At 41.4% G+C, this 65,797-nt stretch overlaps 3 protein-coding genes across 18 annotated transcripts; all 3 read left to right on the top strand.

Moving 5' to 3' along the window:
* The first annotated feature begins 11,934 nt into the window (after positions 1–11,934).
* On the top strand, positions 11,935–21,568 carry znf148 (zinc finger protein 148). Of its 5 annotated transcripts, none has more exons than XM_034204044.1 (7): positions 11,935–12,040; positions 14,514–14,878; positions 15,809–15,934; positions 16,053–16,176; positions 16,428–16,511; positions 16,604–16,722; positions 17,100–21,568. In XM_034204044.1, exons 2-7 carry the CDS (start codon positions 14,537–14,539, stop codon positions 18,732–18,734), a joined length of 2,430 nt encoding a protein of 809 aa, XP_034059935.1. In that variant the 5' UTR covers positions 11,935–12,040; positions 14,514–14,536; the 3' UTR covers positions 18,735–21,568. The 5 variants fall into 5 exon arrangements, with proteins under 5 accessions (XP_034059935.1, XP_034059937.1, XP_034059936.1 ...); XM_034204046.1 differs by lacking the exon at positions 11,935–12,040 and adding an exon at positions 12,920–13,016 and having other exon boundaries at positions 14,514–14,824; positions 15,809–15,928; XM_034204045.1 differs by lacking the exon at positions 11,935–12,040 and adding an exon at positions 12,920–13,016 and having other exon boundaries at positions 14,514–14,824.
* A 636-nt stretch (positions 21,569–22,204) lies between these two features.
* slc12a8 (solute carrier family 12 member 8) lies at positions 22,205–45,979 on the top strand. Of its 5 annotated transcripts, none has more exons than XM_034204075.1 (13): positions 22,205–22,334; positions 25,272–25,385; positions 25,473–25,619; positions 27,243–27,434; positions 33,880–34,111; positions 39,284–39,397; positions 39,633–39,720; positions 40,224–40,311; positions 41,024–41,170; positions 43,052–43,819; positions 43,906–44,023; positions 45,344–45,404; positions 45,671–45,979. In XM_034204075.1, exons 2-13 carry the CDS (start codon positions 25,287–25,289, stop codon positions 45,837–45,839), a joined length of 2,223 nt encoding a protein of 740 aa, XP_034059966.1. In that variant the 5' UTR covers positions 22,205–22,334; positions 25,272–25,286; the 3' UTR covers positions 45,840–45,979. The 5 variants fall into 5 exon arrangements, with proteins under 5 accessions (XP_034059966.1, XP_034059965.1, XP_034059968.1 ...); XM_034204077.1 differs by lacking the exon at positions 22,205–22,334 and having other exon boundaries at positions 25,023–25,385; positions 43,052–43,649; positions 43,722–43,819; positions 43,906–44,001; XM_034204076.1 differs by lacking the exon at positions 22,205–22,334 and having other exon boundaries at positions 25,025–25,385; positions 43,052–43,649; positions 43,722–43,819.
* Positions 45,980–52,715: 6,736 nt separating this feature from the next.
* On the top strand, positions 52,716–64,514 carry heg1 (heart development protein with EGF-like domains 1). 8 transcript variants are annotated; one of them, XR_004567849.1, is made up of 15 exons: positions 52,717–53,708; positions 55,118–55,620; positions 56,514–56,627; positions 56,846–56,968; positions 57,401–57,504; positions 57,614–57,669; positions 57,883–58,043; positions 58,625–58,759; positions 59,442–59,484; positions 59,578–59,615; positions 59,721–59,808; positions 60,102–60,279; positions 60,449–60,856; positions 61,595–61,642; positions 64,412–64,514. XR_004567849.1 is itself a non-coding variant. In XM_034204081.1 (14 exons), the coding sequence occupies exons 1-13, from the start codon at positions 52,927–52,929 to the stop codon at positions 60,590–60,592; spliced, it is 2,469 nt and encodes an 822-aa protein (XP_034059972.1). In that variant the 5' UTR covers positions 52,717–52,926; the 3' UTR covers positions 60,593–60,607; positions 60,638–61,898. The 8 variants fall into 8 exon arrangements, 3 of the variants coding, with proteins under 3 accessions (XP_034059973.1, XP_034059972.1, XP_034059971.1); XR_004567850.1 differs by lacking the exon at positions 61,595–61,642 and having other exon boundaries at positions 64,412–64,508; XR_004567847.1 differs by having other exon boundaries at positions 60,449–61,642; positions 64,412–64,499.
* The last annotated feature ends 1,283 nt before the right edge of the window (positions 64,515–65,797 follow it).

Genomic DNA, 65,797 nt, shown 5'->3' with positions numbered 1-65,797 from the left:
GCTGTATGTATGTGATGAGATGTTAAATGTCTATTTTTGATAATAAAAGATTTAAAAAATTTTTTAAAAAGTAGGGCTTGGACTGTGAGCTGTAGGGGTTGCTCGTTCAAGTCCCCGAACAGACCTAAATATGGAGTGTGGAGTGTTACTTGGAGAGGGCCAGTTCACCTCCTGGGCCCTGCCGTGGTGCCCTTGAGGCAAGGCACCGGACAACTCCCTTCCCCCCCACTCCCATTGCTCCCCGGGCGCTGTACAATAGCTGCCCACTGCTCCTAGTAGACTCCTGGTACTAGGACGGGTTAAATGCAGAGGCCAAATGTCACTCTGTGTGGCTCTGCATGTTGGACCATTAAAGAGGGGTTTCATCCCTCCGATTCTAAGATTCTAAGTGCGAATGCATGCACACGTACGTGGTTGCAGCTATTGTAAATGGACACTTGTTTTTTTTAAAGCGAGGCCAATGGTTGCCCCTGGCCCCGCCTCTCAGCATGCCGGAAGTACAACATGGCAGAAAATATCCTATGGTGGTTTGTAACCAACTGAGTCTCTTGCTGTTCCTTGAATTTGTCCAACAATTTACGGAAGTTACTGAATGTCTTTATCTCTCTAAATGAGCTTTCTTTCTGTTGGTTAACGCTATCCACGAAAGAAACATCCTCAACACACTCATTAACTCGCCTACGGCAGTGAGTTGCTATATTCATACATGGGCTCAATTGGACATTACAACGGCTTTGTACTCAGAAGCTGGAATGGTAAAGTATGTTGGATGTCTTGAAGGAATGATTTAAACCATTGGAGATCTCAAAAACAGTACAGATCCATTGGGTAACATCTAGATAAGTTCAGGGTTGCGGTGCATGTGTGAAAGGGCCTACACCGACAGTGTCCCACGGGCTCTACCCACAACGGCATGGTGTTTCAACTCAACAACAACTCTCTATAAAAACTAATACTTAAACCGTAAGAAGGAGAAAGAATGGAAGAATCCTCAGGAGAGGCAATTCGAAGAGCCATCCCCCGCACCAGATGGCTGCCTGTGCACTACCGTAGGAGCCGAGGGTGGGAATAGGCAGAGGACTGTACGTGGACCAGATTTGGTAATTGTGTCGCCTCAGCTGCAGTCGCCACAGGCTTTCCATGGGGAGTATGAGCCAAAGGCCAGCTTGTAAACATGAAAGTGAAACCTAAGATTTCTGCAAGTGTTTGCGCTGGCCGACTGCACACAGCATAACAGCATCCTGCATTCACATCAGCTATTAGATTTGTGTCATCTCTTTTGACTTTACAGACATTGAAACAAAACAAGTCACAAATGCAGCAAAAATAACAATCGACACTTTTATTTTGGGGGATTTTCTTAAACCTTGTACATACTGTAGTTAATCGTACCTACCTATCAATCAGTTAGTAGTCAAATGCATTAATTAAGTAATACTGATCGTTACAACATTACTATTGTGAGACTGAATTCACCTGTAGATGCTTTTTTAATCTACATTTGTAAAACTGCCTTCTTTTTGTATTCCTATGCATTCATGTGCAGATATTTTAGAATTCATTATGCTAGTTGTGTGTATCATTAATTCATCTTGTGGACGACAGCAAATCAGTGTGTGTGGTTGTGGTGTGTGTGCGCACTAAAGGTTCATCAAAAACATCCGAAACTCTCCTTACTGTCTTTGGGGAGAGGATGCCATTCCATTAGTGGATGTAGAATGAGGAGCAGTGGGAGGGATATTTGCTTGCACCAATTAAGTATGTCATTAAATATGTGCAACACACTCACACACACACTCAAACGCAGACACACAGTATTTAACACATTTAATTGAACAGTCTGGGAGTCAGTGTGTGCGTGCCTCTGTTTTTCTGAAACCTGTTGCCACTGACTCAGGATTGCGAAGGGCCTTTTTTAAATTTCTTGCTCTCTCTTTCTGTCTCTCCCAAAAGCGCTATGAACACACACAGAGACTTTATGGTGTGTTTATGTTTGTGTGTCTTCTGCTTCCTTGGCTTCAAGCCCTTCACCTACCCCTCTGTTTAACCCGACAACTCATATGCCTCGGCTCAGTCATGCAGCTTCATACACACACACACCAGCACACTCTATCTATCTCTCACACACGCATACATACTGACTGACACAGAGAAAATTAAATCAGATATCACCCGTATGAATGTGATGCCTCCCCTGATAATTTGTAGTATGACAGTAAGATCATTACAGCATTCAATACAAAGTGTACACTACTGTGACAATCATCCACCTTGATCCACCTTCACCCAAAGTAGAAGGTGGTTGGTTATTGGTTGGCCACAAAACCTTTTTGTCTGAATGTAAGATATTTAAATGTGATATTTTCAAACTAAAAGGCCTTTCCAATTATTCATAAAACACTCACTGTAGTGTTTCCCTAATGAATTTAACGGACGGAAAAGCCTGTACCCAGGTTAAAAGGGGGTGGAAACATATTTGCATGAGAGATGATTAAAATGTCTCATTATCATGAATACAAGTAAAGGTTTCAGCATAAGAATCTAGTGCAGGTGTTAAAGAGAGTAAAGAGAAAGCTGAAGCATCAGTCTGGCTCCAGTTTTAAATCGCGGTTTTCTCATGTTTACCAGTATTGATTGAACCATCCACCCCGCCAGAGGGAAGGAGGATGTGATTCTGCCGTGGTGTTTCCCTCCAAGTCTGCGCTCATATGCTAATGGTGTTTGCTGTTTGGGCTGCAGGGAGTCCATAACGCTGACTGTATCACATCTTTGTCCATTGGGACACACACACTGGGGAATGTTGGCTTAGGAGAGGAAAAATATAGGAAGAGTGAAACGGGGGGAGGCTGCCACGCATCATCTGGGAAAAGTGTGTGCGTGTTTGTGGTGAGTGTGTGTTGAAACTCGGACACAGCAGACACGTGTCACCTCAGCTCCAGTGCCGTCAAGCCAAACTGACATAAACAGCCCCAGGCGGCCCTATCAGAGATGGACATTACATAACGTCTGAGTCACTCACATATATTTTGTATGGCTTTGAGGTGTGCGTGTTCCATTGCTTCTGTCTTCCTGAGAGCCAATTTGAGTTTTAGAAAAGAGGGCATTGTGACGTCAGGTCATCCCGAAAAAAGCTTCACAATCTCTTAAGGTGCAGTTTGAGGGCTCTGACTTGGTTTTGAGGTAAAGGTTAGAATAGTGATTAGGTTAAGGGAGGCTATAGGATATAGTGCAGTTTTTAATAAGGGTTTTTTTTGGGGGGGGGGAATTGCTTTTAGGAGACTACAGTTGAGGAGCTGAAAGGAATGGAGTGCCTCTCAAGAACAAAAAAAGCAAAGAATCATTCCATAAAAAAGTTAAATATATAGCCTACAATGATATTTTTTTCATTCACAAAATTACAAACTCTAGACAACAGGAAAATATCACAACAAGTGTCAATTGCATGGAGAGTGGGTGCTCAACATCTAAATCAGCTACTTGAAATACAAAAAGGTGGCACACCATCAAAGCAGTTATTCTCTGCCCAGAATACCAGTCTGTCTCTACCTTTGATTTTACGTGAGAAGTAGAGCCCAGGGCTTTTCGAGGTTGATACAATAATGGAACTTGAAAAAACAAATGTAATGCAATCACTTACATGTTATGTCCAAATGCCCTTTTTAAGTGCTTCTTGTAGGCAATTGAATGGATTATGTTTCTAAACTAAATTCAGACAATTTATTAGTGTGACTCCAGTTGGTAGAGAACACAACAGAGTTGATAAATCCACTGAGGCAGCATTATCTAAGTAGTTTTATCTTAATTATACAAAATGTTTATTATTTTAACCTTGTATGCTTTAGAGTGCAGTATATTAACTATGGATAGTTGCTCCAGTGTTGTAGTTCACATAAAAAGGTAAAAATGTTCAATGTCACACTGTTAAGAGTGCCTTGTTAAATTTCCTGGACGTGGATCTGATCCAAACACAAGTCACTTATTCCTTGGCTCCATGCCTAACCCTCTACAAGATCTAATTTGCACTCAGAGCACGTTTAGAGCACTCCTGCTCAACAAACCTTGAATGTATAATCGCACATTCAATAAATTAAATCCAATTCCCCTAAATGACCACACAGCTAAGGGGATAGAATAAGGAGAATAAAGGAAGGGTCTTCTATACAGAGAAACACACACAGGACACACAAGAACGGAACAAATAAAAAGTAAAATATTAATAATGCAGCTTACTTTTTTATAATTGATCTATATTATTTGTATTCTACAACTTGCATTTAACAAACCACACCTTCATAATTAATTTGTTCGCAACATATAAACCATTGTCAAACATCTATCCAAACTATTAAACCGCAATGCTTTTTTCAGCAGGAATAAAGAGCAAATATCGTTTTTCAGATAATAACTGTTCAATATTGTGAGAGTATTGTATAACTTTCTGTAACTTTCTAAAATAGATTCATTTAGAGTTTTTAATGGCTATAATAACCCATTACATTATCCAAATCATAAAGAGAAGATGGTTCAATTCCATCTTGAACAAGGAAAGAGCATTTGATTTTGATTATTTTGGGCATAGAAGAGCACATTTTAGGGAAATGGAGCCTACTGGGAGTCCAATGAATATCTCAATGTTGTTTAACTATTATTTAACACTTATAATGGCACATGTTACAAACAATATTTGTTTGACGATGTAATTACGCAACAAGTCATGTTAAAGTCACTCTAACATTGAGTATCCTATCTTTCGTATCATTGAGCCAGACGTGGACCCTCCAGCTTCAGCAATGTTCACCTTGACCTCTGACCTCAATAAATAAAAAGATTCAGAAACGTTATTATTAATATAGGAAACAGAAGATTTAACTAACACCGATCTGCAACTTTAAGGTTCATTTTATAGATTTTTTCTTTTGTTTCAGTTTTTCTCAGATGTATATGATGGTTTCATTTATTCAGTAGCTAGAAGTTGTCGGCTTGTATTTTTTCTTGTTATGGTGATTAATGATGCAGGTCTACATTGGAAGCTAAGTTATCATCAGTATGCTAAACCATATTTCCAGCTCTTCAAAGCTTGAAGGACAAATACAAAAATAGAAATAAAGAATAATGAATTGTTCACAGTGAAAGCCAAACAAAAGCATCACAGACTTCTTTTAACAGATGTGCGCTACCTTCTCGTCAGCTGTTGATGCAGCTTCTGCTCTGTGACCTTAAAAGCCACATCTCAGCAACACAAATAAAAAACTCCTGACCTTTAAAGTCACATTTATAGTTTGATGATGGGAAACCTTTGTGACTATATCCATATTTATGAAGGCAGTACTGTAGAGGACTAGAATTATTAGCATAAGGACCTCTCGTCTGTTATAAATGATTTGTGATAACGAGCGACTGATGCATAAACACACACACACACACACTCATTCTGTGGAAGTTTATGAACATCGTGAGGCCATAATAGGATAACAAATCCCCTCTCCACTCTCTGCCTTAAACTTTAATATTTTAGTTTTATTCTTACATATTTTATGAATTTAATCTCAATTGAACTTGGATCTATTAAGGTGTATTAACATCCCTGAACCGTTCCCACTGCGGGTGCTTCTCTGCTTCCTAAATCATAAGAACTGTGTATTATTCATGTTGTGTTTGTGGGATAAATTAAAACCAGATAATCTTACCGCAATAAAAGTGGAAAATATTAGGATACCATTTATTCTGTAAAATTATTATTTTATTAACTTTTTAGGTCACTCTCGCTATATAAACCATAGCCCCGGGAAGTAGGGGTACCCCATAGATAGAATCTGGAGAATCACAGAATGACCGGCATCATTGAAGCTGGCGCTGACAGGCGACAGAGGTCCACCGTGCCCCCGCAGCGAGGCACCCCCCCCCCCTGTTGACAGTTCACTAGCACCCCCCCCCCCCCCCCCCCCCCCCCTCGTTCACGAGCACCCCCCTTCCCGCGGCTATGATATAAACCATACGCAGTTGGTACATTACAGTTTGTTTTTTAATGAAAGAAAACATTGTCAATAAACTTGCTCACAGGCATGCAAAGGCACACACACACACACACACACACACACCACAACACACACACACACACACACACACACACACACCACACACACAACACACACACACACACACACACACACACACACCTGTCTCTCCCATACTGAGTCCCTCTGAGCCTTCCCTGCTCCACTTTCTTTCTTTTTGTCATCTGTCATTCTGGAGCATGTCACTGTTTAACCCCCTCCCACGCTGGTACACACACACACACACACACACACACACACACACAACCGCCAGCTTTCTTCGTTCCTTCAGTCACAGATTGTTCCCTTCTTTCCAACTTAAAACATATACTTGCACACACACACAGACAATCCAGGGCACCAGTTTAAACAGACACCATCAGTTTAAGCAGTTGTCAAACCTTTTCGCTCACTATTTAAGGCCTGGGCATATAGAGTCAGGACTGTCATTAACAGTTGATTTGTGCGTGTGTGTTTGCGTGTTGAGGGCAGATACTGGCTTGATCTACTCATGGCTGACAGGAATAATTTTGTAGTCCGGTTAGAGACCAGGCTCTCTCTCCTTTTCTCGGCGAGAGATACACACAAACAGTTTAGGAGGCTGTGGGGTTCCTTCCTCATGGCTGCATCCAGCATTTAGGAAGCGTGTGGATTTTTAAGTAGGCTACTAGAATGTGGTGGTGTTCAAAATAAGAAGATCTAAAAATGTTAAGCCTAAACCTGCACTTTCTCTCCGAGTTAGGGAAGATGCTCGGCTGTTTAAATCCTCTGAGGTGTTAAGATGTAAAATAGTGATGTGGTGCTCCTTAAAAAGGTGGTTAAACTCGTATGAGCTGCAGTCAGCGGATATCATTCAGCAATCACTAAAATATGTCCCTATTTCTTTTACAGAAAAAAGGCCATCCTTCTTTCATATCATATAACGAACATATGTCTTAAAGATTCACAGGAACCTTTAAGATGAGTAAACTGTTTTGTGCAAATTAGGAAATAGATACTGGGTGTTGATCCTCCTCACTATATTCCTAATTGAATGTCCTTAAAAACATTAAAACGCAAAATGTCCTTGGTTTGTCCTTCACATAATCCGCTTGCACATTTTGTTGTTTTTCCTGGTTATGGTTTGCCTGAGATGCATTTAGTGCTTGAATTGGGCCGGTACTCACCGGTACGCAGTACCGGCAGTTCTGATTTTGACCCATGTGGTACCGGCACTTCTTACTGAGTACCGGCAACCGCCGGCGGCATCTCATGACGCATCTCATGACGCGCCGCAGCGATAGAGCAGAAAAGACATCACATAACGTTAGCATTTCGAAAATCTTAGCGTGGCTTAATAATAGTGCGAAAAGATATGGGGGTTATTCCCTATCTTTATTCAAGAGCGTGGTATTTAAATTTGAGAGCATACTTTATGTATTTATTTCCCTCAAACCCTGTCCTCGCACTCAAATAGTGCCTGCTTGCACTTAGATTTGCTCTGCTTGTGCTCAAACTGTACGCTTGCACTCAGATATATTGCTGTTTACAGATTTTTTCTGCTCTCAGATTTATTCTGTGCGCGCTCGAAACTTTTGTGCAACAAGGGCGGTTACTCTTTGGTTTATAAACTCCCGCCCTCCACGGCTTTATAACATAACATGTACTTCACTTCGCTGTACAACTTTTTTTGTGTGGGGGGGGGGGGGGGGGTAAGCACAGTTAGTATATGTTTATAAAACGGACAAGTCAAATCAAGCAATCTGATGTTTCTTAGCCGTGATATAATGAGCGTATATTTTCACAAATCAGTATCCCTACAACTGTTACATTACGTCCGTTATGAAACTAACTAACTAGGCTAACTAACAAAGCTAAAGATGGAAACATTTAAGGTTAACTTCGACCTCCGGGGTGGCCTTACTATGGAGTAGTGGATTGAGAAGTGCCTATCTCCAGAAAAAAAAGCACCTAAACGACGTCTAATATGTTCTCTAGCTGTTATTGTTGTTACATAGCAACCACCTCGCACTATGTTCTGTGCAGAAGGCAACGGAGGGACAATTTTATTTTGAACATCATTATTTAATAATAAAAACTATTTAAATTGGAGTGTGTATTTTTCTTTCACATTGCCAGCCACACGTGGTAACCGTTTTATAAATGCAATAGCTCACTTCAGGCCGTGATATACGAATATCTATATAATATGGGGTTGTCGACACTCCGCTTCGCGTCGGGCCGAACCAAGCCGTAGCACAACAGTGCTGGAGCAGAACAACAGTCTGGAGGAAGAAGTGGGCCGGTCGGAAAATTCACTAGCAATCCCCCCCTTCCCCCGTTGACAATTTACTAGCGATAACGAGGGCCGGTCGAGATTCCCGGGCTGATTTTTAGTCCCAGTACGCCACTGAACGTAGCTATTATGTAAGGTGCTGGTATATATATACTAACTGTGCTCCCCCCCCCCCCAAAAAAAAAGTTGTAAATCAAACAAGTGAAGTACATGCTATGTTATAAAGCCGTGGAGGGCGGGAGTTTATAAACCAAAGAGTAACCGCCCTTACGGGACGCTGTAATAAGTAAAGCGAACGCACCCGCAAGGACACCTGGCCTCCTATTGGTTGAGGGATTTTGACAGGATTGTTGCACAAAAGTTTCGAGCGCGCACAGAATAAATCTGAGAGCAGAACAAATCTGTAAACAGCAATATATCTGAGTGCAAGCGTACAGTTTGAGCACAAGCAGAGCAAATCTAAGTGCAAGCAGGCACTATTTGAGTGCGAGGACAGGGTTTGAGGGAAATAAATACATAAAGTATGCTCTCAAATTTAAATACCACGCTCTTGAATAAAGATAGGGAATAACCCCCATAAAAAGACAGCGGTTGTCGCCGGACAAGGATTCCCTCTCTCCTTTCCTGCTGAAAGATGGTGAGTGTACTCAAGGACGAGGAGTCATTTAACCAGCCGCCAAGTAGGAGTCAGGCTTTACTTTCTTTTATATCCATAAAGAAAAAGTAAATCTGTTTACAGTTGTTTCATATGGATGTTGAGAGGAATCGATATATCTCTTCATTTTGCTCTCAAAGTACCAGATTGATGCATCTAACTTCAATATTTAAAAAAAAAATCTTCCCGGGGGAGCATGCCCCCGGACCCCCCTAGGGTGTCAGTTCCACTCACTTGTAAAAATAGCACTTCACCACTACACCCCCTCTAATCTCAGATGCACCCTGAGTCATTTTGTTTAAGTACAGTGAGCCTTTCTAAAATATACAGTAAAGAGACAAACCCACCAGCATTTATAAGATATACTATGACGTTGAGCCAAATACTTGTTTTTGGGCTGTATAAATAAATTGACTTGAAACAGTTGCTGATTTAGAGTACTGGCACCTTTTGTATTCCAATTCAAGCACTGATTTAGACTCGGATGAAAAATGGCATCATATCATATCTCACATGTTTCATAGCTTTATGGACCATGTGACAGCATGTGGGCATTGGGGCAACGTGCCTGCAATATTGAGAAGTCCTTTATTAAGCGTGCAGGGATGCTGTGCGCTTGCGAGTGTGTGTGTGTGTGTGTGTGTGTGTGTGTGTGTGTGTGTGTGTGTGTGTGTGTGTGTGTGTGTGTGTGTGTGTGTGTGTGTGTGTGTGTGTGAGTGCGTGCGTGCGTGCGTGCGTAAAAGTAAATGTGAGAGCATCTTTCTTAACATCGGACATCTCATGTTGTTAAACAAGCTCACTGCTGTCATGGGGAATATAAATGCGCTATGCGTAAAAGCATTAGCGGCGTTTTCTTGATAAAGAGTCACAAACATGGCACAAAACAGATTAGGAATTAGACGTGCAGGAGCCAATAGAGATAATCTTGTTATCTCTTAGGATGTAAAATGTGGAAGCATCCTCAGAGACCAAGATTAACTGAACATGAACTAATGTTGCAGATATACCGAAGGAAGAAGAGGATGAGGAAGAGGAGGAGGGGGAGAACAACACAATATTGGCAACCTGCATGTAAACACTGTTGTTCTTGACCTTAAGGGACACCCACGCCGTTTACCGCAATGTCACCGGTGGTCTTCCCAATCTATTAATTGATAGCCCACACACGCGTCAGTTCGATATCCTCTGATGACATTGTATCACCTTTGAGAATCCACTGTCAGATACAACGCCGGCTCTCTAAAACATGAGCCGGTATCGATAGATGGCCGCTGCCAAGTTGAACAGAAAGGAATTTGGGGCTCTGCTCATTTCGGGTTTGGGATCCCTCGTGCCGGTGGAGACGCACTTGATCTTACCAAAGCGCATTTAACATTACGCACGACCAAAAAGCGCGTGAACACATACACATATCCACAGATAACATAGAAACAGCCATCAGGAAAGACATTACAAAAAAATGCAGACTTACGGGATGACCCTGGGCTGTTCTGTGCGCCCCATTGAAGAAATTCCCGGTATTGCCGTTTGGAATATCTTCAAATTCCGTGGTCGCAGTCCACGTCTCTGCAAATGTACCAAAGGATTACATAGAGGATGAGGAGTATCGCGAAGATGAAGAGTGCTACTAGGATGGCCTTGGTCACCGGAGAGATGATCGAGTGCATGTCAGGAGCAGAGCCGGGCAGAGCGCCGCGTCCGTCCTCAGTCTGCTGTCTCTCTCGCTCTCCACCGCTCCTCTCCGCCGCTCCGGCAGCAACTGTTGAGGAGGGAGTCCGGGGCTGTATCGTGCACGAACACACACATTTATAGCCTGTCGCACGTGCACACTCGAGTTTCTACCGGCGATCTCAGCGCGCAACGCGTGGGGGGCTTCCCTCTTGGAAGCGACGCACGAGTGAGCTGTATCCTCAGAGGCTCAGACTCACTATCTCCGGCTGTCTGTCGCTCTGAAGAGACACAGACAGGGAAGAGAGAGACAGAGAAGACTACTGAAACCCGATGAAATTCAGCAGGTGGAGGTTTGGAGGAAATCATGCAGAGTAGACACAGGATGGATGAAAGTTGTGCGCCGAGCTTCTGCAAACAGGTTGATTAGTATTCTTCACGGCGGTGCGTGTCTGTGTGTGTGTCTGTGTGATGGCTCGGCATGACAGACAGGCTATCATTTTATCAAGACCGTATCCCTTTTTGAAAAGCTGTCAGTCGGAAAGATGAATCCAGATGGTTATTGCACTAAACCCCTCTTCCACTTGATCTGCCCTTTATTGCTAATTTACATATGGGTAATTCTCATGTTGCACCATTTCAAAAATAACTAATCCCACAATAATTACATAAAAAAGGCAAATGGTTTAGAAATGTAATGGGAAAAAACGTGTCAAGTATGCTATCTTTGCAGGAGATAAACTATTTAAAACGAAATGGTTATTTTTGAAGAAGCTGTATTGTCTGTGTGTGTTTTTTGAACGGGCATCTTTTTAGCGAACACCGAGGCCTATACCTTCAATTGGACTTTTGCAATAACATGGTCATTAACAAATAGGAAAATCGGTTTGTCGTTTAACTTTAGCAAGGAAAAATGCAGCGTAGTGACTAAAGTGTAGACTAAGGTTGTAGCTTTTACAATCACCCCATATTGACTGCATGAAACAAATGTTTTATGTTGCCTCACTAATGGTATCGTGCTTCATTTCCGGATGGATTCTGTGAACACAAATCATAATTAACCACTGTACAGGATACAATTAGAAATCATTATCTTTGCCTGAATGTAAAAAATATTATTACGAAAAAACTGATTAAAATGCGCGGAAAGGACATTATGATTATAGAATAAGTTGGTCGCCAAACTGAAGCATGAGGGAACATTATGAGCCCGAGTGATCAGTAGCGCACTGTACCTTCAGCCGATGTGAACCACTAGATGGCGACAAATAAATAAAAATCAAGTCTTCATAAAATGTGAAGGTGTATTTGATTATTCCGCACACCATCATTACACTGTAGTCTTGCATAACAATCATGACAGCTAAACGGCTTTAAGACGCACAGCAGGTAAGAAGAAACAATGCAGCTTTAATAGTTGACATGTTACTTGTGCGCTACTGATATGAATGTTATTGTTGGATGAGTTGCGGGTTAGCGAACGATAGCTTAACTAGCAGCCAATAACATTGTGGCCTATTGAGCGAACTAGCCCTGCTAACAAGTTTGGTAAAAGGTGCAAACGAAAGTTGTGTTTTGCGTCATGTATTCTGTTTCATGAGCGCTAAAATGTATTGTTAAATACTTCACCTACAATGCAATGGAGATGCGGTGTCAACTGTATATTACACCAACAAAATGCAATGTTTTCTGCAACTTGCTAGCAGCAGCTAGCTAGCTAGTTTCAACAGGCCGTAGACTTTTGTCAAGCCGGTGAAGGAAAGTACAACTTCCGGTCAACTTCCATGTAATGCAACTGTTTTGATGTTAAGTGTTTTCAAGATATAGTAATTGTTTCAATTTAAACCTTAAAGTCAGTCAAAAAACAAGCACAACAAGTGTTTAGTTCATAGGACAAATTATTCATGTTTTAGTTGTTTTAGTTTATTTAAATAGCATTCGTCATTATAAAAACAGATGTTTAAAATACAACATGGCAGTTTTGACAATATAAAACTAAATAGAAATGCAGTTAAATAACAGTAAATACAACTGATTCAAATAATCGTACTTAATGCCATCACAGCTGATCCAAAGCCAGCTACATGACTTCCTAATATACATCACAATTTTGTCTTGATTTCTTTAAATAGACGACATTGTTTCATAGCATGACTCTACTGTTATGAAATAGTTAGAAGTTTAAGTGTAAAGTTTGTAGTCGTAGTTTAATGTGAGGTGTTGAACGAGCTTTTATTTTGAAGGCACATCCGCCTTTTCCCCTATGTTTCTTCATTAGCTGTCGTAAAATGTGATGTAGCAGCCTTGTCAAGCGCGGCTAGCTAGCTAGCTAGCAAGAGACTTAACCCATTTAACCTGTGGCATAGTGAGTGTGTTTACATATGGGAGTACGTGTTTGTTGTTGTATGTTTGAACCGTGACAGATCCCTACTGTCTCCTGAGTTTGATCTGTGTTAGCTAAGGTTAGGTCAAACCTGTCACCAAGTGCTAACGTTAGGTTAGCTAGCGTTAACGTTACCGTTTTCAGATCAAGTGATTGCTAGTTAACTAATTAGGTGTTGTTGAAGGGAAGGAAACACAAGTGTAATGTTGCTGACTAAAATGTAAAGCTATTTTTATACCTTCGGTTCTGTAAATATGAAGTTATCAACATAGACTCGCGATGAGCCGTTAAAAAAATATACCTGGCTGTTGAGTAAAGTACATTAACGTCAACAAAATGACTCCAAACGTTTTACTACTTCGTCTTAAAAAAAGCAGCACAACATGTCATTACATTATCAACTTGTTGGGCTGCTTCACGGTGCTTGCTATCCCTTTACACTGTATTGTACATTTTGTAACGTTAAGATAAGATCACAGAAACCACAGCTAACCCACTTCCAAAACTTGACACATTACTGGGAGACGGCATTGTATGGACAACAAATGTGGAACTGAGTAGGATTACAAGTCCTAACGTTTTACTATGTGCTAAAAGCTCATATTCTTAGAGCTAAAGCCATATATGTGCGGCAAGTTAGTGAAACCTACTGGGACATCATATGTATAGCAGTAGAGCTCCTGAGTCTCTTAAATATCACCTTAATAGGAAACTCATGCCAACTAGGCTAGAGCTGGTTCTTCAGTAAGAATAAAAAACAATGAGTGTCCAGCTTAATGTAAGTGGAAATAATTGGTTTAAGTTGACAATTTGAAAAGAATGCAAGGCACACTGGTTGTAAGTTTAAAATCCTTATGTGATCATACCCCTGGTAAAGTATTGACTGGTAAACACATTGGTTATGCATGTATCAAAAAAGGATGTGTAACTTACAATACGAGATGCTTTTCAGTATGCCAACACTTACTGTGTGCTTCCACTCAAAGTATGACAGACACTGGATAGTCAACTGCATTTTCCTGTAAGAGCACCTGAATTTGAACTTGTTTACAAAATCAACAGCAGTTTTCTTGACCAAGTGCAGCGTTCCTTTTACCTCTTTTTGTTAAGTACGAGTGACTTAAAGCTAGTGTTGATGACTTGCTTGAGCCGTGCTTCACAACTTATATTTTTAAGGGTTTTAAGATGCCAGAATTAAATACAAAAGGTCAATTCTTGCATTTTAATATAATCATTAACCATCGCAATTTTGGAAAACAGGTAAATGATGGGCGTATGGTTAACTTTAAAGTGTGAGTTCACCACACTAGTTACATTTGAGCTACTTCTTTACAGTCCATGCAAATGTTTTCTTTTTATGTTATTTTGTGTGTGATTTTAAATAATCTTTTTCATGGTCAAATAAACTAGAACAAAATGTTTAGTATTTAGCTTGCCAACATCGTCCAGTCATCTCCCTATTTCTTTCTGTTTTTACAGACTAAAGAACTACTCTATGTAAGATGAACACTGAGGACAAGTTGGAGGGCATGCTGCTGAAGGGCAGCAGTGGAGGGCTGGACGGAGGACGGAGAGTCGGACTGGGCGGCGGGGGAGGTTTGGTGGTGATGACCTTGGGGGATCGATCACTGGCAGACCACCCTCTGTTGGACGACGACGATGAAGATGAAGACAACGACTTGACTGGCAGCTCGCTGGTCACACATGACCTGGTTCCTCCAGATCAGCTGATGATGCAGGAGGAGATGACAAAGAATGGTAGAGGAGGAGCAGAGGAGGGCGGAGGAGAGGTGCATTTCCCCCTAAAACTCACCAATAAGTTGCCCTGCTTGCTTCATATGCCAGTGAGTTCATAAGAAGTAGTCCATGTATTAACGAGATTATTTATGTTGCTACTGTAGCTAGACGTCATTATATTAATTTCCCTTTCATGTATTGCCATGCAATATTTGTTATGGGACATTATTTCCTTCTACACTGAGAATTCACAGGTGTGGACAGATTTATGACAACCATCATGCTGTTGACGGTTTGGTTTAGAGCTGCTTTACAAAACAATGACAAAACGTTTTTAGGAACAGTGATTAAACGCAGTTAAATCTAGACATTGATATAATATGTGTGAAACTCATATTAGTATAATATAAGTATAAAGTCTGTCATCCCACAGAAAACAGTTGAAAATAACCAACATTAGGGATAATATATTGTTGTGAGGAATTACCGCTTGTGCATTCAAAGTCAAAAAGTCTCAAAAGATAAAAGCATTAGCTTGAAATGTGTGTGCTGCAGAAGAATGAATATACAGCACAGTAAACATACTTTTTAATGCTGTGAGTGTAAACATCTAGGATAACCTGAACTGAGGATCAGGCTTAAGGATTTAATTCCTGTTTCTTACAACTTGGATGTTACATGTCCATCATTTCTGTACGAAACACTCGTAATGCTCAAATGTTAAAATTAGGCAGCATCGTTGAATAAGTCATATGGCATCTGCAGAGGCTCCCAGCTGGAAGAGGAGATATCTCAGCATGCCCTGTGTTTTCTAGGACCTGAGGTTTCCCTTTGGTTATTCCCAGAGGATGCTTGAACCTGTTCAACTTGCCTCTGAAATTGTGGAGCAGAAGCTGCTGCGTGGTGAAGTCCCCTCACATTGGTTATTATCCTCAACCTGCCTGACCCTGATAAGCAGCTGGATGAGTGGGTGGACTTTGAAGTAGGTTATGTGCCTTTTAAAATGTGTTTTCCTATCTGTGCTCCTACTTCCACAGTTGAGCATCAAGCAGGAACTGAAGCTGTCCGAGGCACCGGGCCAAATGAAGAAAAAAGCAGTTAAGGACCTGATGGTGTCTCCCAAGAAGAAAAAAAGGAAGCAGCGTTCACCAGCAAAGGTACAGGTCAGTTTTTATCTTAAAAAATATATTTTTTAAATGGCCTGACCTGCATGTTTGTAATATTTGTCCACGGTGTAGACTTTGTATCAATGTATATGTCTTTGTCACTTTGCTGTTGTAGATTCTCAGCATCAATGATGATGGATCATTGGGCCTCCAAAGCCCCAAGTGTCACGTCTGTATTCACTGTAATGCTGCATTCAGAACCAACTACCACCTACAGAGGCATGTCTTCATTCACACAGGTATTGATACCACAGTCATGTTTTAAAATGCAGCCCTATCAACCTCTTGCTTTGAAATTCGATATCATGTTGAAAACAAAAAGTTGCCTTGACCATGAAATAAAGACAACACAATACCATCTCTTTATAAATAAATGATACATCATGTTTAAAGAGGAGCAATGCCAATCTAAAAAGTTGCCTCGAGCATTATATGAAATCTAGTGTCTTTATTGTTATTTATAAACTGATGTTCACAATTCAAACCCCAGGTGAGAAGCCATTTCAGTGCAGCCAGTGTGATATGCGCTTCATTCAGAAATATCTCCTCCAGAGACATGAGAAGATCCACACCGGTGAGTAAAGAATGAATGCAGCCGTATTGTGATTTATTTTTGCTCCATTTCAGTCTCGAGTGTTTGTTTTTCCTTTTTGTCTCTTTGTGTAGGAGAAAAGCCTTTTCGCTGTGAAGAGTGTGGGATGAGGTTCATCCAGAAGTACCACATGGAGAGACACAAGAGGACTCACAGCGGAGAGAAACCATACCAATGTGACTACTGTCACCAGGCAAGCTCTGTTTCTGTTCGCTAATATATTACTGCAGGTTTTTCAGGTAGAAAAAAAGGCCTACAGCAGAAGGGCAGTAAGATAACTTTGGAGTTTCAGTCATAAGGTTGAATGTTGTTACTTGTAGAAACTGATTGAAGTTGACTTGGTAAGAAAAGAATAACTGCTCAATCACTTTTTTTTGGGTAAGATGTATTTACTTGTTGTGATGACGTCCTAAAACACAAAAACAGACACTCTTCATTTCTCATTTGAAGCTCCGATGGTAATAAAAAAACATCTACTACAGACCTTTTAAAACAATGAATATGCTGTATATCACTGCATTGAGCCTGCTTCCTGGTAAAATAAAGTTACTTTTTTTGGTCTATTTACAGTACTTCTCCAGAACAGACCGGGTTTTAAAGCACAGACGAATGTGTCACGAGAACAGAGAGAGAAAGACCAACAAAGCAGCTGGTAAAGTTGAGCCTTTGCGTGAAGCAGATTCTTTGGAGCTCCCTTTTCATGTCCAAGACTGTTCACTGCCCAAGAAAAAACGACAAAAGTGTGCAGACAAGAGTCCCGAAGCTTCCACTGCTGCCCAGGCAGACGGGCACACTGTCACTGTAATCGAAACGGAGGAGAAGGAGGAGCAGAGACAGAATAAAATTGAAGGTCTACCTCTCTTTGCTGTGTCCTCCAAGGTCAAACGCGAGTATGTGATTCCTGACTTCTCTGTGGAACCTGAAGAACCGGCTTGCCAACACCAAGAGGGAGAAGTGTCATCGGGGGACACCACTCCCCCCAGACTAGTCCTGAAGAAAGTCCCCAAGAGGAGTCTCAAACAGTCCAGTGCACAAACTCCTCCCTGCCTCTTCACTTCGTCTTCCTTTGAGGAAAATACTAAGGTCACACAGTACACCTTTGAGATCGTGGACAAGCAAGGCCTTTTAGAGGTGGAAAGCAACACAGAGCTCGAGTCAGTTGAAACTCTTCAAGAAGGACCAACAAAGCCAGCAGCTAGCAGCACAAACTACGACGACGCCATGCAGTTCCTGAAGAAGAAGCGCTACCTTCAGGCTGCGATGGCCAACAACAGTCGGGATTACAGCCTGAACACAAGCAGCATTTCCTCCCAGCCGCCTGTCACACAAACCGTAGTCTCTGCCGTCATTGACGAGAATGTCCCCGTCACCATCCTGGAGCCCCAGCCTATCAGTGCAGAGATTAAAGCCACGCATGACAAGAATGTGTTGCCAGACGAGGTTCTTCAGACGCTGTTGGAACATTACTCCAACAAAGCCAACGGGCAATCGGACATTTCCTTCAGCGTGGCCGACACAGAGGTGACATCCAGCATATCCATTAATTCCTCCGAGGTTTCAGATGGCAGCCCTGTGGAAAACCTTGTGGTCTCTAGTGCCCAGCCTCAGCCGGCTACCGAAAAGGTCAGTCTCTTGCAAGAATACTCAAAGTTTCTCCAGCAAGCACTTGAGAGGACCAGCCAGAACGACAGCTACCTGACCAGCCAAAGCCTCAGCTTGGTCTCGGAAAACCCCACCTTAGCGGGACAACCTCTGTTCTCCACAGATAAACAGTTTCCTTCCCCCAGCAGGTTCAAATCAGGCATGAGCTCTCCGCTAAGGTCCACTTCAGAGAAACCTCACTTTGGATTACTCGTCGGGGACTCTCAGCACTCGTTTTCGTTTTCAGGCGACGAGACCACCCCTCCATCCGCTGTGTCTCCGGCTGAGGAGGACTTTCTGGAGGAGGTCTCGCCCTCCAAAAAGACAGACTCTTCTCAAGGCATAATTCAGACGTTTCAAATAAGCTCCTTCGATCAGAACTTCAAATCCCAATTCCATACAACAAGATCTGGATCCTCCTCACAGTTTACCGTTGCCAATGGACAATTAAGTCTCCGAGCACACAGCACAGACTTCTCAGAGTTCCCCTTAGTCAGAGTCGTCGAGACCAGGTCTCAACTGAACTCGTCCCCTGACGTTTCCTCCAGTGAAACCTTTGGCTGAAGAATTAATTTTTCTCTTCATAATTTCAGCGGCACTTTATCTCATGTCTCCTGTTCAGCCAAAACAAGTCCCATTGTAACTATGTTTTCTTTCTAAACGTATTTTGTCATAAAACATGAAAAAAAAAAGTTTGTTAAGCGCAACCTCCTAAAATGGAAATACTTAATTAGCACTTCCCCTTTAAAAAATGTGTTATTTTTTTCCCCAGAATGTAAATTGAGTCATGACCAAAGTGTAATGCAGGACAAAGCTAAATATCCTCTCATAGCATCGCCACAGAATTTATGTTTAAAGTCAATCAGTTTGCCTTGCACAAAAAAAATCATTGTCACTTTTTCTGCTTAATGCAACCACTTGTTAATAATAGCCCCCTATTTATATTTGCCTCTTTACTCTTACTGTAGCTACCCCCGCTTGCTGATTATATGAAATTCACTACTTACAATCTTAATCCAGCAGTGTGACTCCTGTTAAATTGTCTAAGAAATTAGAAAATGATTAGATCATAAATGCGACTTATGTTGAAGTCACTTTACTGTCACCTGAGATGGGTGTACTGTGCCCCATTGATTTGAGTGTATTCATCTGATATGGAATATAATTGTTTTTTCCATTTGCAGATCGGACTTGTTTTGTAATTGGCCAAAGAGAAGAAATTGTATTTCCATTAATGAAACGTTCCCTTTGTAGGTTAATTTCTTGGCACAGCACTTTGTGACAGAATAGGCAAATGTTGGGCTGTATTTGTGTTAAAAAAATAAAACAAAAAAATAATTACGTTTTCAAATAGCTACATCCATGTAATGGTTGCCAGGTTATTACTGTTGTCCAGTATAAATTAGTTGAAATAAGATTACTTACAAGGATTGTTCTTTACTCACAATTTGCACAATTATTCAACTACAGGAATGTAGTTCATCATTTCTGATTTGGGTCATTTGAAATTACAGATGATGTTGTGGCTCTTGTTTTCTGCAGTTTAAAATACTTTGTTTTCTTTTGGAAACAATGTGATTAGACTCCCCTAAATGCTCATTAAGGCTATATTATGAAAGAGTGTCCACCTGGAAATGAGGTGCTTTGTTCTCCAGTTTTATTCGTTTTACATCTGTGCCTTTTAATTTGTTTAATTACTGTACAGGCTTTCCTTTACTCATTCCTGTATTTTAGTTTTTTAGTCAGTTTTGGCTATGGCTACTAATTCCTCTTGCACAATAACAACAAAAACATAAGCTATCAACCTATTCAGTCTGTAATACGTTGAAATATGGGAGCTTTATTTATTTTTGCGCATCATATATTATTATTTTAGCAAGAAATGGCTCCGAGTTTAGTTCTCAAACTATTATCTGTGGATGGATGGAAAAAGCATTTTTTCATTGACTGTGTTAGAATCTTCAGTTTTGAGCATTATCACCACATCTGTTCAGGACTTGTTGAAAAGTGATGGAGTGAGGTCTCACCTGTACTTCATCACACTGTTTATGGTTTTCGATGTGTACAAGTATGTGTGAGGTGCTATGTGTAAATCACTGTTTTAAAATGCGCCATCAAATTATGTTTGGTAATTGGTGTTTAGCTCCCTCTTGTTTAAATTCTACAGACAATCAGGGACAGACCGCAATCACATAAATCATGAAAAAATGCTTTATTTTTCCTCATTGAACATTCCCACAAGAATGTATGATACTGCTGTAAATACTTTGTATATTGTTATGTTCTTCTGAGAAGTACTGTTAGATCTTTGTGTCAATAGAGAGGCTTGTGCAAGAGACACTTTTTGTCAGAGGATTTTTTTCAACATCCAACAATGAATCCATTTCACTTGCTGACAAAGATGTGGCTTTCTAATGTTACTATATATCTCACCACTGTTATAAAGAGACAACTAGGTATCAACTAGGTCAAATTAATTTCTCTTTTTTTTTGTTGGTAAATCAAGGTTGTTGTTCATTATGATGGGATTTGCCACGGTGAGGAATGAAAAGCCCTCACTGAGAAAATGTTGATTTTGTTTTTAGTAATAATCCACCTGAAATCACTCTTTTTATAAGTATCAAGAAGCTTAGGTGGGATTGAAATCTTGTCAGTTAAAATAGCATTTGGGCGGAGTATAACTTAAAAGTGTTGTGGTTTAAATTTCACTTGCTACCCATTTCATTGTTAGACATTATTGAAAGCACAGTGCAGTAAGACTGCTTCGGTTCATTGTATCCATTTAATTGTTCATGGAGAAGTTTTAATTCAGTTGAGCAATTCAATATCCAGAACTGAAGAATATTCATGAATTATATCAGCAGTACCTTTCCTTTAAACTAACTTGTCAGTAACCTGGCCATAAGTGTCTTTGTATAAGCTCCAGAAAAATTGTTTTGTGTAAAAAGATCTGAATTGTTGAATTTTTGATAAAAACTATTTTTGAAACATGTCATTTAAGGCACTGATATGTACAGTATATCATATGCAGTCACTATTGCTACCCTCATTTATCTCTGTACAAGTCGTTTGTGTCAAGATCTTTCAATTGCTGATGGGAATCTCCTACTTTGGCATACTTTTCATACTTTTACAGAACTTGACGAGGAAGCCCTTCTGCTTCACTGTTAGGTCGATCTTAAGTTGGACAACAAGGTTTAAATGCATGGTCTCTAACTTGTCGGGTCAAGTGAACTTGTTTTATGGTTAATGTGCAGCTTTAATTGTAGCTGATTCATTTCAGTCAAGTAACCCATATGATTATATCTTTTGCTATATATTATGATTTGTAAACAATCTGATTCAATTGTTGTTTTGATTGTTGTGTCATGTCGTTATAAATAAAATTATTCACAGTATTATACCTTGAAGTTGTTTTGATATCCAAAGACCATTAAGCTGCTGGTGGTGCCATTCAATAATTGAGTCACAAAAGTAAACTTGACGGTCAGAGGATTTTACGAGGGTCCTTTTTTTTATTAATCTTTTTTCCCTTTGTCTGTGAAATGTCTATGACATTTGAAAAAGTGTTAATCACAATCTCCAAGAGCCAAACCAACAGTTCAAAGATATAGATCCTTACAATATTATAGTCAAGAATAATAAGATAGGAAAGGTTGGAAATAGATAAAGATTGATAAAGTAAAATCACCAATGTTGCTACCTGTTAAATCCAATTTCTTTATTTTGGACACTTTCACTTGATAAACATAACCCTCATTTGTTAACTCCAAAAATATAAACATGAATGATTTATTGTCTGTTATTTACATGTAGACCGGTAGAAATATTCCTAACAACATGTAGGCCTAAAACCATAATCTCCTTTCCCCAAATCTAGTGTCCAAATCAGGTTTTAGGGAATAATTCCACTGAAATAAAATGCTAAGGATATTGAGTGGCACTGGCACCTGCATTTCACTTATGTAATCATTAGTCAACATGCTGAAGGGCTTGCCAAAACTAACACAGGATCCTGGAGCAAAGCAGCAACACACCATGGGAGGTAGGCTATCAAAAGTTACCAGAAGCCTGTGTTTCGTTTTCACACCAAACATTAACAGCAGGAGGAGCTGGGAGTCCTGTTTACACTGACTGGAGACATCTCTGAGGAACAATGAACTGGTATGTCGAGTTGATAACTAACTATTCCTCTTTTTTTAGCATGGAAAGATAAGGGACTCTGAAAGGTAGGTTTAGCCAGCTGTTGAGTTTAACGTTAGCTGAGAAACTCCATGAATGGAGGAGCATCACGTCCTAATGTAAAAAAAAGATAATTGTCAGTATCAGTTTTTGCCTCATACAAATGTAATACATTTCTTTACTGAATGCTTGCTGCTCAATTAAAGGCTTAAACTCACCAACATTAACATTTAAAAGATAGTCGTTGTGTTTTACTGTCTGGCCACATAGTTACGTTTTTGTCTTTGTCTCATTTAACACTAAAAATAGTGACTCAGAACCTGGAGCATTTTTTTTACTTTTTATTTCCATTTAATTTTCCATTTGGCCACAATGAAACATTACATTGAAAAATGTGTTAATTTGTTTTTAATATGACGATCTCTCTTTGCTGACGACTAGTAAGGTTACCCCAAGATATATTTAGCAAAGAAAAACGGTTGTTTAGCTAAACAAAAAAAAGTAAGTTAAGACTGTTATAATACAATATGTTCCGCTGTTTGATGCCAATGCTGTTGGCATGTGGGTCATTCTACAGAAAAGGTGGAAGTGCTGTCACTTACTTTTGCAGACACCAAAATACATGACGTTGACCTAATACTCACATTCATTATTGAATAAATAGAGATTGTCTTTGCAATGGTACTAAATAAATAAAAAATGGTTTTATACGTAAATTGCAATTTATTTAAAATGTCAAGTTCAAGAAACTGCCTTGTCACTTTGATCATACATGGAAGTGGAGCCTATAGTTTTAATTTAAAATATTTTTTTTTCAATAAATAAATCTAATTTATATTTACATAACATTACAAGCATTAAATATAACACTTAAATGGTAAAAAAAAAACGCAAATTATTATGAATAATATCAAATAAATGTCAGTCACCCAAAATTACGTCATTGGTGTTACTGCTACACAAAACGCTTTTATTTTTGAAATAATGTACTGTCTCTGAAGTGCCTCCTGTAACAAGAGATCATTTGAGGCAGTGCACAAAGACATAAGGGAAGTCAGATACTTCTTACTTTGTTTGTTAAAGGTGTCATTTTATCTTCACATGTTACATGCGTCTTTCAAGTCTGTCATTAGTGTTACTCATTGCATAACCCTAGGGGTGAACATTTGAATGGGAAAATGTATTGTGATATTGACTGAAGCCATATTTGGTCTGACACATTGCAGCCATTTTGTTAAAATGGTAGTGTTTTCTCCAAATTGTCACTGGTGTTACAGTCACTGGTGTTACTCTTCTTCCTGGTAACACGTAACACCAGTGACATTCCTATACAAATAAGCTTTGTATAAAGTATAAAAATAATAAAAATATTTTAAGCTCTACTTGTTGTGGATTCATCAAGTTAAGAGTTAGTTATTGCTATTTAACAGGTTTTAGATGTTTTTAGAAGGAATATATTTCAGCAGATTTGTATCACCCAGATTCCACCTTTTCTGTAGAATGACCCATACTTTCTAGTATTTCACCGTAAATTACGGCCTGTGGTCTTAATCTTGTTTATTTTTAGCTAGCTTGTGGTAACATAGTAGCCTAGCTAATTACTGAATTAGCTGTAGTGTCTGGATCCTATTGTCACGAGCAGGGGTGCCGCCATGGATTTTGGGCCCCATGAAAAGATATATCATTGGGCCCCACCACCAGGCACAGGCCACGCAAACCAAGCACAATTGCTGTAACCACACCTCCAGAACCCAACCGACTAATTTATGCTTTAAATAACTCTACATGCTTGCATATATCTTGTAGTCCAATACTAACTGCACAATATTTATTGACACTGAGCGGTGAAAATATAACACTGTGAAGACTGCACATTCTGCTGCAGTAGAATTCACTATTTGATATAACACTAACATTCCTGACAATAGACCTCAATAGTATTCTTTTATGGTGTAGGCTACATGCCTTTTTAATAAAAAATTGTAATGGAACATTCTCAACATGAATGCATACATCCAAATAAATATAACTTAAATATACATGACCTCTTAAATAAAAATAAAGTGAACATTAACACCAATATTATCATTTATAAAATGATATCACAAAAAAAATAACATAATCAGCAGATTTTCTAATTAAATATACATACCAACTACAAAATAAGCGGGTATTAAAGTGTAAATGGACAACAAAACGGAAATGGAAATGAAAACGCCTGATGGTGGTGCTAAATCAGATCAAAACTGGGTGACATACTGTCGCTCTCTCTTGTCTTTCTCTCCTTCCTTTTCTTTTTTGAAAGCCTGACTTTGTTAGTCGTTGAGACATCGTACACACGTAAGTACTCGCATCCCTGCTCACATGCTCTCACTCTGCTAGAAAATGCGGTGCCGCACAGCGTTTGGAGACAGGACCAAACCATTACATGTAAATAGAGGGGGGTGTACAGAGGCTTTGGATAATTAACTTTTCGAACAAAAAAGGTTAAATGAATCGTAAGTTTAGTGAGTACATAATCACTATAATTTTATATTAATGTTAATTATTGATGATTGATGAAAGGTTACTTAAAATGTTTTTCTTAATGTTCTACAATTTGTGGGGCCCCTGTCAGTCACGGGCCCTTAGAATCGTCCTAACTTTTCACCCCCTCACGAGCACACCCAGGTGTATCCGGGTGTCCGCGTGCTGCACTTGTTGTTTAACCATGACAGGCGGGACCAATTTCAGTTTCAACAAAAACTCATGTCCATAAGTAATGTGCTGTGGTCTCTTATTAATTAATTCTAACAATAAGCTGTCTGAAATATATTCAAATCCTAATCGAGTTTCTTCATGTTGTGATATTACACCTATGCTTAATTTAAAGAAAAAAGCCCACCTGTTGAAGTTTACCACAGCTATTCACATTTATAGGTTGTAATCGTTGTAATGGAAACCCTGCCGGAGGGAGACAGGAAAGACCTGTTGAAGAGGGGAGTTACTGACACCAACTCACATATCCATGATCTGTTTCATGAAGATGCACAGGTATTTGCTCCTCAAATAATATATTGACTTGTTGATTTTGGGATAACTAAACCAGCCAGTTCTGTGACTGTTGTTTGTCTTCGGCAGGGCTTGCAGCTGTCCAGCCAGCCCTGGTGGAGGATCAAGCTGTTTGTGTGGGAGCCGGTGCTCTTCGGTACCTGGGATGGAGTATTTACCACCTGCATGATCAACATCTTTGGTGTGGTGTTATTCCTACGTACCGGCTTCCTTGTGGTTAGTATTGTTTTCTTCTTGTCTTTTGGTTCTTCTATCTATATTACATATTAGGAAATAATCACAGCTTGACTACACACTCACATTGTTCTTGTTTATTAATCAACAGAAAAGCAACACATTTTTTTATTTTATCTTAACCATAATCCATACATTTTGTGAATGTATGCTGAATGTTATTGTTCTCTTAGAGCTGCATCTAGTTATGAAGTTTGCCCTCAGCTTAATGTAAAAGAGATTACCTTCTTTAAGTATGAATCGGTAATATGTTGGGAGGGTTGTCCATTGGAGCAACCCCCCACCTCCAAATTCCTTCTTTTACTTTTATCTTTTGAAAACAATAAAGAATCTGCCCAAAGATTGAACCCTTCAGTAAGCTTTTTTTTTTATGGTCTTCCCTAAAGGAATTCCCTTTCAATATTATTATATTGAAATGCATTTGGAAGTGTTTAGTGTGCACAACTGGTGCAATCAGGTGCTTTCGAAAACCAAATAAATAGTGACTTTTCAAATTAGAAATGAACTATGTGTGGCTATTGGAAGACCAATTATTTTTATATTTTCCCTTTTATAATCTGTAGACTCAAGCTTGGGCTTGGCTCTACTTTACATGTATCTTTCTAGCTCTGTTAAGGCTGTTTGATTTGAGTTTTTAGCTGCAACCATCATTAAGTGTGTGTCACTGCATCAGATGATCCCAAACACTTTAATGTGCATGTGTCATCTCCGGATTCAGCACAGAGACTCTATGATCTTAATTACTACATTCATTTGAGTTACACTTGACAGCTTAAACATAGTTTGCCATGTGAGAAAAACGGTAACTTGAGTGAGAGGAATCTCCTCATAAATTACTTGCTTCTTTCACTACTTATTGTGCGAAAGTGAAGTGTGTGTCACCAGAATGTCTTCCAAACATGAACATCATTTATCATCCTTAGTTTTCCATTATACTAAAGCAGAAATCTAACCATATGGTTTTAACTCTGCAAATAATAGTGTGAGAGAGTTTAAAGCAAATATCATGCGGGTAACACTTTTCTTTCCAGTTTCTCCTAGATAAGACATAATGATTTTTGCACACATTTACCTACAGCTTGAACACAGGAGCGTTACATTAAAAGCAAAAGATTGACTAATTATTTTTGGTTAATGAGAAAAATGTGCAGAGACATTAACGAAATAAATATTTGAGAATATGATACAAGCATGCTTGAATTATTTACTAAGTGTGCTTTGGTTCTTTATTATAAAATACATATTTTAATTTAAAGCTGCAGATTAAGTTTTTTTTGGATCCCCCAGAAGATTTATCATGAATTGCAGTGCTGGCCTTATCATTCTGTACTTGCAAAGATAAATATGCAATTAACTGTATGTTTTTAAAAAGTAATAATTATCCAGAGTTTTAAGGATAAGATTCCCTTGATTGCGTTGCTCATTCATTGGTTTTAGACCCCAATACAAATATATTTTAAAGTAAAAGACTATATACAGTAACTAGATTTTTTGAGTACAAATATTTTGTATTTAAAGCTGTTAATGAGTTACATGCTGCAGATGTGCAACACTTTCACATGGGATAGTATTTTGTGTCATCTTGTCTCCATCATCATCATCCAGGGGAACACAGGCGTGCTGCTCGGGATGTTCCTGGTCTCCATGGTCGTGCTGTTTGCCTTAGTGGTGGTGATGTCGGGGATCGGAGTGTGTGAGCACTGCGGTGTTGGCGGTGGAGGAGTCTACTCCATGATCTCCACCGTCCTGGGTGGCCGGGTCGGGGGCACAGTAGGGCTCCTCTACATCTTTGGACAGGTGAGAAACAAATCCAGACCAATTAGATGTGAGCTGTGATACATGTTCTTTTTGTTATTAAAGTTTTTATTTATGAACATACATGGTACAGCATACAGAAAGAGGAAGGTCAGGCTACAAAACATGTTAGTTAAGTGCACCTGGTTAAAAGAAAAAAGAAAAATACAAAGGTGTAAGATTACCAATCAGACACTACAGCGATCATAAAATAATAACAACAAATGATGCTTGATTAGAATAACAGTCAGGCTACCAGTTAGAGGTCAGGTATTCCACAAAGTCATCCCAACTTCCTAGAACCACAGGTCCTCTACCCCTCATTCTTGCCAACATAACCTCATAATGATGCTGTTTCGCTCATCAGAGTCTTCCATTCGTTAAATGTTGGGATTGTGGGTAATTTCCAGTGTCTCAATATAATTCTGGCAGCTGAGGTTATCCCAGCCATTAAAACTGAATGTGCACTTTTTGTCAGTTATGGAATATCTGTTTTAATAGGCATAAACGTGGGGATAATGGAAAGGATGTTCCTAAGAAAGAAAGTTTTAATGAAACATTTCTAAAGCAGACACTTTTCTGCTTGCTCTTGCCTCTGTTTACTTTTTTTATGCTGATTTTCCTATTTTTCTTTTCTGATAACTTCGAGCAGCAGCTCCTGGACATTAACTTATCACTGGGACACTTACTCTTCGTAAATAGATGGAGGGTTTCAGACATATTTCAATATTTTTACGACGACCTCAGCCTTACAGTAGCATGGCCTAGCAACAGCTAAAGCCTGGTACTGCATGCTATTTAGCTAGTTAGCAGCAAAATGCCTCCGTTCTCTACAGATGACTTCCACAAACTTCTACAGAAGATGGCCGTGTTGGAAATGAAAATGCAGCGGTTGGAATTTAACGTGGAAGTGAATGGACTATGTTGGAATGACACCACTTTACCAGTGTTGCAAAAGAATGGAAAAGGGCATGCTAACTCACAGCTAGTTAGCAGCTACAAGGATTCCAAGGAGCAGGAGGGCTGTGTACCGGGTAATATCTACAAGTGGTAGTCCTCCCTGGAACTCTCTGGGTGCAAGGCTGAAGAGTACATAATTTCCATGGGATTTGGGAGGACAAATAACAGGCAGAGCCCAGCGCTCTGAAATCTGTGATGCGACCGGCCTGCAATGTTATCACCCAGCAAGAGCGCCTCTTCAACCCCTATTCATACTAGGAAACAGCCGTGGAAAGCTGCTAAAGGGAGAACTACAAACAATCCTCCTAAACCACGTGCCTATCCAGAACAGATACACTCCGCTGACCCAGAACCGGAGATCTCTTTCTGATGACCTGGATAACCTGTCCTCTTCACACAGCAGGGTAAGGACCAATAGCTACTCCAAAAATAAAAGGCTAGAGGGAAAGCTAACGACTGGGCCTGAAACTCTGATTGTGGGTGACTCTGCTGTAAGAGATATAACAAGTCTGTGTAGTAAGGACAACACCAAAGTACTCTGTTTTCCCAAGGATATGGTCTCTGACTTGGCTGAGAAGATCCTGCATATTGGGGCTGAACATCCGACTGTAAAAAATGTGTTACTGCACACAACACATCGCTCAGAAAACCTTGAAGCTGTATCACTGCACCCGCCTGAGGAATGTCTTGATTATGGGAAACCTATGAGACAAATGGAGGAGTCTCCACCGCCCTTCACCCCCCCTATCACCTTTGAGGATACTCTTCCTTCACCCCACAGCTCTCTCTACTCACCCTCGCCTACCCTCCTGGAGATCACATGAAGGAGATACAGGATGGCACCAATTCCTTCCTGGAGTTCAATGACCGCATTAAGGCGATACGCAGGGTTGGCAGCATGTCCCTTACCTCCGCCCCTCAACGACGCCCACAGAGACGCGCACCATCTCCCCCGTCTTCATCACCGTGCCTACGTCAACCACCTCCCCCCTCTTCAAGATACCATCTGCTGTCACCAAAGCCTGATAAGAATGTGTGTGTACAAAATGCAGCAAACTCTTACTGATATGTGCTGGGTCCAGGCTCAAGGGCGTATGGCACTCTCAACTCTTTCCAGGACATGCCGGGGCCCTGCCTGCCAGTAGCTTTGCCGTTATCTGTGTTGATAGGTAATAGATTGAGATCGGTGAATCAGCTTAGAAACAGGAAGCGCTCGAACGTTTGTGTGAGTTTAAAAAATCTGACTGATAGTGTATTTAACAAACTTAAACTAGCTTTATTAAATGTCAGGTCATTGGTAGAAAAAACGTTTTTAACCATTGATTTTATCACTGAGCACAATCTCGATGTTATGTTTTAACGGAAACTTGGATTGAACAAAATAACAGTGCAGCTGTTCTTATCGAATCAACACCTCCCAACTTTAGTTTTATGAGTCAGGAAAGAATGCATAAGAGAGGAGGTGGAGTTGCTATTTTGTTCAATGATTCCATTCAATGCAGGAAGACATCTTATGGCAACTTTGCTTCTTTTGAATATGTGGCCCTTCAGCTGAAATGCTCCTCTCGAGCTCTGTTCCTAAATATCTATAGACCACCCAAATACTGTGCAAGCTTTTTTGATGACTTTACTGAACTGCTGTCTATAGTGTGTATTGACTTTGACCGTCTAGTCATTGTTGGTGATTTTAACATCCATGTTGACAACCCCCAGGACAGAGGGGCTAAAGAACTGTTTTGTGTTCTTGATAGCTATGGACTGACTCAGCATGTGACGGAGCCCACGCACAATAAGGGGCACACTCTGGACTTAATTATCTCAAAGGGTCTAAATATCTCTAAGGTTGTGGTGACTGATGTTGCACTCTCTGATCATTCCTCTGTTTTCTTTGAGAGCTCTATTTCTGTTCACAAAAATAGGTAACATCAAAGCGATATTTAACTGAAAATACTAGGGAAATGTTTACTCAGAATTTTTTTTCCACACTTGCCCCTACTAACATCTCAGTAAATGAGCTAGTAGATCATTTTAATTCCAAAATTAAAAAGATTATAGATTCCATTGCTCCAACTAGGGTAAAGGAAGTGACTGGCAAGAAAATGTCTCCATGGAGAAAGGCCATGAGTGTGAAAACAGAAAAAAGAGAGTGTCGAAAAGCTGAACGCAGGTGGAGAAAAAAACAAATCTCCAGGTTCACTTTGAAATCTATAAAGAGAGACTTGGCTTTTATAATTTATAATTGAAAATTGCACGACAGTCTTTCTTCTCTGACATCATTGCCAAAAACAACGCACGTGCCTTGTTTGCTACCGTTGACAGACTGACAAACCCCCCAGTGTCAGTAGCCTCTGAATTTCTATCCACCAGGGCCTGCAATGAATTTGTCTCCTTCTTCACTGACAAAATTCAGAAAATTAGACAAGCAGTCAGTGCCTCTGCATCAGGTGCAACAAATGTTTTGTCCCTGTGTCCACTTCAAATCAATTCAAACACCATGACACAATTGCATCAGATTAATGATAAAAACCTTGAGGACATTATACAACTTCTGAAATCTTCCTCTTGCTGCCTTGATATTATTCCAACAGGATTTTTCAAAAATGTTTTTCATTTCATGGCCTCAGATCTACTTCATATAGTAAACAAGTCTCTTCACTCAGGTGCCCTTAAAACTGCAGTCATCAAACCGCTCTTAAAAAAGAATAATCTAGATGCTTCAGTAATGAACAATTACAGGCCCATATCAAACCTGCCATTTCTAGGTAAAATCATTGAAAAAGTTGTTTTTCAAAAGTTGAGTAATTTCTTGCATTTAAATAACTGTTTCAATGTGTTCCAGTCAGGCTTTCGACCAAACCACAGCACTGAGACTGCTCTTGTAAAGGTCTTCAATGACATCCACTTAAACACAGACAATGGCAGAACTTCAGTGTTAGTATTATTAGATCTCAGTGCTGTGTTTGACACTGTTGACCACAACATATTACTAGACCGACTAGAAAACTGGGTGGGACTTTCGGCTACAGTTCTAAATTAGTTTGAATCCTACTTAAAGGACAGAAACAACTTTGTTTCTATAGGTAAATACCCATCTGAGTTGACAAATATGACATGTGGGGTTCCTCAAGGCTCCATCTTGGGGCCTCTTCTCTTTAACATCTACATGCTACCACTGGCTCAGATAATGAAAAACAACAAAATAAGTTACCATACAGTAGCTATGCGGATGACACACAGATTTACATAACCATTTCACCAGGAGACTATTCTCCAATTAAAACACTGAGTAAGTGCATTGAACAAATCAATGACTGGATGTGTCAGAACTTTCTCCAATTAAACAAAGATAAAACTGAGGTAATGGTTTTTGGAGCCAAGGTAGAACATATAAAAGTTAGCGCTGAGCTTCAGTCTGCAATGTTCAAAACAACAGAGAGCCAGAAATCTAGGTGTAGTCATGGGCCGTTTCTCAATCTCGAGGATTCTGGCTTCCAAGCCAATATTTAAAGGATGCTACGTCATCGAGTGCCGCCGAAGGACTGTTCCAATCTCCAGCATACTTGGAATTCCACCGAGGCCACGTCCTTGGTTTTGGGGGAAATTTCGAGGCTGCACATGGGTAGACTTCGCGTCCATAAAATCCCCACAATGCTTTGCGCACGGACCAATTTCAAAAACCCTTGTGGAGAATTGCTGAACCGATGCAGCACACATTTAAATGTAAGTATAGTGGTGTAGAACATGTGTTGGTAAATATGTTACTTTGTTACATTTGTTTGTTATCACCAAAAATGTGTTCCGTGAAAGTAAAGCAAGTTCATAATTAGATAGGTATTTATTTTCGGTACAGTTTATGTTGAAACCGTTAGAGAGAGTGGCACATTTGTTAGCCTGTTCCATTCTTCTTCGTTTTCCGAAGCCGTGGCTTGAAAGCATACTTGCTTCGTTTCTGAAGGAAGTGACTTGGAAGTACGCGACTACCAAGCCAGCATCCTCGCGATTGAGAAACACCCATGGACTCTGAGCTGAGTTTCAACAGTCACATTAAAACAGTTACTAAATCAGCCTACTATCACCTAAAGAATATATCTAGGATTAAAAGACTAATGTCACAGCAGGATTTGGAAAAACTTGTCCATGCTTTTATCTTCAGTAGACTCGACTACTGCAATGGTGTCTTCACAGGTCTCACTAAAAAATCTATTAGAAAGCTGCAGCTAATTCAGAACGCCGCTGCTCGAGTCCTCGCTGACAAGTGGATCACATCACTCCTGTTCTGAAGTCTTTACCCTGGCTTCCTGTGTGTCAAAGAATTTATTTGAAAAATATTGCTGCTGGTTTATAAAGCTTTGAATGGTTTAGGCCCAAAATACATTTCTGACCTGCTAAATTATGAACCATCCAGATCTCTCAGGTCTTCAGGGACTGGTCAGCTTCCTGTCCCCAGAGTCAGAACTAAACATGGTAAAGCAGCGTTCAGTTATTATGCTCCAAATATCTGGAACAAACTACCAGAAACCTGCAGGTCCGCTACAACTCTGACTACTTTTAAATCCAGGCTGAAGACTTTTCTTTTTGCCGCTGCTTTTAAGTGATATATTCATATCTTAAACTGCACTGTAACTTTTATTATCTTTGCTTTTTAAATGGCATTTTCTTAATGTCTTTCATTTTTGTAAAGCACTTTGAATTGCCTTGTCCCCCCAAAGGTAGTTAAAGTCATTATTGGGGTTAAAGTCCCCTCGTAGGTGGTTAAAGTCCCCTACGTGTGCCGTTTTGGTTTCAAGACCGTGGTTTGTGGAGGACACCAAAAAAGTCCTAGAAAAGACAACTTAAACTTAGCTAATGTGCATTTAAAGAAAAGAGGAATAGTTTTGGTGAAAACTAAAAAGGTACCATGGGGTACAGCAATTAGTTTTGGTTTCAAGACCCTGGTTCACGGAGGATACCAAAAAAGTCATAGAAAGACAAAGTAATCTTAACTATGTGCATTTAAAAATAAAAAAGAGGAATAGTTTCGGCGAAAACTAAAAGGTATCATGGGGTCAGATTATAATTTTCCAAAGGGGGGTTCGTTCAGATGTGTGTATCTCACACTGCACTGTAACTGTGATTCATGTATCTTTGCTTTTAAATGAGTGTTTTTAAATGCCATTTGATATCATTGCTTTTTAGATATCATTTTATAATATGTTTCTTAATGCTATTAATGTCTTTCATTTTTGTAAGTACTTTGAATTGCCTTGTGTTGAAATGTGCTATATAAATAAACTTGCCTTGCCTTGCCTTACCCATGCCTCTAAGAATTCCAACATGCTTTGCCAAAACAGGTTGACCATTGATCATTCCCATATGAGCTGTACAAATGTGCCCATCTCTTTCTTGCATTTCCATTATGTGTTGGTATTTATTAGTCCTATTTTGAAAAGCCTAGATGGTGACATGTTCTTATGCTCTCTTATCTCTCATGCTGCGTCCCATCTTGCAGTGCGTAGCTGGAGCCATGTACATCACAGGTTTCTCCGAGTCAGTGGCGGAGCTGCTGGGTCTGCAGAGTCAGTGGGCGGTGCGCGGCATGTCAGCGGTAGTGCTGCTGGCACTGCTGGGAATCAACCTGGCCGGTGTCAAGTGGATCGTTCGTCTCCAGCTGCTGCTGCTGGCCGTGCTGGCCATCTCCACACTGGACTTTGTGATCGGCACCTTCACGCACCTTGACCCAGGTAGGGATGTGGATATATTCACATTAGAAGGGTAAAGTGAAAAGCTAACAGGGATCGTGAGAAAGTTAAATCAGTATCCATGTTTTGTGTCTTCTAATATTATTTATATAAGAGCCTTTGAAGCATTATTTAGCCATGCTACAATTAATCATGTAGTAGACACTTACAATCAGAAGCACTTCCAGGACATGTTAACATCATTAACCGAGTAGCCAAGTCATCAGAAAATACCATTGAAAAATCTCAACAGCAGTTACCATATCAGGAAAAACACATTGCTATTTAAGTCAATTAGGAAGTTTAATGTTATTAGTTCCACTGTGTTTTTCTGGCATAACATGTTTAAATGTCTACTGCAGAAAGGTTGATGAATTGTCTGTTTAGGGAGCGATGAAGAAACAATAGTGCTCCAAAGGCTACAAACATTCAGGTTAGCAAGAATTCTTTGGAAAGAACAGCATACACATAAGTAAAATAAGAAAATCCTATCAATTCAAACGCATATTTTTTGAGTTGATGTCAAATTCCTCTTAGCTCCTTGTTTTATAGTTTCCACAGCATTTTTACTGTTTGAAACAATATGAGTCAAGTCATGTTATGGAGAGATGTTGATCATTTTGCTCAACCTCCAAAGCCTGCTGGAAATATTGGGGAACACTGACTGTTTGTTCACTTGAGTGGTGAGTGGCAGTGACCTGTTGAGGCCAGCAGGTGTAGCTGTAGTATCATTTATCATTTTCTAAGAAGGATGGTGTTTGAGTTCAAATCTTTTTGATACAGATTTTACCCAGTTTTGTCAGTTTACTCGTTTTCTCCAAAGATACTTTCCCTGCCTTCAGAGGCTTCTTGCTTTAGTTAGAAAATAGATAGTGTTGTTTTCGTGAAGCCTGAGCAAACTCTAAGACCGGCAGTGTGTTTACTGAGAATACTTTTTTTCCTTCTTTTTTTCTTTTGTGGTGAGGAAATGTTGCCTTTTTGAGTAGATTGTATTCTTTTGCTGGCCGTCAGGAAGTCCTTCCCCACATTTCCTGTTCTCACTGATTATCAACGTCCTGTCCAGTGGGAAGAGAAAAGTGTTCCAGGAGTTAATCCTGTTTTTTTATGAATAGGACATAAAATAGACCCTATTACTTAGATACAAGCAGAAACTGAAAAAGGTAACCTAAAGTGCACACGATTAAAAAATAAATAATAATATATTGTGTTGCCTTTTCCTATAGCAAACCACAAGGACCCCTAACCTGAACTTGTCCACCACTCCCAACCTCCAGCCGTCTTCATACAGTATTACAGTAGGCTGGTTTGCAGAAGTTTTGAGGGAGTAGCAGGCATAATGGTTTTTCCAGGTTTTTCCAATTAAGAGCTTCTGTGTGAGTTGTGGTGACCTCATGGCTGGTAGAGCACCAGCAGGTCCCCTAGCTGGATGAAACAGCCCAGATTGACTGCCCTCACTGAATCTGGAGGCCCGTCCTGAAGAAAAGGAGCCACCACCAAAATCATGTGGTCACAGTTTGATAAGACGTCCACTTATGTTCACTCTGGTACATCACTCCCATTCATTTCATGTTTTCCAATTGACCTTATATATCAACAGCACGCTGGGATACTGGCTTGTTGGCAAATGTTGCTTTCAAAAAATGTCTGTGTTCATGATCTGAAATAGTATAATTAATGGCTTTATGATTAGACAATTAATAGATGAGTGGTTTAAAGGTGTTTTTCAAGCAAAAAGCTCAAACCTTCAGTGGTTTCAGCTTCCTTAACTTGAAAATGTTCTGTTTTTAAATATAATACATTTAGTGTTGGGATTGTGGCAGACAAATATGAGGTGCTTGAAGATTTCACCCTGGCCTTTTTAGTGTTTATTTTACATTTTACAGACATTTTCATTTTGTGTCGAGGATTATATTTCCCTGATTTTGTGGCTCTTGAACATCAACAGCAAATACATTTGAAGGAAAATACTATATTACTAGGGTTTGTGAGCATCAACAGCTAGGAAAATCAACATTTTTGTTATTTGGATGGGCGTGAAATTTCAACCAGTAGACCTCATACCTTATTCTGTCAAAAGCTCTTGAACATTATTTTTGAACATGTGAAGCTGACGACTCATGTGTAGAAGTCTTTAGGGGTGTTGTATGAACATGAACTTTAACCTGTAGGCTGACCTCGCTTCCACATTTCCCCGCCTTAAGGATCTGTTAAGGGACTGATAATGACAAGTCCTTCCTGCAGCACTGAGACAGGTGGACTTTAAAAATAGTGCTTTATCGTCCCTGATGGGAGGAGAATTCATTTCAAATTGTAGTATTTGTGTCGTAAATGATTTAGCTTGGGTTAGTTACACTGCCAACACATTGTCTCTGCAGCAGAATAACTCAACCACAAATCCTTCTGAATGTGGTGCACACATGCAATCCAACCTCACCCAGTCCCTTTAGTTGCAGCCTATTCCCAACAGAACAGGAAGTCGTAATGTGCTGCTATGATCTGGGGTTTAGGGTGTTAACCAGGCTCACCCACATTTTTGGAAAATGACAAAGAGAGAAGGCCGAAACTGAGATCTGAGGCCTGTTGCTCCCCCAGAGAGCGCCACACCATCTCCCCACTATCCAACTCTATAATATATAGCTCTCAATCATCCCAGTGGGACCTGCTCCACCTCTGCGCTCCGTGCACAACACTTTATACTGGTCAGTGTGGGAGAGGCCTCGTGAAATCTGACTACACATTCCTGTCTGCATCAGAGGAATGCTGAGTTCAGAGAGGAGCCCCACTCTGCATATACACTTGTTCTTCAGACAATATGATACTGTAATATGATTGCTGTCACCACAGCTTTCTGAGATCTTTATTGCTCTGTAGGCCTCCCTAGAGCAGACTGATGTTTTGTATTCATACTAAGGTAGGCCCACATCACTGGTAGTTGTTTTGTAATATAAGATATAAAAAGTGAAATCCCTAATAGCTGTTGTTTTACTCACAGTTTTTCCAACCATCTCAGTGAGGCTGTATCCTTCATCAAATTACCATAAACCAACAGACATTGAAATAAACAAAAAAAACAATGGTTGCTGTGCAAAATATATGTACACTGCCATCTACATATATTCTGCTGTTTGTACACGGACCAAGGCAATGCTTTTGTTTTGTTTCCAACAGTGCTTTTCTGAATGATCAGTTCATCATAGTTAACAATGTGATTAACCATGTCGAATTTACAGTCTACATGTTAGTTGGCATTTTGTTTTGCTGTATGATTTTAAATAACTTTCACCAAAGTTTGTGAAAAACAAGTTTGTTTATACTGTACTCTGGAAGTGTATCCAAGCAATGCATTTTGTGTTCATAGTTTTCCAACAAACTCAACTGAGCAGTCAGAGAGTTAAGCATGGTTGGATGCTGGAGTGCATGTTGTAATATGGCTGATGCAGACTTGAACCCTGAATGCCCTGGATCTGTTCTGGCTGTTTGGACAGAGGGCGGTCTCACAGGGTCACAGGGTGAACACGAGTCTGGGCACCTTGTTCCATTTGTTGTCGGTTTTTACGGCCTCCTTAAATTCTTCTCCTGCTGAACATGTGCATTTGTAGTTAGTGATTTTTTCAGACCTTATGTTTTTGGCTTTTGTGTTAAACAAGTCCCTCTCTTCTCTCTGTCTCCCTCTCTTGCTCACTCTCATTCTTTTACACAAACTTGGAAGCCGCTGAGCTTCTGAAAAGGGTGGCGACTTCCTTTTGGATAAACATGTCATTAATCTGAGAGAACACATTCTTTCCCATCGCAAGATAACCAAGGGGGAAATGTCCGGTGTTGTAACATGGGCCTGCCCTTCAGCCCGTGTGGTTTAAATGGCCCCCGCAATGCAGAACAATCTCCTCCTGCACGTTCGACAAACAAAGACCTGACACTGAACTCACTGACCATGACTTAGGCTGCATACTTTCACAAGTGTCAAACTACCTATTGTTACAAATTAAAGTCACAAAATCTGAGATCAGGTAGTGCTGCACCACATTTGGGGGAGTATAAAAAGTTAAATATGAACATAAACATGAAGTTTCATTTATAAAACCTCTAACTAATACTTGAAAAATGCAATATTTTTAAGAACCTATCAAAGATATGGTTTTAAAATCGTTGTGTCTGACACTGTAGGTCTTTCCTGGGAAAATCTCCGGTGCAGACATGATGTGTTTACATTTCCACTCAGTCTCAACTTTTCCAAGAAGTGCAGTGCAACAACTCTCCATTAATCACTTAACAAGGAAGAAAATGAAATCAAGCAAATAAAAACACCACTGTAATGATAACTTTTAAATCATACTGTGGCTGCAGGATGCAATACAGCGTCCCGCCTGCAGCCTATAACACTGGCCATTTGGGGGGTTATGTTTTTTGTCTGTTTGTCCTTTGTCTTATCAGAATGTTATGTTAAATCTAAAGCATTCAGTCTTAACAATTCAATCATATATTGCAGATGAGACTGGACCATCTGCAATTTGTGGATGCATTCACTTCCCTGATGGCTCCCACAGGATTGCTGACATCCTCGTGGATTCATCTTCTTATTATAGACACATGCATTTCCAAACATTTGGTCTTTCCAAACATTTGGTCTACCTACGCTGTAAAATGTATTATCTCTTCAATTTACACACGGCATCTATTGCACGTCTGTTCGTCCTGGGAGAGAGATCCCTCCTCTGTTGCTCTCCCTGAGGTTTCTCCCATTTTTCCCTTTAAACTGTGGGTTTTCTTCGGAAGTTTTTCCTTGTACGATGTGAGGGTCTAAGGACAGAGGGTGTCGTATTGTCATACTGATATTCTGCACAAACTGTGAAGACCACTGAGACAAATGTAACTTGTGATATTGGGCTATATAAATAAACATTGATTGATTGATTGAAGGTATTTTTGGGACATTTAAAAAAAATAAATACATCTTCTGTCATGTATATGAATTCGAGAAAAGTTTAAAAACCAAAAGCTTTTCGATTTATAGAAACATATCATGCCCATTGGCCAGTTAATTTCAAGATCAATCAAACAAGTTACTTAAAAGGACATGATGTCTTCTGTTAACAAATGTGTACTGTTGATACCTTGGACAGTTAATCCAATAAAGATTCAGTACTTACAGTACTTGTGTGTTGTCTTCTTCCTCAGAACATGGTTTCATTGGTTATTCACCCAGGCTGCTCAGCAGCAACACAATGCCAGACTACACCTCAGGAGAAAGCTTCTTCACCGTGTTTGGGGTCTTCTTCCCTGCTGCTACAGGTGAGGCTGACCCCATCATCTCTTTTTAATCTAATATTGTGAAAACGTGCAGTAACACACTTACACTTTGCATGGTATATGTGAAGTATGTATAAGAAACACATTATTTGACCTTTGACTGTCAAGAATCGGTCCCACTTTTCATTTGTTTTGCAATTAAAGGCAGTGTGAAAATAAATGTGTATTGTACGGTATGTGTTATTCATGTTTATGGTTTGTGTGTGTGCGTCTGTAGGGGTCATGGCAGGTTTCAACATGAGCTCAGACCTTCAGCGGCCTGAACACAACATCCCTGTGGGAACACTGGCAGCTGTCTTCACCTCGTAGGACCACACACACACACACACACACACACACACACACACACACACACACACACACACACACACACACACACACACACTTTGTGGTGCATTTTATTATTGTAAAATTAGCACCACGAAGTGCACAGACTGAAAACTGTAGAATCATTAACACTGAGCTACAGAGAAAGCTGTGGCAAAATGTGAAGCTGTTAATCAACATGTCACGACATAAAAATGGTTATCTTAATAAATGTTAACTTCATGTCATACTACAATGATAGTTTTAATTTGTGGAGTCTATTCCTCAAGGTAAGAATCATCCTAGGTGGTACTTTCCAAATGTTTCTCTCAGATCCCTTTCTGTGGTATCTTCTATCAAAAAGGGGCATTTTTTCCATATCCACTGGAGAGATCAAGCGTGCGCCCTATCACACACTGCTTGATTACACAATCCCTCTATTAATAGTGAGAGAGCCGCTGTGGTTAATAATCCTGTGTGATGTACTGTTGCTGACCCACAGGTGGTTCCTGTATCTGGTCTTTGTCTTCCTTCTGGGGGCCATCTGCACCAGAGAAGCTCTGCGCTATGACTTCTTGATAGCAGAAAAGGTAAACCCCCCCCCACAGTCTTTGTTTCCATTCTGCCCCGTCAGAGAGGCATCAGAAGGGCTGAGGTGAGGGGATTCCCCACGATGCCTCACTTTGTTGACGTGGTTATAGTTCAGGTTCTGACTAAATGAATGTTCTTGACTCAAGCTGAAAACCCAGGTTAAAATATATGAAAAATACTTTGCCCGTCCCAATACCCCCACTTGTTGCCTTGAGCACTTAAGTGCACTTTCACAATCTGACAAGTAGTCCAATGTCGGAAACATACTAACACACAGTCCACTTCGCACTGTGCACTTTTCCTAACACTGTTAGGAACATACTCAGAACGCCCCACAGCTGATTAGAGTGCACAGCTTCACAGCAGGCCAGTTAGTGGCGGTGAAGCCTCAAGGCTGGTTATGATAATCATCAACAGACGAGTCAAAATGTATGACGTGTGATTCAGTATTATTTACATTCACATTACCAGAGTTTAGTAGACTCTAGATCAAAAGTTGTTGTGTACAAACTTCCTCTCCCAATAATATTTGATTTAACTTTAACCCATCACGTACTCTTTTTAACATCCTTGACTTCTTTATCAGCGGTTAGCTCTCATTGTTTTCACAAGGGGCTGGCTGCAGCGGAACCGAACTGGGTGTAGCTGTTGTGAGCTCTCGACCCCACCCCATCCTCTTCCACCCTCTGTTTGTTTTCCTTCTTCCTCCAGGTCTCCTTGGTGGGCTTCCTCTTTCTGCTGGGCCTCTACATCTCCTCCCTGGCTTCCTGCATGGGCGGCCTGTACGCAGCACCCAGGATCCTCCAGTGCATCGCCCAGGAGAGGGTCATCCCCGCTCTGGCCTTCCTGGGAAGAGGGGTAGGTGGATGGATGGAACCATACAGGGAGGGATGTCTGGACATGAACAGTACAGTGAAAGATATAAGCTACAGTCACCCTGATGTCAATGCAAATTATCAAGTGAGAGTGTACTTATATGCACCATTAAGTTTACTTATTTGAAGCAAAACGTTACCTTTTTAAATTGTCACATTTACGTTAGCTGTTTACATGATTGCAGTAAAGGGATGATCGAAGTAAGCAGCTCCGACATCAGCATAAACCCACACTTCTAAGGGGAGACATCACAGGTGAATAGCATTGAAAAGGGGATGTTCTTGCCTGTAGTGTCTGGCTGGAATTTGGACATCTTCCTACCTGAGTGACATATTAGTCGTAGCACTAATTTGCACACATAATAGGCCAAAAGTCTAAGTGGCCTGCGATGCATTAGATCGGAAAACAAAGACCAACTAATAAAGGAATGGTACAATGTGCAGCGTGTCTGGTGGAATAGCACCCATTGACTAGAGTGGCCGCGATTGCTAAAAATGCCGCAGCCGCAGCGCAACGCAACGCAGCGCAGCGCAACGCAGCGCAACGCAGCGCAGACGCTACTGGTGGGATTAGGGGGTGAGATTTTCCTAGTTTTAGAGTCATGAAGTCATGAAATCTATGTGAAGCAGTGTCTCTCAAAAGTATAGATGCACACTGAAGAAGATTGATGGCTGCACAGCCTTTTAAAACAATATAATGTAATCGTCAAAGTGCATTTATTGATCTTAGAAATATACTTTTAAAACATTACAACAAGTACATTTAATTTCCTGATTATACTTAATTTAACAATGCAGACATGTCATTTGTACTTTAGTATATAAGTCTAGTATTAGTACACACACTTAGAGTAAGTAGAGCATCTGTGTACCTCCTCCACCACTGCTAATGAGTGTGTGTAGTCTGGATGTGCAGGGGGGTGTGGTGGGTGTACTCAACAGGAAACAGTGACAGGACTGCCTAACTATAGAGTGCAGACTCCACTCCATAGAAGTGAGTTTACTGACTGCATAACAGCCAATAGTCGAGACTTACTTCTGTTACACAACACACACTCACACACACACTCTCGGTCACGTTGACATCCTGACCCCGTCCACCCCAGTTTTCCTCAGACTTCCCTGGGTGGCAGCGGTGTCTGACCTCTCTCAGCGGGCTGGAATGAGGCCCTAGACATCTTGGCCCAAATCAAAGCTTCAGAACAAACGCAGGAAGGGCGGCGGGCAGGGCCCCGCTCCGATGTGTGCTCTGGAGGCCCGCCAGGCGCACAGCGGTGCTCCTTCAACTGTGTGTTAGGACCTGGGATGTAAAAGCAAGCTGGTTAGCAAATCACATGTTAAAACAATTACTAAACTCTACTGGTTTGGTTTTATACTTCTCAAATATAACTTTAAGTTCAGATGTCCCTCTAGGTGGCTGTTTGTCCCTAGTATGCCTATACTTAAGTGTTTTTGGGGCAACAGGTTGAAGTTCTAATACTACAGTGTCTCAATCTGGAGAATTAAGACGATATCCTATGTACGGAATGTGACACAAAGCATGTTGATTTTTACAAAGCAACCATTTTCTATGTGACGGATGCATCTCTAGAACATTTTTTGACTTAATAAAAAACGTATTTTTCATTGTTTCCTTAACATGCATAAATAAGGCACCACAAAATAATGAAACCATTATAATAATACAAACAGCAGAAATACAATTAAAGCCTAAAGGAAACTATTTTCTCATCTTATAATCCTATTCCTGTCCCACCAGACCACCATTGGACACTCAGTTTACATTTCCCCACATTTCTTGTTTCTATTATTGCGTTTTTTCATTGTTTGACATCATTGTTGTGTCCCTCTCTCTCTCCCACAGGTAGGCCCTAACAGGACTCCCGTGGCTGCTATCTGTCTGACCAGTCTGCTCACCATGGCCTTCATTTTCATCGGTCAGGTCAACGTGCTGGCTCCGATCGTCTCCATAAACTTCATGCTCACCTACAGCTTCATCGACTACTCCTACTTCAGTGTGGCCATGACCTACCAGCTTCAGAGTAAAGAGAAGAGGGATACCATAGCCCCCGCCAAAAGATACGGGTGTGGGTCAACCAGGCAGAGCTCCAGGCCTCTGATCGAGGAATCTCTTCCGAGCTATGGGAGTGGAGGGGAGAGTCCGCAGCGGATGAAAGGCACTCTGCTGGAGTTTACCAAGGACATGGACCAGATATTTCCCCCTGTGTCAAATGTTGATGCTGTGGCTGAGAAGACCTCCTCCATGCAAGAGCTGAGCAGTAGATGCAAAGGCAGAAAAGCTCCAGTCACTCCTAAGCAGATGCTGATGGACAGCTTTGGATTGGACCTAAACAGGAATATGTTCCCTGAGGAGAACGTACAGGAGATGAGTTCTGCTCCACGTGAGGAGGCTGGAGAAGAGCCACAGGAGTCAGCTGGTGACCCTCCCCATCACAGCCCAGGTGATCAGCTCATAGAGTTCAGTGTTAGTCTTGTGTGTTTTAAGCAACCTGACCCTATATTTAATCTTTCAGTTGCCGGAGGTAAAGCGGAGCAGCAGAGCGTTGAAATCAAACCCATGCAGGATTCGTTATATGCGAAATTCTGCAACCACTGGGTCGCTCTAATCGGGGTTCGTAAACGCCCTTTTTCATTTGTTGTTATGGTAGAATATAAGATCATATTAATTATTAAGTTATTATATGTTTTTTCTTTCAGGCATTGAGCTCCATATTGATTATGTTTGTTATTCAATGGGCTTATGCCTTAGCAAACATAGTCTTAGCCTTGCTGCTCTTCTTCTACATCGGGAAAGTGAGTCCTGGACTACCTATAGGTGATTTCCTTCAGTTCATTTCCTGTTTAGACACATTTAGCTTAACTTGATGAGAGGTCCTGTCATAGAGACCATGTGTCCTGATTTGGACTGTCCCAGATAAAAAGCATATGCAATATGGATGGAAAGTACAAGATGATGAAATGCTGTGCTTACATATTGTGGGGATTTCCTGTGTCTTTCTCATATAAACCACCTGCACATGTGCAGCATTTTCCAGCTTTGTATGCCAGACTAGAACTTCAATAGAACATGGATTGTAATAAAGCTTTTTGACACTGTATACCAGGCAGCACTTAACTCTGCACACATAGCTAATGTTAGCCTGCTCTTGTGGCCTAGTCCATTTTGTGTCTGATAGATTGTGGCAGTCAGTGCAGCTCGGGTTTGATATGATGCAATCAATGAACTTACACAGACCAGAGCCAATCCATATGCCTGTTCCAATTGTAGAAATACAATTGACTCAGGCTGGCATGAGTTACATTTATTGTAAAGGCTAGCATTTGTTTTTCTAAGGAAGAATAGGATATTCTTTTAACTGACAATATAACCTCAGATAATGAAAGCAATTAAAAAAAAAAAAAGAATAGCTTTCTAAGTATTTGAATGTCTTAGGACTTGTATAAAAGTATGAGTAGTCTGTAGATGTAAAAAAAAAAAGAGCTGAATCACGATGTTTACATCATCTAGAATAGATCAGGGGTCACCAACCTTTTTTAGGATGAGAGCTACTTTCAAAAAATAAAACCAGTCGGGGCCTACTTTTACGCCTCATTTTTTGTTTTTTGCTGTGTATATATTTAGCTCTAGATGATCCCATTATGTTCAACAATAGACCTCTTGATGTGCTATTTACCTTTTTAAGCATTTACATGTGTCACCCCGCGCTCGGTTGTAATGTGACCTGGTAACGTTCACTGGCACTTTTCTGGGAGTATCACTTGCACTCTTTTTGCCTGGCAGGCTGACAGCTGTTGTGGCTTAGGATTTCTAGAATAGCTGGATGAGACACCCAGCAGCATCTGTGCAATAAACTCACCACAGTGCAGCGTGTCATGGCTGTCTGACTCACAACATTTCTGAGCACAAGCTCTGCAAGTGTTAAACACTTGTCCCACAGGTGGTCAATGTGATGCTGTGCGTAACCACTCCTCTGTGCACTGTTACAACTTCAAATTGTGACACAATACACTCAGAAAATGTAAATCTATGTCTGATGGCATGTGTTTTTAATGGTTTAACTGAGGCTAGTTTTTTAAATAACCAACCCATTGAGCTAATTTCTCCAGATAAGTTTTGATTTTGATTTATTTGCAGGTATTGCAGCTCGATTCAGCTTTTTCGTGTGGCTCAAGTCGTCGTTGAAAAGCATTTGCAGGTATTGTGTGGTTGCTATGATACATAATGATCAGTAAATAATCAAGTTATAATGACTGCTTGTAGGACAAATAAGACATTAAAATGCAATCCATCATAAGAATGTCTAAGTTATCTGTCCAGATCATTTATAAAGGAACTAAATAAAAAGTAAATGCCTGACTTAATCAATTAATTGTTGTATTACTAAGAAATGTGATCTACATATTTGTCCTGTTATGCATCATTTCCTATGTCCCTAAAGCCTATTTCTCTTCCTGTCTTCAGGGGGAAAGTGTCCCCTCAGGATGAGATCGTAGTCACCCCCTCTCTGTCCGGGGTCGGGCTGAAAACCAAGCAGCTGACGGAGGAAAATGCAGACTTTGCCTCTCGTCACAGATACCACCAATCGTCCTTCATAAGAACCGAGACAATGGTGCAACCACCAGCCCACTGACTGACTGACTTAACTCTGTTTCATGTCATAGCTGTAAGCCTCAAACCACATTTCCTGCCTCAATCCGTGTGGGCCACATGCAGCGTACGTACACACATGTTACAAAGGTTTCATTAAAACGAGTTCATTCTGCATGTGTACAATATGTCCTGGTCGTTTTTAGTTTGCCTTTACTAGTTGACATCACCTTTCAGACGTGGACTTTGGGTCCTTGCAAATAAATCTGATGAAAATCAAAGCAGTGGACAAGAAAGGTCCTGTATTACAAGATTCATGCTTTAAGATTCGGAATCTCAAAACCAACATGGGCTTTTTTGTGTGTTTTTTAATGTAACCCTGAATATATTTAACACCGAAGTGAACCACTTAAGGAACACGCAAAATAAATGTCAGCCATCCTATGAAAGAAATTATGTTTACATTTAGAGATATTCAAGGAAGAGGAAGAGTGTCTGATCTGCTGTGTTATACACATAGACAGTATATAAAGATTATACCAGAAGAAGTTAAATGTATTTTGCAAAACATGATGAATATACAGTATGTCATAATACATAAGGTGTTATTTGGGTGGATTTATTTTTGAACTGTTGCACTGTTGGCAGCTTGACAACAAAGCTGTGAAAACCACTTCCTCTCTGCATTTTGGTATCAGGTGTGCAACCTGCCGAGAGAAACATGGCTCTCTGTAAAGAGAATAGTACCTTTCCTCATCATTACCTGGTCTGCAGATGACTAGATTGGTGGTGGTAAATACTTCTTACAGTCATGAAGGAGAGCTCTGGACGATAGGGCTAATGAGTTGGACACCATGCACAGTGTAAAACTTTATTATATGGATTTTACCCCAGCGTATATGCAATTGTTCTTGACTTTTCACTGATCCAAGCCAGAACACCTATAAACAGTCAGGCTTTTAGAACAGCATGGCTCCAGAGTCCAGCCTCCAGCTAAAAGATAAACTTATATCAGCAGGATTCACAAACAGACATTCAGGATGATTTTCAGTGGAATGTGTTGGAGACAGATGTATTAGTTCCCAGCAGTAATTGTTGTAGCGAAAGCCTCATTCGTCTTGAAACTCTAAAGCAACATGCTCTCATGTCTGAAAACAAACACACCGACAACACCTGAAGAAGGCAGCAGATGCAGCCAGAGTAAAACACCGCAGTGGTTTGCGCGTGCATGTGTTTTGGTGCCCGCGTGTGTTGTGCTTCAGGAGGAGGAGTCCGGCTCCTCCGCTTGATAACAGGCTGCTCCTCCACTCTTATCTCCCGTTCTCCGCCGTCCCAGCAGCGGATAACCTCCGGACCTGCTCCAGGATTTATTTAATTCTTATGAACCTTCACTAAACGCTGCAGCGCTCCTCCCATGGTTTCCCCGGGAGACTCCCCGGCCTCTACTCGACTTTACGGAAACTTTCGGCGACCGTTTTGGGGTCTTGAAAATCATGGAAACGTGGTTTTTGAATCACGTCCTCGGCGTGTCTCTGTCGGTCCTGCTGCTGGGTCTACCGGGGCCCCTCGGGGCAGGGACCCCCAGTAATAACGTCACGGACCCGGTAACGGCGGGATTTTACTCTTCACCCGCCACAGATGAACTCCGCAGCATTGAAAACAATGCAACTTCAACTTCTTCCTCCAGCGAGAGTTTATCCTCATCACAGAGGAACATCCTGCTCACACACTCCGCGGAGACACACACCGCTGCTGCTGGAAGCTTCGGTAAGACCCCTGTCACCGAGGCCTGTGTGCAACAAGTGCAACTGTTTAGAATAAGACTTATTTCAGTCACTTTATTGCTCCATATGATCATTTCTGTCCCTGGCAAAGTTAGAGCTGTGTAAGTCACTACTTTCAATTTCCACAGTATTACAATGAGCATTAGGAGTATGGGCTACAATAGGAATAAGACATCTCATTAATGATGCTAGCATTATAGCACTTAGAGATGGGCTATCAATAATTTGTGTGGGATAGACAATTATCTTACAACTTTCAAAGTAAAAAGTTCGAATTAAATCCTGTTTTTGTGGAGTAACTGAAATGTGAATGCAAAGAAAAAAACTGTAATGTGTCTCTTGCACAGACTGCATGCCCATATTGAATTCAACAGATTTGCATCCTAGACACAGTCTAATGAAACAGGTGTAATGTTCGTTTGCTTCTGTATAATAGAGCTGTAATTTTTTCAATATTTTCATTAAATATGTATGATTATTATGTTCTCAGTAAATTGATTCAATACTTTCTTGACACATTTTCAGAAAAAGGGATATATCTAAAAGTGCCTGAAGCCAATTGACATAATCCAACAAACAGTTCAGTGCAAAATGAAATGTTGTTATCGCTCTCTCCACAACACACAGAGAACATATACATATATATTAAATATATATAAATAAAGAATACCTTTTTAACAATAACATTAAACAAACTATATAAAGATAGCACAATGAGTAATAAGGAAAACCAAAGTGTCCTTTTTTGGTAATTGTTTAAATGTATATCTATTTGAAAATCAATGTGTACATGTGCAGCATTTAGGATAGCTTAATGCACCTTGATTACAGTTTTGCTCTTCAAATCTACGGTTGCTTTTATAGTTTTTTAAACACAAATGCAATTTCAATCTTTTTTTAAGACTTATTTTTGGCCATTTACACATTTATGTAGAAAATGGGGGAGAGACAGTACAGGTGTGAATGGCAACAAAGGGCCCCAAGGATCGAATTGGTCGGGGGCCTTGCTTCATATAGCAAGTCCACGCCACCACATATTATCATGAATACTGTCCTACTTCTAATGCTACAATTTGCCACACAAGTGGTCACACAACATTATACCATTACCTCCCCACAGCATTCTGCACTAGTATGTTTATCTGATGCTAGATATTTGTAATTACATGTATTTATATAAGGGAGATTACTATGGTATATTGTGTCACTGGCTTCTTCATTTAAACCAAAAGTGAAGCCAAAATATACTGCATACACTGATGCAACTGAGATGTATAGACAACACTGACTTTATCAAGAATATTATGAAGCACATCATGAAGCGTTTGGAGCTGCACAGAATGCAATGGGAGGGTCAAATGTTTTTATCAAAGGCAAAGAGTTGGTTTGAATGATAAAGTGGAAATGATTCACTTTCCTCTCCCTGATGTCACGCAGTTTCACCTTTCCTGTCACGTACCAGGGCTTCGGGTCACAGACATCTGGTGATAAGCCAAAAACACAACCAGTATACATTCAAAACACTGCTAGGTCATACCAGCATCCATCCTCATTAATATGCTTACCCTACTGCCTAAATGAATATGCTAGCTGCAGAGCTTCTGGTATAACAGTTGTGAAGAGTGACACTGACAGCAGTGTTAACAGTCAATAGCTGAGTGATAACCAGCAGAGAATCTGGGAGGGTCCCTCGATTGTTGCCAGAACCACGTTCCAGTCTGAGGTGTGTTGCCCTGACTGGATCCAGTGAGAGAAAATGAAATAATGAGAGGGACACATGCAGAGGAAGTGAGAAAGGAAAAAAAAGTGGCCCAGTTCTGCTCCCAGACTCCCAGTGGAGGGGCTGTTCTGCAGTTGAACTCTCCCCTCCTTTGGTTTTGGACGCTGGCTGCGACGTGTTGGCTGTCAGGATGCCGTCCAGCACCGACACTCGTCCTCAGAGCGCTGTTGCTCCAGTCCTGGGCTGCTGGAGACTGGCCAGATAACAGGCTGTCAGACAGCACAGCCTCAGTGATGGGCAGAGACACAACACACGCGCACACACACACTTTGTACCCAGCAGACCTATGTGAGAGGTTTTCTTTCCTCTCACATACACTTGAAACTTTGAAATAATACTTTTCCTACAACCTGGTCATTTGTATATTAATTATTCACCCATACCTTGAGTTCTCGAAGAAAACTTCCTGCATGTCTCCTCAGTAAGCAAAGGATCCTAAAACCGTATACATTAAGTCACGATGTATTGAATTATATGGGAGCCACTTTTAGTAACAGCAAAGCTTTGTCAAAACATATGTTTACACACTCAAACAACTTGTGCTGTATAATCCATTTATCCACTCATTTGCTCTCTACCTACCTACTACACATGCGTTCTTTGCAAAGACCTTACTACAAACTGCAAGTAGTACATAGTAGTAATGCACTTGTTTGAGAAGTATGTAATATATGGAGATGAACCCACAGATCATTATTATCCAACTCTGCAGGTCCCCTCTAGTTATTTTCATAAATGAGTTATAACTCATCTTGTATTTTCATTATCATCCTTTATTTCTACGTGTTTTTCTTGTTTATCTCAACTGCCAAAAGGAATCAGTTAAAAATATATATCTAAAAACAATCTATTTTCTATTGCAACATTCGTTTTGACACTTCTGATGATGTTTGGGTGGTTTATTTTGTCACTAAACAACATCTTAAAGCCGGTCTAAAAACAAACTCCACAGCCACTGAGTATGAAACACACCCATGCTCATGGTGACAGTTTTCTTCCAGAGCCTTGTGCTCACTCAGCTTTAGGAAGGAAACGGTTGATTCCCAGAGGAGACAGTTACCGCCATATTTAGGACCTCAAACCTTTGTTAAAGCAGACAAGCCTGGCTGCCAGTTGTTCTCCACCCAAAATCATTGCTGCTGCAGCAAACAACAGCTCTTCTGACAGCATCTTCCCCCTTTCTGCAGTCTGGTGAGCACCCTCTGGTGGCCACAGCTGAAAGTGAGTTGCAATGTGTACAGTTGGTGATTGAAAGTGCAGGAAACAGCCAGATACAATACAATACATTACAGCTTTATTTATAAAGCACTTTAAAACAAGTACAAGTAAAAACAATAGACAATTTATAAGCAATAAAAGCAACTACAAGATGTCAATACACTAAGGAGAAGAGGTGGGTTTTCAGAAGCGATTTAAAAACAGACAGTGTGGCGGCCTGTCTGATATACATGGGCAGATTATTCCACAGTGTGGGAGCCGCTACAGAGAAAGAACAGTCCCCTCTGAGCTTAGACCTGGTTCTGGGCACATTCAGGAGCAGTTGATCAGCTGGGCCTGAATATTGTTAATATTGATAATACTTGATTTTCTCATTTTGTCCATTCGGTTCAAAATCTCCATTTCCATCCCTCCTCTCTCCAACCCACCCCCATAACCCATTGAGTTACAGTTTACAGAGTACATTAATAATAAATAAAGAGGAAGAATAATGCGATTGTACTGTTTGGTACTGAATTATTGCCAGGAGGAGGGGGGTGTATATTTACAACAAATAAAATATATTGTTAATACTTTTTTTCTTTTTCCACAGACACTGAGCAGACACAGACCTTCACTGAAACAAGCAGCATGTCATTAGAGGCCGTGAGTCTGTCTACTGGGCCACTCTCCTCCACCCTTGTTGTCGCCTCCACTGAGGCCAGCACCAGCGGTGGCGGCAGCAGCAGAAGCGGGGGCGGCAGCACCGGCAGCAACAGCAGCAGCAGCGGCAGCACCAGCAGCGGCAGCAGCAGCACCAACGGCGGCACCAGCAGCGGCGGTAGCAGCAGTAGCAGCGGCGGCACCAGCGGCGGCGGTAGCAGCGGCGGTAGCAGCGGCGGCAGCAGTAGCACCGGCAGCAGCAGCACCAACGGCGGCACCAACAGCGGCGGTAGCAGCAGTAGCGGCGGCGGCACCAGCAGCGGCGGTAGCAGCAGCAGTAGCACCAGCAGCAGCGGCAGCAGCAGCACCAATGGCGGCACCAGCAGCGGCGGTAGCAGCAGTAGCGGCGGCGGTAGCAGCAGTAGCGGCGGCGGTAGCAGCAGCAGCAGCACCAACGGCGGCACCAACAGCGGTGGTAGCAGCAGTAGCGGCGGCGGCACCAGCAGCGGCGGTAGCAGCAGTAGCGGCGGCGGTAGCAGCAGCAGCAGCACCAACGGCGGCACCAACAGCGGTGGTAGCAGCAGTAGCGGCGGCGGCACCAGCAGCGGCAGCAGCACCAGCAGCGGCGGTAGCAGCGGCGGTAGCAGCGGCGGCACCAGCAGCAGTAGCACCGGCAGCAGCAGCACCAACGGCGGCACCAACAGCGGCGGTAGCAGCAGTAGCGGCGGCGGCGGCACCAGCAGCGGCGGTAGCAGCAGCAGTAGCACCAGCAGCAGCACCAACGGCGGCACCAGCGGCGGCGGTAGCAGCAGTAGCGGCGGCGGCAGCAGCACCAGCACCAACGGCGGCACCAACAGCGGCGGCGGCACCAACAGCGGCGGCACCAGCAGCGGCGGCACCAGCAGCAGCCGCAGCAGTACCAGCAGCGGCGGTAGCAGCGCGACGGTAGCCAAGCACCGGCAGGCGGCGGCAGCAGCAGCACCAACGGCGGCACCAACAGCGGCGGTAGCAGCAGCAGTAGCACCAGCAGCGGCGGTAGCAGCAGTAGCGGCAGCAGTAGCGGCGGCGGCACCAACGGCGGCGGCACCAACGGCAGCAGCGGCGGTAGCAGCGGCGGCAGCAGCACCAACGGCGGCACCAACGGCGTCACCAGCAGCGGCGGTAGCAGCAGTAGCGGCACCAGCGGCGGCGGTAGCAGCAGCAGCAGCACCAACGGCGGCACCAACAGCGGCGGTAGCAGCAGTAGCGGCGGCGGCACCAGCAGCGGCAGCAGCACCAGCAGCGGCAGCAGCACCAGCAGCGGCGGTAGTAGCGGCGGCACCAGCGGCAGCAGCACCAGCAGCACCAACGGCGGCACCAACAGCGGCGGTAGCAGCAGCAGTAGCACCAGCAGCGGCGGTAGCAGCAGTAGCGGCGGCGGCGGCACCAACGGCAGCGGCGGCGGCACCAGCAGCGGCGGTAGCAGCGGCAGTAGCGGTGGCAGTAGCGGCAGCGGCGGCAGCAGCAGCACTAACGGCGGCACCAACAGCGGCGGTAGCAGCAGTAGCGGCGGCGGCACCAACGGCAGCGGCACCAGCGGCGGCGGCAGCAGCAGCACCAGCAGCACCGGCAGCGGCGGCAGCAGCAGCAGGGACTGGAAGGACTCCACCCTGACAGACCGGGTGACAGGCGCCTCCCCCGCTGTGTCCTGGGAGGCTTCTTCCCAGATGATGACAGATGAGGCCAGACTCCCTCAGGACAGCCCGGACACCACCCTCAGACAAGGAGATGCTTGGACGTCCCACACAGCCGTCCACACCGACAGCACCTACACCTCCACCGACATCAGCCGCGCTGGGGAGAGGACCCTGCTGTCCGTCACCTCCTCTTCCAGCAACCACACCTCCTCCGCCTTTACAGAGGACTCCAACTCCCATCAGGCTACAGACACTGAGGACTACACCCGCAGCGCCCTGTCCACCAGGACTGACAGCGGGGACACAACAGACCTACAACACAGTACCAGCTCATTTAAGGCGGGATTTCCAGAGACCGGGAGTTCAGGAGGGACCCAGAGTTTAACCGGACAACCTAATGTTACCGACCCTCGATACACCGCCACATCAGAGGAGACCTCCGACTCGACTCCGCCTCTCAGAGTGACGGAGCTCAGCACTGAGAGATCTGAAGTGTCCGTGTCCTCCTCACCATCCGTCACCTCGCCTGCAGGAGGTCCTGTAAACGTCTCCTGGACAGAGCAGGGGCGGGGCTTCAGTGTGACAGCCTCCACTGAGTCCTCCAGCGTGGGGCACAGCTCCAGCACCCAGAACCAGGAGGGCACTGAGGGGGCTTCAGCCCACACCAGGGAGGACCTCGGGGACGTGGGCCTGACCATAGTGCCCCCTACTGTCAGCAGTAGAACGTTGGAAGTGGACAGTCCGCTAACAGACACTCCAGTGCTGGTTACTGAGGCCTTCCTCACCACCACAGCTGGTACTGTTACAGACAGGTACGTTTTTATAATTATTTAAAGGTCACATGTCATGGCCATTTCCACTGATCATAATTCCATTGTTGAGGTCTACTAGAATAGTTTTACATTATTCAATGTTCCAAACTCACATTGGTTTCGCATACAGCATCTCTGTATAGTATGTGTATTCAGCAGTATTCACTTTCTCCACTAAACGGCTCGTTGCAGCTCTTGCCCCCCCCCCTCCCTGTGAGTCCAGTGTGCTCCGATTGGTCGGGACCAGTCGGGACGTTGTGAATCGCGCTGAGCTCCGTGGAGGTGTTATTTCCTTGTTTAGCGATACACAGCGAAACACAGCCAAACTCACCCTGAGCACACACAAAGTCACAGCCGAAGTAAAAACAATAAGTGTGGCTTGATATTGAGTAAGAAAAAGGTTGATAAACTCTGTGAGAATGGGTCTGCAGAGAGAATTTCGCCGCGATCCCAACTGTCTGTTATCAGCCTGCAGCCCGGGAGGAGAAATCAGCAGAGCTGCTTGCACTGAGTGTGTGAGGAAGTCCGTGGATTGGTTAATTTGGACCAATCAGCGGGGGCTTAACGTAACGGCTCCGCGGACGTAACGTAACGGCTCCACGGATTCGTTCCGGGGGACGACATGACATCATGATGTACCCGGAAGAATCAAATGGACAGTGACGTATCTCCAACGAGGCGTTTTGGGGAGGTATTTTCTGTTTTAGAGTTTTACTCGCGACATGGTGTACTTTGAGGGTTTTGACTCTGCACACCGTTTACATGCATAAAAACCTTCATAACACACAAGGGGACGGGTAATAACCGGAAAAGCATGACATGTCACCTTTAAGAAACAATAGTATATGTTTTTCAGAACATCTAGGAAAGAGCAATAAATGAACTCATACATATATTATTTTCTAATTAATTCCGAATGCTGCTTAGACTAGTTGCAGTGTGATAGTATCACCAATATACAAATACAAATACGGACTTCTAGCAACTTTATGAGCTACTATTGTTCGAAAAGAGTTAAAGACACCGCACACAACACACTGCTCTTTTTGATCCACACGTTAATTGAGACTTATCTCCGAGGAGATTATACCATGTTGAATGGCAGACAGAATTGCAAAGTGAAAGCGAGTCTTATAGGGAACCAATCTAAACGCATATAATGTGAGTACCTTGCATCTTGCAGTGAAGCATTTTAACTCTTAATGATCATTTAAAGCAAAACATATATTGCTACTCAACAAAGTATCTTGCTGATTGAAAGTTTGAAACATCAACTCTAGCACCCCCCGCTGACAGAAGCCTTCTTTTGTTTAAAATGAGCAATAACGTCCTCATTTTTTATAGATTAAAATAATTTGTACATACTTATTTCTGTTAAAGATATGATGTATTACATTTCTCTTTAACAGACCAAAGATAATAGAGGAAGACACTTTTAAAGCCACTTCCTCCTCGACCACCACCACCTCCACTCCTCTAGCTCCAACCTCATCCTCTGGGTTCAGCAGCACCGCCATCAGCTCTACCACAGACTCGCCCCCCGAGGCCACCGTCCCGTACACTACCCCCTCCACTACCCCCTCCACTACCCCCTTCACCACCTCCTCCACCCTGGCCCTGCTGACCTCTGCAGCTTACCCGACTCACCGGGTGTCCCCCAGCCAAACCCAGGGGCCCTCAACTGGGATGGACAACCCCACAAGCGCCACCACCCTGCAGATGGAAACCAGCACCAGCACGCCGGGAATCACCACGACTCAAAGCCACATAACCACCACCTACACCACCAACACCCCCACTAAGAGTACAGAGGCTCTGCAGACCCCCGGGAAGGAACAGACAGAAGGGGGAACAACACAGCTGGTGGGGACCACTTCACCCACCAAGGCACCAACACCACCAACACCACCAAGTCAGTGTTTTGTACTTACTTAATTTCCAGATGACCAACTTTGACATGTCGTTTCCACACACGATGTGTCCCAGATTATATTTTCTTGCATGTGTATCCATTGTTTTTAAACATTATATTTGCAGAGTAGATAAAATAATTTAACACTTATATCATTCAAATGTGCTTTAAAGAAGAATTACAAAAAACATACTGTAACGACACATCATTTCCAAAACTGACATGTTTTTATATTGAAATAGTTTTTGTATTTGTTGGCATTTGATGTTTTCAAAACAACATCAAAAAACAGTTTTCTCTCCCACTTGCCACACAGAGTGAGGCAAGCAACTGTAATAAAGAGGCAGTCAAACGGCTATTAACAACACCATGTTCATCATAACATCATAAAGTATGAATTCAAAGCGGCATTCAAAAGCCTCATCTCATACGTAGAATGTAAAAGAAATGACATCAAAAAAGCATTAAACATTAAAGATAATGTTAAGACGTTATTTTAGATGTTGATGTCCTGCATAGGGTTTGGTGTAATACTTTACGACAGAGCGATTAGAGGTAGATTCAAAGGCAGTTTAGTTTGTTCAAATGACTGCAGATCTGTTCTCTAATGTCTGAAGAAGGTGCTTTCTTTTCGTTGATGCATTTCGAAATCCTCGACTTTAAAGTGACTTTGATGCTGATAGTACCGCAGTGATGTCTCTACTTAATTATATGTTTGGAAAACTGAGTAACAATGCAAAGAAGGAAACCTATCGCAGAAATAGAAAAGTATCTATATAAAAAGAGATTGATGAGCCCTAAAGAATATCAGTATGAAACAACTGTACGTGTCAAATGATTACACTGTTTTGAACTATTTTAATAATGGCTTTTGTGTTCTCTCTGAACTGCAGGAAACCCTTGTGTGTCAAACCCTTGTATGAACGGAGGGATGTGTGTGAGCTATTTAGGGCATCAGTTCACCTGCCACTGTCAGCAGGCATGGACTGGACTGACCTGCAACCAGGGTGAGCTGCTCTCTCCTTACTCACAACACAATCAGCAGCATGCACTTTAACTGCTGTGTTTCAATTTAAGCAAGCATGAAATATCCAGAAAAGCATAATGAAAATGCTCTTTATCTATACAGTATAATGCAGTCAGAGGATTATGATACGTGTCAAGGTTTCAGTGAGAACCCTTACAGAAATGGTTTTGTAATATGTCCATGTGCGTGTGTTTCCAGATGTGGATGAGTGTGAGAGGGACCCCTGCCCCGTCGGCTCCAGATGTGTGAACACCAGAGGGTCCTTCAGCTGCGAGTGTCCGCTCGGCTTCGACCTGGAGGACGGGCGCACCTGCACCAGAGGTACAACCCTCTAATACATAACAGAATCACAGCCCTACGAACAAATATGGTACATTATAGTTGCTCACATTCTAGGGAAAAAAAATAGATAACTTATACAAAAAAATAGAACCAACCGTGTAAAAATATGTGCATTATACCTCAATGTATAGAAAAAGATTGTAGATACAATTGTGGAAAAGTGTACACTTCAATATAAATAAGTGTAAATAAGAATGTTTTTATATGCTAAGTTTGAATAGGTAAATACAGTGTCAATGCCGGAGTATTGCCAAGTTGAATACTTGCAAACAGTTTTTGTACTCATAAGTCAATATTGCACGGTGGAATATATAAATAAAAACATTCAATATAGTTGCTAACTATTTTGAGAATATAAAGATAATGCACAAGTTGTTTCCCCTAGAGCCAACAGTATTTTTCCCTCCGTAGCAAAGACGTTTCTGGGCACATTCAGCGTCAACAGGCTGCCACGTGACCCTCTTATCTTCAAGAGCGCCACCATGCATGAGATCCAGAGAGAGATCATCCAGCTGGTGAGAGGCCGTCCACATCACGCTGTGTCCCTGCTCTTTCTGATAACATCTCCATTAGGCCTATGTGTACTGTACCTGCTACTCACTCTCTTCCTGTTTTCCTCCTCAGCTCAATGCTTCGTTGTCAGTCCTACGAGGTTACAGCCGCTCAACGCTGACTAAGAAGTAAGTCCTTGCCGTAGTTGAACGTGTTATTCTTGTACTTTTTCTGTAATTTCTAAAATCACAAGATGAAAAAGATGAAAACATTAACATTTATAGGCCTGGATTGGAAGAAAAACTAAGGAAGACAAAACATTCTTATTGTTTTGACTGAACGATGCAACATGGACGTTTTTTGCCACCTCTGTTTTGACCTCTGACCTTTCCCCCCCACAGAGAGGAGGACGGGGTTCATATCTCAGCTGCCAACATGTTTTCCATTTCCGCCGATGTGACGAGCGCGGAGGTTTACAACAGCATCCAGATGTATCTACGCAACTGCAGCTCCTCTCTGGCCCACTGCCGCATGGTGCTGCACCACCAGCTCACTTATCATGGTAAACTTCATAGACAATTATAACTGGTTTCTCTACCATAAGTAGCTATGAGTTTGTTTACAGCCACTAGAGGGCATAATAAAGCTGTACACAGTTGCTGAAGTTACATCATTACATCACTCAGAAACGTTGTATTTGTATGGTAATGTTGTATTGTTTTGTAAGCGTACTGTTCAATGTATCATAGGTCCAATTTAAAGTCACTTTATATATTAAAAGTTTTAGCTTGTATTGTGAAAATAATACTTATACTGTCTGTTATGTGTGATTGCACCATCGGGATTACTTGGAATTTTGCTGTGTGTAGTGACAATAAAGGAATCTAATCTAATCTATATTTCACTACGCTTTACTACAGGAAATCATACAGTAACAGCGAATACAAGCATGTAATACCATGATAATATAACAACACTGTGAATGTTGTCTGGTTGTTGTGAATCAGAACTGTGGGTTAAGATATTCTGAGGGAAACAAGGAGGCTGGTTTGGTGTTTTCTGACATCCTGGTGTGAGAGACGGAGAGCAGATTCCTGTGTTGTTGCAGAAGTCATGATTAGTTGTGTCCACTCTGTGTTCCAGTGGAAAGTCTGTGTGTGGCCCAGAAGACTGAGTGTGACGCAGAGCGCTCCTCCTGCACGGACAGCAGCGGCACGGCCAGCTGCCAGTGTCTCCACGGATACTACAAACACACCCCCGACGACCTGTCCTGCTTAGGTGAGCTGAGTGCGCATTTTTATTTTACTATTGTTTATGCTTTATTCACACGTTTCTGCATACACGTGTAGACAATTTGGAGGGTTTTTTTTCACCAGGCTGTCAGGAGGCTGTACTCTCTCACCACTCTCCCCCCTCTCCCCCTGCCCCCACTGGACTTTAACACCTCCCAGACACTCAAATCCAACACCAGACACTTTTTACACTGCTATGGACAATCTTGCACTAATGTACATTTCCCAAGATATTGAAGTGACTGTTATTTTGTATATATTGATTGTTGTGCTTTTATTTATGTCTTAATGTGTGCATATGTATACATGTGTCTGTTGATTGTGTTTATATATAGGGTATACATATTTGTATACATATTTTTATATATATTTGTATTTTTGTATTTGGGATTGTTGGAAACGTAATTTCGATCTCTCTGACTGTACACACAAACTGAAAGATTGACAATAAAGTTGACTTTGACTTGTGATGAAATAAGTAGAAACATATATGTTATTGATTTACAAAACGTTAAAAAGGCACAAATAAGTTACAGGCAAGAAAGAAGAGTTAAAGTAAATAACAATGAGGTGGACAAAAAGGATAATGCTAAAAGAAAAGCAAGAGGGATATAAGAAGAAGAAAAAAAAGTGAAGAGCTTCTTTTCAACAAAACATGTCTGTTTCAGAATGTGGGGATGGCTACAAGCTGGAAAATGACACCTGTGTTCCGTAAGTTGATTTATTTGTTCCTTTCAGCACTGATAACTTATTCTGTATGATTCAAATCCAAATCTCACTGCAGACTCTGGGTCTACTTTACAGGTGCATGTTCGGATTTGGAGGATTCAACTGTGGGAATTGTAAGTGGCTTTTAAACTCAGCTTTAATAGAGGATGCCTTTGTAAACAAATGGCACATTTGATTTAATCATATAAGCATTCAAATGTAGTGATTTCATATTTCAGTTTACAAGCTGATTGCAATCGTGGTGTCGCCTGCAGGGGGCGCTATGCTCCTCATCCTCATCATCGCTCTCATTGTCGTCTGTTGCAAGTGAGTTGCTGTTATTCATTTAGCACAGAAATGTGTTTTGGTTTGCATTCAATTTGTCTTTTTTATTCCTAAACTGACATTTTCTATTAGATTATTTAGTTTTTGTACACACTAATCTGCCTTTCTCTACTGTATTTTCAAGATGCAGATTAAAAAACAAGTGATCGTTTAAGCATCAGTTCACCCAAATGACCAAAACACACATGTCTTGCCTTTCAATGATTTGATGAAGTGAATCATCTTGATGAAATGTGGCAAAGGTTTCACTTTTATAAACACGTTTGATCTCCAAGGAAAGACAAGAACGACATAAACAAGATCATCTTCAAGAGTGGCGACATGCAGATGTCCCCGTATGCGGACTTCCCCAAAAATAACCGCATATCCACAGAGTGGGGCAGGGAGAACATCGAGATGCAAGAGAACGGCAGCACCAAGAACCTGCTTCAGATGGCTGACATTTACTACTCTGTAAGTGGACATACAACACTACTCATTTCTATCTCACACACCTTCATTCGTCTTCATTGTTCAAGTTAAGGCTTTGATTTTTGTGTTTGAATACCACTGATAAATCACTATATAAGTCAAAAACAAACATCTCAAACATTATTGTTCCTTTCTGTGCTCTTTTCCCCAGCCTGCGCTACGTAACTCAGACCTGGAGAGAAACGGCCTGTACCCGTTTACAGGCCTGCCGGGGTCCCGCCATTCGTGCATCTACCCCGCCCAGTGGAACCCGTCCTTCATCAGTGAAGATTCACGAAGAAGAGACTACTTCTAACTGCCCCACCTTGATCACACACACACACACACACACACACACACACACACACACACACACACACACACACACACACACACACACACACCCATAGAATGGCCATCTCTTCTACTGATAATTATGATGCGTTATAATGGGTTTCTCTCACGGTCAGAATGCTACCTAGCACCCATTTGACCATCAGCATTCAGGGTGGCATACAGGTGTGAATGCAGGTGTAAGTGTGTGTGTGTGTGTGTGTGTGTGTGTGTGTGTGTGTGTGTGGTGTGTGTGTGTGTGTGTGTGTGGAAGTGAAATGTGTCCCATAGTGTTATTGTGTGACCATTTCAGTGTTTTTGCATGTTTTAGCTCATTTACTTCAACTCACACATTGCGTTTCTGCTGTTTTGTTAAAGACTGTTTAATGTGTTTTGATGTGCCTCCCAGACAGCCACTGATTCTCATTTACTTCACTGTGGAAAACAATTTGCAGACGCTTGAAACGTGCGTGAGGTAGGTGATCCATGACAGTAAACAATCATATCTGCCGCGTTGCTGCCTGGTAATGCACTGCAGATTATCGTGAAAAAATCTGCTCTGCATTAATGCACAATGATTATTAATGCAGATGTGGTGTTTACTCACTAGACAGGAATCATTGAATGTAGGAATGTGGGAAAACACGTTCAAATAATATAGAAAACAACAGTGATATACTCTTTATGTGATATGTAGACTAGAACATGCAAAAACATGGAAATAGTCCTTTGAGTGCTGAAATATAAAAATGTGCGTGCTACTGCTGTGATTCAAAAGTATTTCTTTAATGATTCCATTAAGTATTGATTGAACAAGACCATATACAACCACTGAAGTATGCACAAAGGTTGGTTTAATGCCAATAGAAACTGAGGAATGACTGAATTCTGATGCCAATGTTTATTTATTCCCTCTATGTCCAAGTCCCTGACATGTAGCACAATGGACATCCCATATACACACTGACAGACCGGAGAGGGGTAGTGTGTGTGTGTGTGTGTGTGTGTGTGTGTGTGTGTGTGTGTGTGTGTGGTGTGTGTGTGTGTGTGTGTGTGTGTGTGTGTGTGTGTGTGTGTGTGTGTGACAAGTAATTAACTGTATACCAGAAGGATTATAACTGTTAATGAGTGTTTCACTGTAAAGATTGTAAATAGTATCATCATTAGTTTGCCGTTTCTGACATGTATATTTTTATGTGACTGTTTACCTTCTTTGTGTTTATATATGATCTGTTGATTCTGGCGTTTTAGTCAGACGTTTCTTATTTAAATAAAAAAATTGCACAACACTTTCTGACTCCATTCGAAGGAATATTTTTTCCAGGTATTTCAAATACTTACATTTTTTTTATTAACACTGTTTGGGTTTTTCTTTAACAGTTTTCCATTTAATTCATATAGATTTAAATTGTTCAAACATTACATTTGTTCTTTAAGTGTTAATGAATATTTCTTTATTTGTGTAAAAAGTGTTTTACATGTACTCATGGTCCATTGAAGTTGGTTTCCTGTAGCGTGATGTATGGCCATTAGCTAGCAACGTGTGGCTCACCACTGCATTTGGATACTTTAACAATGTTGCATTCTGGGGTCAAACTGGCAAAGCTTTATTTATTGTGTTTTGCCCCAAATTTGCAGCTTGGATAGAGTGTGACAAAAATAAAGATTGGTTCCCGCAAAACATAATGCAGGAATGTGAGAGCAGTCAGCTGTCCATGCTTGAATTGATCAACAATGATGCAACCTTGTGCGGAATAGCAGGGGCAGAAACACAAAAGTCTCACACACACACACACACACACACACAGAAGGCCCAGACAGGTGCACAGGACCTACAATTTCCACACTTTTGTTAGCCCCAGTGGACCCCAAACACCCTGTATGTAATGTAAATGTGTAGGGGGGGGGGGGGGGGGGGTACAGTGGGTGGTCATTGTAAATGTGTTCTGATATATGTTCTTCACAGAAAATGAGCCAAGGCCATTGAGTGTGGGTTTGACATTTTTTATTTATCACATGATTTTTCTTTAGCTAAATAATGAAAATGGGTCCCACAGACCCAAATAACAAGGGTTAATTAGACATTGCATGCAGGTTATTGGTTAGAGTCTACACTGTAACATAAGAAGCAATAATACAAATAATAAGTTATATCAGTACAAAAAAAACTACCATTAAAATTATTCTGCACATTTCCTATTAAAAAAGATGGGTGATTTATCTAGGACCCATGTTGAAACGAGTGCAAACTCAGAGAGCAATACAAGAGAAGAAAAATTATGAAAATAAATAAGTCCAAGAGCATTAGTCTTGGATAGTCGCAACATACCCTGGAAACATTTGACTCAAAATAAAACCAAAAATATCTGCTGTATGGTGTCTTCTTAAAAATACTTACTGAAATAAAATTGCATTTTTCAACAATATTTGTTGTTTCTCTGGTATCTTTTTATTTGTGATGCTGTATAGTCATGGCAAAAGACTGATGATGAATACATAAAATAATAAAACATATGTGTCTTTGTGCCCTGATTTGCACAAAGATGTGTGTATGTGAATATTTCTTTATTTGTGGAAAAAGTGTTTTACATGTACTCAACTCATGGTCCATTGAAGTTGGTTTCCTGTAGCGTGATGTATGGCCATTAGCTAGCAACGCATGGCTCACCACTGCATTTGGATACTTTAACAATGTTGCATACTGGGGTCGGACTCAGCCCCATGGCCCTTTTTCTTTTAGAAGACATTTCATGCAGGTTATTGGTTAGAGTCTATACTGTAACATAAGAAGCAATAATACAAATGTACAATACAAGTTATATCAGTACAAAAAAAATCTACCATTACAATTATTATAGACATTTCTTATTAAAAAAGATGTGTGATTTATCTAGAACCCATGGGTCCTAGATAAATCACCATCAAAAATATCTGCTGTATGGTGTCTTCTTAAAAATACTTACTGAAATAAAATTGCATTTTTCAACAATATTTGTTGTTTCTCTGGTATCTTTATATTTGTGATGCTGTATAGTCATGGCAAAATACTGATAATGAATGCTGCTTAGGCTACAAGGAAATATTTCTTGAGGTGCACTAAAAAAATGTTTAGTCACATGCAATGTTCTTGTTCAAGGGGTCTGTATGTCAGAATGTGTATGTTGCTGTGTGGACCTCAGAGTTTGTGCATGCTTCTTAACAAGAGCAAGACTTGCATGGAAGACATTTTGCAACTGTCCCAAACAAGGTATGTTCACTGAAAACCTTAACTATCTAACCGAAAAAAAAATCTTTATATATGCACACGTTTCACCAGTGTAGTTTTTAACATAAAACAATGGACACCAAGAAAGGGTTCATTGTCATATGTGCCATCACATTACATGTTACTTGTTGTTAGACGCTTTTATCCAAAGCGACTTACATACTCAATACTGTGGACAATCCCCACAGGAGCACTTTGGGGTGAAGTGTCTTGCCCAGGGACACAATGACATGCTGACTGCAGTGGGGTTTGAACCTGTTACCAACACCAAGGCTCAATCCACTGTGCCACACGCCTCCCATTTTAGTATTTCGAATGCATAGTTTAACATTTTGGAAAATGTTCATATTCACACACACACACACACACACACACACACACACACACACACAGAATGGCCATCTCTTCTAATGATAATTATGATGCGTTATAATGGGTTTCTCTCACGGTCAGAATGCTACCTAGCACCCATTTGACCATCAGCATTCAGGGTGGCATACAGGTGTGAATGCAGGTGTGTGTGTATGTGTGTGGAAGTGTGTGTGTGTGGAAGTGAAATGTGTCCCATAGTGTTATTGTGTGACCATTTCAGTGTTTTTGCATGTTTTAGCTCATTTACTTCAACTCACACATTGCATTTCTGCTGTTTTGACTGTTTAATGTGTTTTGATGTGCCTCCCAGACAGCCACTGATTCTCATTTACTTCACTGTGGAAAACAATTTGCAGACGCTTGAAACGTGCGTGAGGTAGGTGATCCATGACAGTAAACAATCATATCTGCCGCGTTGCTGCCTGGTAATGCACTGCAGATTATCGTGAAAAAATCTGCTCTGCATTAATGCACAATGATTATTAATGCAGATGTGGTGTTTACTCACTAGACAGGAATCATTGAATGTAGGAATGTGAGAAAACACGTTCAAATAATATAGAAAACAACAGTGATATACTCTTTATGTGATGTGTAGCAAATAGACTAGAACATGCAAAAACATGGAAATGGTCCTTTGAGTGCTGAAATATGAAAATGTGCGTGCTACTGCTGTGATTCAAAACTGTTTACATAATGTAGCATTTATGATCCATGTTCCATGTTGGTCTCAACAGTGCAAGGCTCCCTAGAACTGAACAGAAACACAGAGGCACAACTTCCTTTGATTTGTTGACCTTTCTAAACCAGCAATGGACCGTCAAATCATTGGTTTGGGTGAGCAGGCTTTTCTTTTAATCAATGTTCCTCTCATCCTCATCAGCCTCACGGCGAACATCTTCTATGCATCTTGCTTGATCTTCTGCAAAACACAAAGACTCAAGCAGCCTTTAAAGATGCTTCTGGTAGTCCTTGTCTGGTGCTCTATTACTTATTGTATCTCTATGGCCCTTCTGTATTGTGTCTTACATATAGAGAATCATGTTGAAGTGTTTATCGTGGTGTGTGGGTTTGTGGAGTGCTATATGAGAAATAGCATGGCATGTTCGGTTTTGCTGAACTTTTACTACTATATCCAGATTGTCCCTCTACAGCGAGCTTTTCTGATCTGGGTAAAGAGGAACATTAAGATTCTCATGTACATGGTTTTGCTTTTTGACGGGATCATTTTCTTGTTTTATAGTGTCATTTCTACAGCAGATACATTTATTCACACCATAACTCGTGTCAACGGTACATTGACTGAATATTGGAATGATGGACTTCTCCAGGCAGTCAATGTTTGTGTCATCATTGTACAAGTGCATACCCTGTTATATCTGTGTATTATCTCGGTTTCTAGCTTTTCCACGGCCCACTACTTGCATAGAAACATAAAAACAGTGACACAGGGCAACATCTACTCCGCCACTATGAAAATGAAAAGTCAGATAAGGGTCACCATCACTGGAATCATTCAAGGAGTCCTTTTTTTACTCTTTGCCACTTTCA

Source organism: Gymnodraco acuticeps, unplaced genomic scaffold (assembly GCF_902827175.1).
Source record: "Gymnodraco acuticeps unplaced genomic scaffold, fGymAcu1.1, whole genome shotgun sequence".
Taxonomy (NCBI): domain Eukaryota; kingdom Metazoa; phylum Chordata; class Actinopteri; order Perciformes; family Bathydraconidae; genus Gymnodraco; species Gymnodraco acuticeps.
Note: the sequence above shows the minus strand (reverse complement) of the source record. Positions and strands in the feature narration are given on the sequence as shown.

Coding starts and splice junctions, on each gene's coding strand:
- znf148 (XM_034204044.1), top strand. CDS start 14,537: ATGAACACTGAGGACAAGTTGGAGGGCATGCTGCTGAAGGGCAGCAGT. Junction 15,935..16,052: donor GTTCACCAGCAAAGGTACAG/GTCAGTTTTTAT, acceptor TTGCTGTTGTAG/ATTCTCAGCATCAATGATGA. Junction 16,177..16,427: donor GCATGTCTTCATTCACACAG/GTATTGATACCA, acceptor TTCAAACCCCAG/GTGAGAAGCCATTTCAGTGC.
- slc12a8 (XM_034204075.1), top strand. CDS start 25,287: ATGGAAACCCTGCCGGAGGGAGACAGGAAAGACCTGTTGAAGAGGGGA. Junction 25,620..27,242: donor TACGTACCGGCTTCCTTGTG/GTTAGTATTGTT, acceptor ATCATCATCCAG/GGGAACACAGGCGTGCTGCT. Junction 40,312..41,023: donor ACTTCTTGATAGCAGAAAAG/GTAAACCCCCCC, acceptor TTCTTCCTCCAG/GTCTCCTTGGTGGGCTTCCT.
- heg1 (XM_034204081.1), top strand. CDS start 52,927: ATGATGACAGATGAGGCCAGACTCCCTCAGGACAGCCCGGACACCACC. Junction 53,709..55,117: donor GCTGGTACTGTTACAGACAG/GTACGTTTTTAT, acceptor TCTCTTTAACAG/ACCAAAGATAATAGAGGAAG. Junction 59,616..59,720: donor AGGATTCAACTGTGGGAATT/GTAAGTGGCTTT, acceptor TTCATATTTCAG/TTTACAAGCTGATTGCAATC.